The following is a 60,948-nucleotide window of genomic DNA, read 5'->3' on the forward strand; positions in this document are numbered from 1 at the left end:
TAGTACAGTAAAGGGCATTGCAATTAATGAGTGAGGCACAGTGGACACACAAGGTGAAATGTTTCAAGGACCTGTCAGAGAGCTGCAGTACTGTGAAACCTCAGTACTATCTGAATGAGCATTCTCAGATCAGACTGGGAAACCGTCTCACAGGTTGAGAACTAATAAATATAATTATCTGAAAGCCAGATGACCCCCCACTGAAGATGTTAGACGACTGCCTGAGCCACCCCATACCATCTTCACTGCTTTATACACAAATGTCTTTAAAAAGTGTGAGTTTTTGTCAAGCTTGAGTGTGAGTAAATATTCAATGTTATTTAATTAGTTATCTTGTTTAAATCATATCAGAAGGTTATTCCTTAAGGGTAAATATTACATAACCTTACATACAACACTCTTAGCAAAAGACTGTTTTGCTTTTGAATATGACACACTAAATGAACAATCAATAAAATTTACTGAAAGAGCATAACTTATAAATATGTAATATGTATACAATTCATACTGTAGGTACTTTATATATAATAATATGTATAACTCTTTATGTGTGTCAGTCAGATACTATTAGATCAGGTGCTACTTACTGTAGGTACCCAAAAACTTGCCCTATTTCACAAGTTCTGGGACATGACATTTGGAAAATATTCCCTAAAGGAAACAAATTCAATTTCACAAGTCACATCTGAAAGGTAGGACAGTGACGCACATTAAAGAGGTCTTTCAGCCCAAGCTGCAGGAGCTTTGTACAGTTTGGTTTTGAGAGGTTTGTTTGAATTTTCCCCATGTTCTGTTTTCCAAATGACTGTGCCCGCAGAGTCAACAGAATCATGTGGGAAGATCAACAGAACGTATAAGAGACTAACGCTATTTCATGTTTAAACAGTTTTGATTTACAAATATTAGTAAGTACACATTTACCTATGACCATAGGTTGCTGCTGATTGACTGGAGAGGTGTGTTTAATGTCATCGATAAAAACACAATTGACCAGGTGGGGTCAGTTTTCTGTGCTGAAAAAACATTGTACACGATCAGTTGTGTTGATTTAAACGTTTTCATTCAGAGAAAAAAAGCCTGCACACAGCATTAAGATCAAACAGAGCCAGGAAACACAATACAGAATCCTTTACCAGATAGAACAGTGATGTGCATCTCCTGCCCTTAGGGACTGCAGTCCAGGAGGGTGTGTAGGTCCTTTAAATCATTTTTCTTTTTCTAAAACATTTTAAACCTTTAAAAAATATTAACAACTGAAAACCTTTGAAAAACAAATCCAAGTAACCTGATTTATCAGTTGTATGGGCAGATTAGAGATGTCACACATCTCTTGATGAGCAGTTCAAGGAAAACCCTGTGATTCCTAGGGACAGGGGCAATGCAATGCTAATCAAGAGTATCTGACGTGTGGCACGAAAGCACACAGGTTTTGACATTTGAAATCCTGAGCTCATTTATCCTGGTGAGCCTCCGGTGTTTTCCGGATTCAGTGCTTCCCAGCAGTATGGCAAATGCCCACCCAGCATTGCTCTGGCAGCCCCCCTCAGATTCCGAGTGAGACCTGTCCTTGTCTGGTGCGCTGTGATGAAAGCAGGAAACAGGTCTGCTTTGTGAAAGGACTGAGCACACATTCGGGATGGAAAGTGTCAACAGGAACTGTGTGACGTGCGCGCCTGGAACATCCTGGACCCTGGCTGCGCCTGCAGTTGGGTCAGCAGTGCAGCTCCCCTGTGCGCTCTGGGCAAAACCATCATTTCCTAATCACTGGGCATCAGCCCAGTGTGGGCAGCAAGGGCAGCAAGAGCGCACCCACAACTCCTCTAGCACCCCTCTGCCCCTTAAAGCTAGACATCAGTTTATACTGTATTACAACACTGAGAGCTGGCCGTCTGATAATAATTAAGAGTGTCAAAGGTGTGACTGACAGCATAGCAATACAGTACCTCAGTTTAAAATGCGTTAACCAAAGCCCAGTTTGTTTCCCGTCACTAACCATACAGTATATCATTTGTAATGTGTCTAGTTTAGTATGTCTTATTAGTATGTACTGTATGTGCTCTCCAAAGAAATACTGCAGTAGGACTTAAAGTGAAACACGTAGCACTTTTTATTTATATAAGTAGCCGAGAATCTTTTTCCACATTGGTCTAAGGAGAACTAATATGTTAAGAGTACTGCAAAGACCAACATCAATCAAAATCTGATACTAGTCAGTGGCACACTGACTTTTCAGTGAAGGAAGGTTGTATTGAGTCAATACGAACGTCATTGAAATAATTCAGAAAATCGCATTACAAAATCCACATTCTTAAGTTTTATCCAATAGGAATCTCTTAGCAACCAGAGGTATCTTGTGTAAAATTAGACAAATTGCTTCAAAATGATAAACAGAAAGAAACCTTTCACACACAAGTGTTAAAGAGTGTGCCGTGTTGCAGATATCATTATGTGAGGATTAAGTGGAAGACTTAACTTAACTTGGCCAATCCTCAGACATCATTGAAATTGTGCAAACTTAAAAAAATGTTAACAAATGTCATATGCCATAATGCCAATGTCATAATGTCATATGAGAATTTTATAGGTACAGTATACTCGCACGTGATACTAATCCCACAATACTGCGAGACTAATAAGGCTAGAATATGACATTAAATTCTATAGTACATTTATTAATGTATTTATTATTTAATGTCTTCTGTTACAGTGTCACATGTTTTGTTATCAGTGACAAAATTAACAAAATGTCCCAATGCTTGTTTTGTGCGTTAACTGCACTGTTTTCTGTTCTTTCTATTCATCTAATGGGTTTTGTCTAAAACATCCTGTAATTTTTTAAATAATTATAAATGCGCTGTAAATCACATAACACTTCTCTCTCTCTGTGACCAGTGTAGCCTACAGACAGGAGGAGGTCATATGGCCCAGGCCCAGTCTTGCTTGTTTGATAGTTCATGCTGCTTAGTAGCCAAGTGAGTCGGAATCATCTAGCCTTTTATTAAAAGGGTCCAAGAGAATGGTCCTGTTGGCTGGGAAGCATATTCCATATTCAGGATATTTACACCTCTTTATGTAAAACATGATTCCTAATCACCACCCCAAATAAATACTGTATCTCTTTTAGTGACCCTGTTGTGTGTTGTAACTCCTAAACACTGTAGAGGGTTTTAGATTCTTGTAACAAATAGCCTTCCCATCAAGAACGATCAGGAATCATTCTTCACTGAGCTGTTTCTATTGATATAATATCCTTTTATGGCGTCTGGCTGAGCACAACAATCTACTTGATATGAGGTCTTGATAGTGCATTGTCAAGCTTCCCTCTCTTAGAATTCCCCACTCTTGTGTGTTCTAGCCAAGCATCCTGTATGCTTCTCCATTGCCTCCCCCTATTGAGGACAGATCAGATCAGAATGACTCATGCAGCATGAAGTGGTTTGTATTGTGTGTGCTTCTACTTCCAGTGTGGATCGTTTTGCATTCACTGAAGTGAATTTGTCTTCATGTTATTCCCTTGATACTGTTTCTGTTTCTATAATGTACACATTAATAAATAATAATAATAAAGTATAAGCTTTATAATTATAATAATTTTAAGCTTTCTGTATAAAGCACCTCTCTAAACCTGAACATACTGTAGTCTTAAGTACATAAAAACATAAATAATAAATAAATAAAAAGGAAATACAGTTCATGATGAATTGCAAGGCAATCAGAATGGCAATATTTTAGATTTGAAGTGTATTCCATAACTGCATGAACAACAGAAAAAGAACGATCACCAAAAGCCTAAGATCCAGTCCTTGTGACAGTGACCAAAGCTGAAGAGCCTACAGGAGGGAGTGCAGACATGAAGGAGATCAGAGATGTATGATGGAGCCAGATGATTTGAAGCCCTAAAAGTCTTCATAGCACACAACACAGAGTTTGTTCACATGGGGTTCCAAACACAGGAGAGCATCAGGTGTGACTCCCAGATTCCTCACTACGGCTGACTTGTAAATGAGGAAGCCATCGGCCATTATTGTGAAGCTCACCAGTTTTTCCAGCTGATATTTACTGCCCACCAGTAACATTTCTGTTTTGTCACTATTTAGCTTCAAGAACTTTAATGTCAAGCAGAGATTAATTTAGCACAGAGACGAGATAAGTGACAGGAGCAGGAGATCAGAAGAGGAAGAGGTTTCAATATAAATATAAGTATCATGTGCATAACATTGAAACTAAAGACTACTGTATGTTTGCATACAACATGAGCAAGAGGAAGTGTATAAATGACAAAAAACAATGGGCCCAAAACTGACCCTTGCAGTGATTAACTGGGGCCAAGGGAAACACAATGCTGCCTGCCAGTCAAATATGAGTGGAACCAGTTAAAAACAGTACCATTGATGGACAAGACGCGTGTATGTTACAGTAATATACTGTATAGACTATTAATAAGTGTATAATGTATGCTAATATAATATATATGTCACTCTTTTGCTCAGACATTCATGTTTATCCTCTTACACTAGACCATGCATACACTACAATACAATACACTAGTATTGTCTACAGTACATTCAGTAAGCACAGTAAGCTCAGTGATGGGACTGTTTGCAGCATTCCTCTCCTTGTCCTCCTGATCATGAGGACTTCCCTTCAAGGGGAACAATGTGTGAGACAGCTTTCACTGTCCTGTGTCTCCTAGATCTCCTCAATGGCCATGGAAGAAAGAGCTCCATGCCACCGCAAGGTGAGCCATGTTTCTCCTGTGGCACTGCTACACACACCAACCCCAGGGAGTTCTGTACAACGTGCACTAATATGATTGAAAAAGATACTTCAATACCATCCTTATATTTCTCCTTGTGTATTAAATATTACATTTATCCTGTTTATTTAACATTATTTTTAATATTTACTTAGGAGGCTTTAAAATGTTTTAAACATTTGCTGAACAAAAGGCAAAGAAAATACACACTGTAAGCACTACACCCACATTCAAATCATTAGGTGTGATCATTGTAGTTGACAGCTAAGCATATATAATTAGTGCCACACATACCAAATGTATGTTTGTTTTACAACCTTACTCATCCTGTTGTCACTTAATGTTGATCTACACCCTTCTTATTAAGAATTTAACTTTAATGTAATTGTATCTTTTTAAAGAAATAAGCATTTCTTATAAATTTCTAAATGAATCTATATCTCATGTAGCTTTTGGTGCATTAGCAAGGTAATATCCTGAAATATTTCAGTAAGCTGAATAGTACTGTATGCTTTACTGGTCTTCAGTAAACAAACGCCACCTGGTGGCCCTGTGCTGCAATGGAAACAAGTCGCCTTCTGCTCCAGTATTCAAAGGAGTGGGACCTTGAACCATGAAGGAAGGTAGAAAAGTTGGTGAGGCACAAAGTAGTCACACAGTATCATCCTGCAGCTCACTGGTGTGAGCCTGGTCAGTACCTGGAGGGGAGACTCCTGGGAAAGCTGAGGTTGCTGCTGGAGGTGTTAGTGGGGCCAGTAGGGGGGCACTCACCCTGCAGTCTATGTGGGTCCTAATGCCCCTGTATAATGGCGAGGACACTACAGTGTAAAAAGGCGCCGTCCTTCAGGTAAGACGTGAAACGAGGTCCTGAGTAGGTGTGTTACCCCAGTGTCCTGGCCAAATTTCCCCCAGGCATTTACCAGTCATGGCCTCCTAATAATCCCCATCTCTGAACTGACTTCATCACTCTGCTCTCCTCCCCACTGAGCGCTGGTGTATGGGGAGTGTACTAGTGCATTCTGGAAGCTGTCACATCTGTCACAAGTAACCATGCAAGGAAGAATAAAATATATAAAATAATCTACTTATAAGGTGCTTATTCTTCTACAACTCAAATAAGTTGTCACTGTTTGAAGCACTACAAAATTATGGAGTTTCAGAAAGTTTCAGAAATATTGTATATATACCTACTGTATATAGATACACACATACTATACATAGTAACTTCTGTATAACCTCTGTCGAGACTCACACTTTTGTTTGGCCCAGAGACATGTCTTCACCTCAATCACTCAATAAGACAGTTTAATATCCTGGATTGGTCACAGTGTTTTCATCCTTTGCTATGGTTTAATCTATGACTTTTCAATTTAACATACTTTCAAGAAGTTTTCTTTCTTTACTAAGCTGGATCTTGGAAGCAGCAGGATATACTTTAACACATGTATCTAAAGAAAGCTCACAAACGTACACCACTCTATACACTTCATTCATAAAATTCTACCAGATAAGGAAAAGAAAAGTCTGGGGCCTTTTCTGTTTTCCTTCAGTGGATTTTATTTATAATCAAACCTGCCAATAGACTGTGATTTTAAAGTTAAGTCTAAATTTTGAATCCATCCTGAATTCAATTACTGAAGTATAAGATAAGATCATTTTATTGACCATATACAATTTCTTGTATTAGGAATGTGTCTTCTCACATACAGTACCCCAGCTTGCTCTCCATGAGACACACAGACAGGGAGAGAGCCTGGGATCAGAGTGCAGGGTCAGCCATTGTACGGCACCCCTGGAGCAGTTGGGGTGAAGGGCCTTGCTCAGGGGCCCAACAGAGTAGGATTCCTCTGCCGGCTGCAGGATTTGAACCAGCAACCTTCCAGCCACAGGTGCAGATCCCAAGCCACAGAGCCACAACACCGCCCCCCAACTATGGAGTGAAGCTGTGTGGTGGCTCACTCTTGCAGCCTGCCAGAAAAGTCTGTAGACTCAGGAGGCGGCTCTTGTTAGCCAGGTCCCTCCTGGTGACTCATTTCCAATTCAAACTGGCTTTGCCTTGCAGCTCTGTCAGCAGCATCAGCTGGAGGCATTTATTTACTGGGATTGGAGTAGCACACAGGCCTCGCATGATACACCTAGGAGCTGTGATGAGTTTCCACATACAGGCACTGTTCTATTGTTCTGTGGGTCACGCTGCAGTTAATATTTGACCACGCAGTTTAGCATTTGCTAAAGTGAGAAGGATTCCAAGATAAACTGATACATAGTCCTACATGTTGTGAATTTCTTCCACACTGGGTTTATGTAAGACAGTATTTTACCATGTTTGATCATATTTTAGGTTTAACAAAGAAAAAGAAAAAATAATGACTGCATACCATAATATTTGGTAAAATAGCACCTGAAAGAAGATATACTATGTCACATATTTACAATATTAGAGATTATAATGAGAAAGAAAATTATTCTTATACCTGAAAATAACTGTTCCCTGTCTAGATGGGTTCAGTACATTAAACCTTAAGGTCGGAATTCGTTGAGAAACAAAATAACTGAAACGTAATAATGAACATTTATATAGTCTCCTCCCTTTTCATATTCATAAATGTATACATTTTCCTCATTTTGAATGTATATAGTTAAAAAGTTATAAAATTGTAAAATACTAGGGGAACAAACAGGAATAGACAATTTTTGCTTGTGATTTATAGTCGGAAGTGTACTGTAAAAGTAAGGCTGAATATTGGTGGTTTATATGTAAAATGGTTTTGTTTTGTTCTATAAAATAAAAAATAAAAAAAAGAAAATAACAGTTCCCAACTGTCTTACACATAAAAATATCATTCAAATAGACTTTGATATTCTTATGGAAAAAGGAAACACAAAAAGACAAAAGAAAGTGACCTCATCAATCCTGTTAACTAGAGGATTTGCTACATGCCTTTTCTGTTCATTTCAACACATTTGTATTCTCAAACACAATGTTTTGTCTTTATAAACAATATAATTTCTCTAGTAACTATGGCTGACATTTATTTTTCACACTTTAACCTCATTTATGATAAGGACAATAAAATAGTTTTGTTTCTTACTAAGCATCCATTTGTGATTTGTTTTTACTGAACCACCATATAAAAATGAAAACCATACAGTATAAACATACATGATAATTTTAGTAACCATTTAATTTTTTTCGACACCTACCTAAAGTCTGTTAATATTAATGCAATGTACATGTCTTTAGGAGTGTGCAGTATTATGTTGTGTAATGCCTCTGCACATTTATGGGTTGTAAGCTCATAGTGTAATTCATGCTAGTTATTATCCTGTAATTTTAAATCCATAAAATAACTCAAGACATTATCAAACTTAGTCACCAAAAATGAACTTAATCTGATTGATGCAAAAAATGCAGGGAACCATATTTATAATATAAGTTTTTATCATACTTAATTTGAATTTAGGTGAAAATGTGTTCAAGGAAAAAATTCAAGAGCAAAGCTTTCAGACAAACATTGAGACGGAATTACTCTGGTAGCCAGATATCATATCCCTACATTTGATAAGGTGCCAAGTTCAACCCTCTGCCCCACCTTCACCTCTGACTTCAAGGAATCATGGTAGCTCCTCGGCTATGGTGGTATAAAACCCAGAGCCAGAGCCCAGGTGAGACTACCCTGCTTCTGACAATCTGATTGACCCACTGGGAACCATGGGGACACGAAGGGGAATGTCCACATGGGTGCTGATGTGGATGATGATATCCATTGGATATGGCTCTATGCAGAAAGGTAGGCAGAAGACATCTTCACTATACGAGCTCAGTACAGGATAATAGTGTATGAACTGATCAAATGATTAATTGATTGACAAGCAGGGTTTCAAGAATGTGACTGTACATGATCTAAAATACATCTTTGTCAGAATTTCCTTTGGGAGCCAGTGAAACATCTTTGATTGACTGGGCAATATTCATGCCTTTGAAACATATTCAATCCACAGCAGAAATAAGGAGGGTTGAAAATCTTACTCTTAAGTACTTTCTTTAGTATTAGTATTTTCTGTGAATTTTCTGACAATTCATTTGTTAATACTGAAATATCTGTGGACTTAAAAACTCATTAAAATGTTCATATAAGAATCTGTTCACTAAACAATGGAGTATGTGTATATTTTTGGTATACATACCAGCTTTATGTGTGTCTCAACTGCAGCAAGCCTGACAAAGTCCAGGATCACAGACCCAAGGTGGTGCCCACGGGCTCTGTTGCGCCGTTGGTTTTTGTCACAGTTGTGTTGCATCTTTGTCAAGGCTGCTCATTTTAGAATAACATGACATCTGGATATGAATATGGCAAAATCACATGTGCAATAAACTTCATAAATTAATTAACTTAATTATACTTAGTAATCAGGAATACTGTATCATTACAAAAAGCATGTGGTAAGTGAAAAAGGACAAGGTCCTCAGTCAATGTCGATGTATGACATGAAGCTGCTTAAAGTTAAATGTATTAATTAAGTATGAAACAGATACAAATATTGTTGAATATTCAGTAATTTCAGTACCAGTTTCATTTTAATCCATTTCACATTCAAGAATTTCAACCAGGACCTGTATAATTTAAATACTTTCTGTAATTGCAGATGTTTTAATATACTGTATTACAGAAAATATTGATGACTATATTAAAATAAAAAATTGAAAAGTTTTATTATTTGCTTTGAGTTTGATATAGAATCTAATTTTCTGAATCATTTATAATTACTTTAATTATCATTTACATCATTACATTACACAGCATAGGAAAAATATCTGTCATAAATGAAAAAGGGTGATGAATTCTAAATCTACCTAATGACTTTTTAGCTATTTTAGTTTTAAAGCTATTTGTGCCCCTGATTCATTTAAAATGAGGATACTGTAAGAACATATTACAACAACAACAAAAAACTGGCCGTTACAGGAGGGTAGTACTAACAGATAAAGCATAGACTAATATTTAACTCTGATGCACCTGAAAAAACAAACTCTTCTGATTGCTCGAAGTCTATGTAATCACTCTTACATTGCTTTGTTAAAAATAAACTATATATTTTTTAATATAATACTTCACTTATAATGTGTTTAATTAATCACTGAAATGTACTAGTCTAAGGACATACAGTATTCCACCCTGAACACAGTTCAGGAAGCATCCATTCAAAACTCTCTGTCTCTACACAGGCAGTCAGCAACAAACTCAGCAACAGACTGAAGACTATGACTATGGTGGTCCCACAGGTAATTCACCAAACACTTGAACTTCAAGGACACTTTAATTTCAACACCTTGCAAAAGAAAATAATTGAAAGAAAAGAGAGACATAGCAGAATATGGTTCACATGTCATAGAATTTTCTCATTGAAACTGAAAATACTACATTTCTTTAAGAAGTATTTAAATGGTTTCCCCTGATGTTAAAACTCTAAGATGAGAAACGGTTTCTGCCTGTTTGATTGAGAGACATTCTACAGATATTATCATGACAAATACATGATAAATACATGCCACACAGATGATAAATAATAAACTTTTCCTATTTATTTGGCTAATTTGTATTTTTAATTTGTCAGATGGCCCGCCTATTCCTGGTAAAAAGGTTACAATTATCCCTTCAATGACCAAGATAACAACAATAGGAGGTAAGGTCTACACAGTGCATTTACTGGCATTGATAAATGGACACCCAGATGAACAGTTCAAAGTGCACTGTTTAATAGTGCAATCCTGGATGATGAATACTGCTTGACATCCCTAGTCTTTCTTGCCCAAGGCGTGAGCCCAGCGCACAATGGCCAGGTCTGCAGCACATGGGGTAACTACCACTTCAAGACCTTCGATGGGGACGTTTTCCAGTTGCCGTCCACCTGCAACTACATCCTGACCTCCCACTGCAAGAGCACGTATGAGGATTTCAACATCCAGCTGAGGCGCCAGGTGGTGGACAAGCTGCCTGCCATCAGCAAGATCACCTTGAAGCTGGACGGGACAGTGGTGGAATTCTCCAAGGACTCCATCATCGTCAATGGAGAGACGTGAGTTCTTTGTCACAGTGATGTAAAAATTGCAAACCCGTTCAGCTCAAAGTTTCAGACAATAAGCCTGAAGCTCTGAAAGCTTCTTAGGGGTTAATTATGAAAGAATCATAAATCTGGGAAATCTTTTCTGCTTCTAGTTTTATTTTTCCAAATGTTTACTGACATATACAGGTAAGTGTTTTACACGAAACAAAGCAGTCAGAAAGTTCAGGGAACTTTTTGACTGCTTTGTTTGTCGGGGAATTTAACGCTGATTGTATAAGGGCCACCCTGACCCTGTAGCTACCCACAATGTAACAAATTCTGATCAGACCATGACTTCCACCTCTTTCAGAGTCCCCCTGCCATTCAGCCAGTCTGGTGTTCTCATTGAGAAGAGCTCCTCCTATATCAAGGTCACTGCCAAGCTGGGTCTCGTTGCCATGTGGAATGAGGAAGATGCCTTCCTGGTATGAAGTACACACATATTACATGTTCTAATTTTCCAATTTTATTTAACAAAACAAATAACAGAAGTGTCATCTCTTTACTGTAGAATATATGGCTAATTATCATGCCATCAGATTGCACTAGGAACGCTAAAAATACCAATTTTTCCTTTCTGTAAAACTTTTGCAAGATTTTTGCAATTGCTTAGAACCGAAACCTTGAGGCCAACTCCCAGTTGTAAAGCAGCTAGTCAACATCAGCAAACACTCACAAAGGAAAGATTAATGAAAGATAAGATAAATCTCAATTTAATAGATCACCTAAGAAACTCCTATCACAGCCTCCTACCAACTCCGCAAATTTAAAGACACACCGCAATCCTAAATGGCATTTTATAATTAGGCTATTATTTATACATTGATATGATTTATTGGGCAAGTATATTATACAATACTGAATTAGTTTAGAACTTGGTTACTACAGTTCACAAAAAGTTAATTACATTGAAAAGCATCAGCTATTTTCAAGGAAAGTTTTCATTTCACTGTCTAGGTGGAAGTGGATGAAAAATACCGAAACCAGACCTGTGGGCTGTGTGGGGACTTCAATGGGGTCCAGCTCTATAATGAGTTCATTCAAAATGGTAAGCGGGTATTAGAAGGGCAGCTAGGGAGGTTACTGCCAGTCAGGCTCTGTCACAGCCCCTAGATCCAGCCACCCATCCCCTTCACATTCAAAGGTCTAGAACTGCCAGTGACAACGTACAGTAAGAGATGTTGCAAAGAACATTACAATCACTGCAGTAAAGTACAGAGCAGGACCTCAACTCAGTAATCTTGCTTTTTCAAGGCATGAAAGTATCTCCTTATGACTATGGAAACTTCTGGAAAATGGATGGCCCAACAGAAACCTGTGTTGAACCCACACCAGCATCTGATGACAAATGCTCAGACCTGGTAACTGTCTTCTTTGCCCTCTTTGATTTATAACAAGTTCTGTATTTCCTTAATCAGACTACATTTGATCACACTCTTGATATTGTTTTCATTATATTATGTAAAACTGTGAAGCACAAACCATATATCCTCTCTTCTAAGACAATTTCAGACTCTATTACCATTACCGAAAATATTATTCAAGCTTTAATAGCAAATAGTACTAAGGAAGCTTCTGCACTGATTAGCAATTAACAATACCAAAGGAACCATGTAAATTGACTCAGCTCAGATCCTTGTCATTGTGCTCTTCTGTGACTGAGGGTTACTCTTATGCTTCTAACAGTAAACTTTCCCTCTACAGACACCGATATGTGAGCAGCTTCTGTCCAGTCCTGCATTTAGCAGCTGCAAGGGCCTGATCTCGATTGACTCCTTTGTCCAGTCCTGCGTCAAGGACATGTGTTACTGTGCCAACAGCACCAGTGCCTTCTGCCTCTGCAACACTCTTTCAGAATACTCACGCCAGTGTGTGCACGCTGGAGGGAAGCCCAAGCAATGGAGGACTGCCGAGTTCTGCTGTACGTTTACCACCCTGCTGCCGAGCTCCCATTGATCTATACGGCTTTTAAACCTCTTGTGTCCGACGTGTACAGGAGACATAGTCATATAACGCTCCTCAGGAGAATAATAGGCAAAACAAGACGACAGGCATTTCAGACTCATGACTTCAGCTTTGTGTGCTCTGCAGCTAAGAAGTGCCCTTTCAACATGGAGCACCAGGAGTGTGGGATTCCCTGTGCTGACACCTGCTCTAACCCAGAGAGAGGACAGCTGTGTGAAGACCACTGTACAGACGGCTGCTTCTGCCCCCCAGGTAGCCACTGCATTCACTGGCTTTAAAGATTGTCCATATCAGTCAATCTGCAGTGTAGCCTGGCTACACAAAAACCTCACACCTGGTTTTTAGAAAGAGACATTTTTAACAGGAAAAGGAGTAATTCTTTGTTTGTAATTTAGTATCTAGTAATATGAAGTGTAATATCTGACTTGAACACTTTCCTTTCCAAAAAGACACTGTTTTTGATGACATCACTCAGAGTGGCTGCATCCCAGTTCAGAAGTGCTCCTGCAGCCACAACGGACAGACTTACACACCTGGGGAATCCTACTCCAGCAGCTGCAGTCGCTGGTAAACTGTGCCTTTGTGCCTGCTTTCATTCTGTATACCAAACCGTGTGAATTTACTGACCTTTCAGATTATACTCTCAAGACCTGCCAACAGATTTCTGTGCTTAAATAAAATGTTATTATGCAAACAAAATTGTTTATAAATGTGTTTCAGAAGGACTATACAACAATGATTAATAAATAAAAAAATACTGGAGTTCTAAAATTATCAGCAAATAAAGCTTTGGCATAAGAAACAAGATGTCAGGCAACTTGCTCAGCTGACCGTTAATGCTGTTCCGTGCAGCACCTGTGTCGGGGGACAGTGGAGCTGCCAGGACCTGGACTGTCCTAGAACCTGCTCTGTAGAGGGAGGCTCCCACATCACCACTTTCGACGGGAAGCCCTTCACCTTCCACGGAGACTGCTCCTACACTCTGGCCAAGGTCTGAGCTCACACACACCGCCAGTCTATCACCTCTACAGTTCAAAGCAATTGCAGCGATAAGTACATTGCCCATTTTAAGAATATCTGGAAAGGGATTTAAAGGCAACTTCAAGAAACCAAGCACACTAAATCTTCTGATGCTGTGAATGTGGACCTGTTTCTACTAGTGTGAAGTGTTCTCAAAGCATCTCAAACAATTAAACCGTCACGTTTCTTATTCTGTTCATTTTCCTTAGCAATGCAATGACAGTCAGTTCACAGTCTTGGGTGACATTGTCAAGTGTGGATTAACAGACACTGAGACCTGCTTGAAAGCTGTGACCCTGGCCATCTCAGCAGGACAAACTGTAAGTTACCTTTGAGCGTCCTTCATGCACCACACTGAAAAAGACAATCTATGCTGCTCTTTCCTGGGTGGGAGCAACCTGCCACTGTGGTCTAGGAATTGTCTCAGGTACTACTGTTAGCTTTTGGTGTCCCAGAACCCAGCTTGGGAATACAGTAAGTACCACCAGTGCATGTTTGGCACATTGTTGAGAGAGCAAGGTTAGGTAATAACGAAACTATTCAAATACGTATTGTAATTTCTCATCTCCAAGCAAGCCTGTAACCAGGTAACAAACCAAAATTACAAAGCAAATCATGCAGATTCTGCAGTGAAAAGTCTGCTGCACAACCTATACTTATTCGCTTGTACATCATATTACTATATTTATTACAAGAACTAGTGAGCAGGAAGGGCAGCCTCACGTCACAGATTGTGGGAACTCTTGGTCTCGCCAGGGGGCTGCAACAACATTTTGTGCTTAATTACAAATTTGTACATTTTCTCTTTTAATTGATTTTGTTACTGAGATCCAATTACTGGTCTGAGAAACTGGGACTGCAGTTCCCCTTTGATTTAGAGGGGTAATAAAATGTTCAATATCTCCTCTACGTGTATATTCCACAGGTGATCAGCATCAAGCCCTGTGGAAGTGTGTTTGTGAATGGCATCTTTTCTCAGCTGCCACTCTCTACAGGTCAGCTCATTTACACTCTTATTCTACCCAATATATTGAATGAAAATTCATTATCACAATAAATAGTTTCTATTAGCCTGGACAAGGCTGGCAACACTGTGAGGATTACGTTTTTCGACTTCTCCAGTGCCTTCAATACTATCCAGCCCTTACTGCTAGGGAGGAAGCTGGAGGAGATGCAAGTGGGTGCCTCCATGATCTCATGGATCACAGACAATCTGACAGGCAGACCACAGTCTGTGAGACTTCAGAACTGTGTGTCTGAACATGTAGTGAGTAACACAGGGGCTCCTCGGGGGACAGTTCTTTCTCCGTTCCACTTCACCGTCTAAACTTCGGACTTTAAATACAACTTTCTATGCGGTAGTATGCTGGGGCTCTGGGTATAGAGCAGGGGATGCTAACAGGCTGAACAAACTCATCAGAAGAGCAAGCTCTGTCATTGGGTCTGACCTGGACCCCCTGGAGGTAGTGGCTGAGAGGAGAGTGGTGTCCAAACTAGAGGCCATCGTGGACAAGATCTCCCATCCCCTCTATGACATGCTGTGAGAATGAAGAGCACGTTCAGCAATAGACTGATCCACCCGGGGTGTGACAGGGAGCGCTACAGGAGGTCATTCTTGCCTTCTGCCATAAGACTGTACAACTCATCCACTGTGTGTCTGAGCAGGGGCAACACTGACATTGACCTGTTTCTGGACTAAACAGTAAACTCTCTGCTACATCTGGCTCTTTCATTTACAACTGTTTTTCTGCAATATATGCCAGGGACGTGTGCAATATATTTATATTTATATTTATAATGTGCAGTACAACTTTTTCTGTACTGTTCTGGTTTGTGCTTTTTATATTTTGGACTGTGCACAATTCTTCTTAGTGCACTTCTCACTGACTGTACTGATTGTATTATAGTATATGTATTGTATTGTATTGTTATATTATTATATAATTTCATTACACTGTTGCTGTGTTGTTTGTGTTAAGCTGCTGCTGTACTGCAATTTACGGGATCAATGAAGTATCTATGTAATATGATATTTGCGATTGCAGCGGATGTCGTCATCTTCAGACCCTCCACATTCTACATCATTGTCCAAGCCTCCTTGGGGCTCCAGCTACAGGTACAGCTCACTCCGGTCATGCAGGTCTACATCACCGTCAGCTCCTCCAACAAGGGACAGACATGCGGTACGTTCTGAGCTTCATCATGTCTTCAGAGAGATCCCGGACAACACTTAATTTAATCACTGAATGCCCAGTGCTAGAAATCCGATTATGAGTAAAACTGGTTTATTAACCTCTTTACAGGTCTTTGTGGAAACTTTAACGATGTCCAAGCGGATGATTTTAAGACCAACAGTGGAATAGTGGAAGGAACAGCCGTAGCTTTTGCCAACACCTGGAAGACCACAGCGAGTTGTCCAGCTGTGACGACCAGCTATGAAAATCCCTGCAGTCTGAGTGTGGAGAACGGTAAGACTGGCCACCACTCCAGCAGGGTTTCAGTGTTACTGAGTCTGACCTGCAAATCCTGGCTGACATTCTGTAGGCTTGTGGAGCTGGGAAGCAACAGTCACAGGAAATGTTCTTGTTTATGAAGGGCAAAAGACGTTACTTGCACCTTGCCTTTTGTAAATGAGAAAAGGTGCCTGTACTTACCCCACCTTTCTCTCTCTTCACAGAGAAGTACGCCCAGCACTGGTGCTCCATGCTGTCAGATCCTCAAGGAGTGTTTGCTGCGTGCCATGCTGTGATTAGCCCAGATATCTACAAAACAGTACGTTTCTTTTAAACTTAAAAACTGAAACCTTTGTAAAATCTATCACACTCATATGAAGACACTATATCCTGAATCTGAGAGGCAAGAACAAACTGGGCAGTCTTGTGAAAATATCTCACAAGGTCATTGGTGTTGATCTTCCTATCCTCATCTCCATCTATCAGAGACATGTTTTGCATAACTCTGTCTCTGATCAAATTTCTTGATCAGAAATTTCCAGTTACACCCATCAGAACCCAGATAACGACTCCCCAACTGCAGAATCAACAGACTGAAGTTCTCATTCATACCTGTAGCCATTACTCAACACTCGAACTTCTATGTAAATATGTAGATTGTTGTTCCTGTCATTTTGTTTCTTGTGTCTGTCTGTACACCAACACTACTTTGTAGTAGTCGTACATATATAATGGGGTGTTGATGTTTACTTTAATGTTTGAATGTTTGATTTTCAAATTCCAACATAAAAACTTGCAATACAGACAAAAACAAAAATGAATTTCGAGCTTATGAATTGGCTTCTGTTTTTCTGAGAAGTAGTAGCATTTCAATTACTCTTGAATAACCGAGAGCACACCCTCTGCTCCTGTGCCCCCAGAACTGCATGTACGACAGCTGTAACTGTGAGAAGAGTGAGGACTGTATGTGTGCTGCCATCTCCTCGTACGTCCGTGCCTGTGCTGCTAAGGGGGTGCAGCTGGACGGCTGGAGAGCCAGTGTCTGCAGTAAGTGTCTGCAATAGCCAGGGACCTGGGAGCTTTCAGGGCAGGAAGTTCAGACACCTGGGGGGAGTGTTCCTGTGACTGAAACCCTGGTTCTCCCTTCCTTCAGCCAAATACTCCAGCACCTGCCCCAGGACTCTGGTCTTTGGCTACAGCATGACCAGCTGTAATCGCACCTGCCGCTCCCTCAGCCAGCCTGACCCCACCTGTAGCGTCCAGTTTGTGCCTGTGGACGGCTGTGGCTGTGCCAAGGGGACCTACATGGACGAGGAGGGCAAATGTGTGCCAGCTTCACAGTGCCCCTGCTACAACAAGGGCACAGTGGTGCCAGCTGGAGAGGTCATCAGGAAGGATGGTGCAATTTGGTAAGGAGCTTTTCTCTCTTGTCACTATACTATTATAGATGAAACACATTTCAGGCTTTCTGGCTTCATGCTGCCTTGTGCATATTCTTCACCAAGGACAGTGCTAAGTTGGTAGGAAGAATCTTACCACAGAAATATCAGGGTTCGGGGATGTCTAGTTGGTGTGAATATCTCTTCGTGGGAGACAGAAGGGCCAGCTGCAGGGATCAGGAGAGCACCAGAGTGTGCTGTGCTGTGGTCTTTTCATGCATTTCCAAATTCTTTTCATTCCTTTTCCAGCACTTGCAAACAAGGGGAACTGAACTGTATTGGACGTCCAGAGCCGAATCCTAGTGAGACTGCCTTTCTCTTACACTCTTTTCTGAAAAACATGCATGTTTTTTTTCTGTGTTTGCTTAACACATTTTTAAGTTATGGGAAATGTGATTTCAGATATGAGAGGCATATTAACTGAAATGTTTTTCAAAAATTATTTTTCAAAAAATAATTCAATAATTGTTCAATCTTGGCATGCCTAACAACAGTCCCCAAAACCACAGAGATGGATTGTGGAATAATCCAAATGAGTGGTTAAATGACTTTAACTGGTACCTTCAAAACAAACATATGATGGACACACTTGTCTATTCTTGTCAATAGGTTTCACAGTAAAAGACATGTTGGTCTAGGTCTGGATAGGTCCTGCAGAAATAAAACAGTAAAGATACATTCTGACAAGCTTAAGTACCTCTGTGAAGTGCTGTTGAATTAACTACTGACTAAAAAATCTTTGAAGGTTTTGATATACAAAGTAACAAAATACTTTATTTTTCTTACAAAAGGTGAAATGCAAAAATAGAAAATGTTTCCTTGCTTTTCATTTACAGCCTGCAAGGAACCAATGATCTTTTTCGACTGCACTAAAGCTGGGGCTGGAGCCAAGGGATCAGAATGTCAGAAGAGCTGTCAAACACTGGATATGGATTGTGTAAGTGAACCTGGACATCTTAATTCTAAACAACGAGAGCTGTAGCAATCTGCACAGTGTTTGGTGTCCTAAACCCAGACATCTTTACAGTTCGCATGGAAAACATGGGGGAGGCTTTCCAAAAGATTAAAGGACACATCTAACTTTTGTAATGCCAGACAATTCTTCTGGGATAAATTCATGCTAAACCTGGTTAAAATTATGGCACATTTCTCTTAACAGATCAGCACAGAGTGCACATCAGGCTGTATGTGCCCACAAGGTCTAGTTTCTGATGGGAAAGGGGGCTGTGTGAAAGAGGACCTTTGTCCTTGTATGCACAATGGAGCTTCGTATCAGCCTGGGGACAAGATCAGAGTGGACTGCAATACCTGGTAAATGAACTCATTACACTATACGTGTTTCAATATCTAAGTTCTGCACTACTATAACTGTAAGCTTATAATAGTGAAAAAGGTCTGAAAAATTATATTTGAAATTAAACCTAAACATTCACTGCTTTTTGCTGTTCATTTGTATCACTTCAGTACTTGCAAAAATAGAAGGTGGCAGTGTACCAGTAACCAATGTCAAGGCACCTGTGCCATCTATGGAGATGGACATTACATCACTTTTGATGGAAAGAGATTCAGCTTCAGTGGAGACTGTGAATACACCCTCATTCAGGTACATTTCAAAATAAAGTAAAAGAGACTTTTACAAGAGAACTCAAATCATAATTGTCAGTGGATAATTCACTTATTGGGGTTATACATTTGTCACAAGTATTTGTACCTATTCTTCCAGTGGGATATTTTCTTAATGCAGTCTCCTCAAAGGTACAACTCCAATGGCTCTCACAGTATGAAGGTGTTCATGATGTACACAAAATAAAAAAATAATTTATTTCAGGGTGATTCAGACAAAACTCTCTCTTCTTAAGATTAGAAAGGGATCATCAGTTCTTTTATCTATCAATTGTTCAGGACTACTGCAGCCAAAACAATGAAAACGGCACCTTCAGGGTGATCACTGAGAACATCCCCTGTGGCACCACTGGGACCACCTGCTCCAAGGCCATCAAGCTCTTCCTGGGGGTGAGCAATCAGCCCTCATTCTTGAAAGAAATCCAGCTCAACCAAAACACATTAGAATTACAGGCACTTATGTTGAATTTAAATGCTAATTCTTCTTTCAGAACAATGAGCTGAAGCTATCTGAAGGAAACTACCAGGTGATCCAAAGAGGCACGGGTGTAGAGGTTCCCTACCAGATCCGCTACATGGGGATTTACCTGGTGATTGAAGCCAACAATGGCCTGATCCTCATGTGGGACAAGAAGACGAGCATGTTTATCAAGCTCAACCCTAAGTTCCAGGTCAGTAAGCATGTCTGCACTAAGGTTAATATTACAGATAAATGTGTTTCTGTTAGTGCAGTAATGGAATATGTGTGACCCAAGATAAATGAATACCTAATCGAACTTTCAAAGCTACAGATCTGCTATAGATCTTGTGGGTCTTGGAGCCCCAGCTCTGGAGAGAATGTGGATTTCTGCATTGTGCTCTTATTCCTCAGGGCCTTGTCTGTGGACTCTGTGGAAACTATGATGGCAACGAAAACAACGACTTTACCACCAGAAGCCAAGCTGTTGTGGTGGATACACTGGAGTTTGGAAACAGCTGGAAAGTCTCCCCCAGCTGTCCTGATGCTGTTGTCACAAAGGACCCCTGCAGCTCCAACCCCTACAGGAAGTCCTGGGCTCAGAGACAGTGCAGCATCATCCAGAGCAGAGTGTTCACAGCCTGCCACTCTCAGGTACTGCGATCACACTGGAGATATGCACACACCACGGCAAGATCACGGCAGGAAAGACACCAAGCTTTTCAGTGTGATTGGAATTTGAATCTAAAACAACAGGAACTGTGCTTTCCTGAGGGGAAAAGTAATGAAGAGTAAGGGTGATTGAAGATATTTCTCTCTAAAGGTGGACCCCACTCCATACTACGACGCCTGTGTGACGGACTCCTGTGCCTGTGACACTGGAGGAGACTGCGAGTGCTTCTGTACAGCTGTGGCTGCCTACGCTGAGGCCTGTAATGAGGCTGGGGTTTGTGTGGCCTGGAGGAGTCCAGAGATCTGCCGTGAGTCACAGACTGAAGCACAATTCTGCTTTAACTCACTGTCTCCTAAAGAGAGAGATGGACACAATGACTGACCAACACACTGACACTCAGTCTCTGTGATGAAGACAGGAGAGAAATGACACCTACATAAAAGCTGAAAAGGGATCTGTATGTTAAATAAATGAGATTTTGTCATTCCTCTCTCCAGCTCTGTTCTGTGACTTCTACAACCCCCCTGGAGAGTGTGAATGGCACTACAAGCCCTGTGGCTCGCCCTGCATGAAGACCTGCAGGAACCCCTCAGGGAAATGCTCCAGTCAGATCCCAGCCCTGGAAGGTAGGAATTCTAGCTCATATTCTTTGAAACTTGAAGACGCATCATGAAGGAGGTAATCACATCATAAGCTCTCAACTTCAGCTTTCAAATACTGCAAATGTGTTTTCAACAATCAGTGTTCCATCACTGGCTAATTCTTTGTAGTTAAAGACATCTCAATTCTTAGTGACTGCTAGAAGCCTTAAAATTCCTAGTAATGTGCAAGAATAATATAACAAGCTTAAATGCTGTTTATGTATCACAATTTTATTGAGTGTTCATTTGTTTTTGTGTGTATTTTCTGTCAATTTCTTTTTATTTCATTCTGTATAAATAGAAAAACTGCCCACACCGAGATTTTGTCTCATATTCTAAAATTCTACAGTTCATACGTTTTATGATAGAATTCATTGCTCTGTATGCTCAGAGTTGTGCGTACTACATGAATAACATTTAAAGAAAGAAAATAATACAACAAATACTGTATGTTTTTTATCCAGGCTGCTATCCAAAATGCCCTCCTGAGCAGCCCTATTTTGATGAGGACTCGATGAAGTGTGTGCAGAGGGAGAGCTGTGGCTGCTTCGATGGTGACAGGATTCATTATAAAAGCGGAGAAGAGGTTCCCTCCGCTGAGAACTGCCAGACATGGTACATTTTCTGTTTCATACAATACCAGAACCAGCACTATAACACTTCTCGTATGAAGAGCTGACCAAATGTATGAAGGTTGAAAACACTAAACCTTACTTTCTGTCCTTTAGTTATTGTAAATCCACGGGAGTGCGGTGCAGCTACAACATTCACGGTACAGTATGCAAAACTGTTTCTATTATCTAAATAATACTGCAGTAGTTTCAGTTCACAACATATGGGTGTTAACAGCATGCAAACTGACCTGCCTGTGCCTACAGCTTGTTACTGCACATACCAAGGAAACAAGTACCCATACGGCACAACAATCTACAACACCACAGATGGGCTTGGAAGCTGCATTACTGCCGTGTGTGGAGAAAATGGCACAATCCACAGGGACATGTATCACTGTACTACTCCTGCTACAACAACAACCACCCCAGAGCCAACGACAACAATCTTCAACTTCACAACACCATTGCCAAAGACTACCAGTAGGTTTTATTGGAATGTAATTCTGCCTTTCTATCTATCTCCTTCTCTCCATGCACACACACTATGTATATCTAAGCAAAAATACTGAATGTGAATTTCTAGTTCTCCAAATCTATTCCTATTAATTCAAAAACTTAATATTTGAAAAAGGAAAAACATTTGTACATGCAGTGCGCTGCTTTGAAACAGTGAACATCTTGGGCAAATGGAAATGGACTAATGAAAACACAATTCCAGCTGTAGTATCCCCATCATCTGTTTCCCAGCCTGAAACTATTCAATATTGTCTTCTATTGTAGGTGAGACCTCTCTATCATCAAGCACTCCAGGGACCACCAGCTGTGTGGAAGAAGTGTGCCAGTGGTCAGTCTGGTATGACATCAGCTCCCCAACTAAAGACAATGAAGGAGATCATGAGACATATGATAACATCCGAGCTAAAGGACATTCAGTGTGCGCTCACCCAATTGAAATTCAGTGCAGGGCCCAGGATTACCCCAGCACTCCTCTAGGAGACCTAGAGCAAACAGTACATTGCAACAGATCTTTCGGACTTAAATGCAACAACAAGGAAAATCCCACTGTGTGCTTGAATTACGCCATCAGAGTGTTTTGCTGTCGTGTTGTGCCTTGTGGAACAACAAGTGTACCGCCGATAACGTCTTCCAGTACAACACCAAAGAAAACAACAACCCCAAAGACAACACCTGAAGAAACAACATCAGCCCCGTCAACAAAATCTTCTCCTTCAACATCCTCAGCACCAAGCTCCACGGAACGTACCAGCACTGCAACAGTAACAACGCGACCACCTCCGTCATCATCCACTGTTGTTTCCACAACATCCAGAGGAACACAGCCCCCTAGCACATCAACTTCACTTCCCACAACCATCTCCACCAGCTCACCAACCACCTGCCGGCGCCCATGTAAATGGTCCCAGTGGTACGACACCACTTTCCCCACACTTGGAACCCCAGGAGGGGACTCTGAAACGTATGACAACATAAGGAAACATGGTGGAAAAATATGCGAAAAACCAAGAAAAATTGAGTGCAGAGCAGAGAAGTACCCAGATAAGGCCATAGACGATGTGGGTCAGATTGTGCAATGTGATGTTGCGAAAGGACTTATATGTAAAAATGAAGACCAGTCAGGCATGGTCCCATTGTGCTATAACTACCAGGTGAGGGTTCTGTGCTGTGATGAGTATCAATGTGAGACAACGACAGAGCCAACCACTCCTATCACAACCCCTCCCAGCACAACCACTCCAATCACAACCCCTCCCACCACAACCACTCCTATCACAACCCCTCCTATCACAACCCCTCCCACCACAACCACTCCTATTACTACCACACCCAGCACAACCACTCCCACAACAACCACTCCAACAACAACCCCTCCCATCACAACCCCTCCCACCACAACCACTCCTATTACTACCACACCCAGCACAACTACTCCCACAACAACCACTCCAACAACAACCACTCCCATCACAACCCCTCCCACCACAACCACTCCCATCACAACCCCTCCCAGCACAACAACCCCCATCACAACCACACAGAGCACAGTAACTCCCACCTTAACGACTCCCATAACAACCACTCCAACAACAACCACTCCAATCACAACCACACCCAGTACAACCACTCCTATCACAACCCCTCCCACCACAACCACAACCATCACAACCCCTCCCACCACAACCACTCCTATCACAACCCCTCCCACCACAACCACTCCTATTACTACCACACCCAGCACAACTACTCCCACAACAACCACTCCAACAACAACCACTCCCATCACAACCCCTCCCACCACAACCACTCCCATCACAACCCCTCCCAGCACAACAACCCCCATCACAACCACACCGAGCACAGTAACTCCCACCACAACGACTCCTATAACAACCACTCCAACAACAACCACTCCAACAACAACCACTCCTATCACAACCACACCCAGTACAACCACTCCTATCACAACCCCTCCCACCACAACCACTCCAATCACAACTCCTCCCACCACAACCACTCCCATCACAACCCCTCCCAGCACAACAACCCCCATCACAACCCCTCCCAGCACAACCACTCCTATTACTACCACACCCAGCACAACTACTCCCACAACAACCACTCCAACAACAACCCCTCCCACAACAACCACTCCTATCACAACCACACCCAGTACAACCACTCCTATCACAACCCCTCCCACCACAACCACTCCTATTACTACCACACCCAGCACAACTACTCCCACAACAACCACTCCAACAACAACCCCTCCCACAACAACCACTCCTATCACAACCACACCCAGTACAACCACTCCTATCACAACCCCTCCCACCACAACCACTCCTATTACTACCACACCCAGCACAACTACTCCCACGACAACCACTCCAACAACAACCACTCCCACAACAACCACTCCCATCACAACCACTCCCACCACAACCACTCCCATCACAACCCCTCCCAGCACAACAACCCCCATCACAACCCCTCCCACCACAACCACTCCTATTACTACAACACCCAGCACAACTACTCCCACAACAACCACTCCAACAACAACCACTCCTATCACAACCCCTCCCACCACAACCACTCCCATCACAACCCCTCCCAGCACAACAACCCCCATCACAACCCCTCCCACCACAACCACTCCCATCACAACCCCTCCCAGCACAACCACTCCTATCACAACCCCTCCCACCACAACCACCCCCATCACAACCACTCCCACCACAACCCCTCCCACCACAACAACACCTATTACAACCACACCCAGCACAACCACTCCTATCACAACCACTCCCACAACAACCACTCCCATCACAACCCCTCCCAGTACTTCTTCACCAACAGCTTCAACAACAGTGTTCACTCCTACTTCACACTGCACTGTGTGTGAATGGTCAGAATGGATTGATGTCAGTTATCCTACTTTTGGTCCAGATAATGGAGATAATGAAACCTACACAAAGATTAGGGATTCTGGTATTCATATTTGCAACTCTCCAGAGGCAATTGAGTGCAGAGCAGTAGACTATCCAAATGTCCCCCTCTCAGACCTGGGGCAGCATGTGGAATGCAACCCATCAGTAGGACTGATTTGCAAAAACAAAGATCAGGGTATACCACCAATGTGCTTCAATTATGAAATCAAAGTTAAATGTTGCAAAAATATATGTACCACAACTACTGGCAAATCAACTTCATCTACAACAACTACAGCTGCTACCCATACATCATCTAAGAGCACTACACCTCAGACAACAACACAAGGACCCACTACAACTAAATTAACTAAATCTCCTGAAACCACTACAACTGTTCCCACCACCACTACTTCAACAACAACTGTGTCTACGGAGACAACTACAACAGAAAAACCAACAACTACAAAATCAACACATACAACCGGGACTACCACCACTGTTAAACCAACCACTTCTTCAGCAACAACTGTGACCACAGAAACTACCACATCATCTTCTACTCCTATCCCTGTGACTTCAACTGCACCCATTAAAACAACATTCTCTTTTATTACTGGCAGAACTCGAATGCACTCAACAGAGCATCAGGTTCAGACAACAAATACATTCACGACTACAACTACAACAGAAAAACCAACAACTACAAAATCAACAACACCAACCAAGACTACCACTACTCTTAAACCAACTACTACTTCAGCAAAAACTGTGACCACAGAAACCACCACATCTACAACAGAAACCTCAACAGCTCCCTCTACATCCACCCATGTAGTCTCAACAACATCACAAGTTGTCACAACCCCTACTCCTGTCACCACAACAGAGACCACCTCTATACCCTCTTCTACAAGAGTAACCACAGCTTCATCCCCTGAGACAACAACGTCCTCATCAACAGAGAGCACCACTACTTCAACAACAACTGTGTCTACGGAGACAACTACAACAGAAAAACCAACAACTAGAAAATCAACACAACCAACCAAAACTACCACTACTGTTAAACCAACCACTACTTCAGCAACAACTGTGACCACAGAAACCACCACATCTACAACAGAAACCTCAACAGCTCCCTCTACATCCACCCATGTAGTCTCAACAACATCACAAGTAGTCACAACCCCTACTCCTGTCACCACAACAGAGACCACCTCTGTGCCCTCTTCTACAAGAGTAACCACAACTTCATCCCCTGAGACAACAACGTCCTCATCAACAGAGAGCACCACTACTTCAACAACAACTTTATCTACTGAGACAACTACAACAGAAAAACCAACAACTACAAAATCAACACAACCAACCGAGACTACCACCACTGTTAAACCAACCACTACTTCAGCAACAACTGTGACCACAGAAACCACCACATCTACAACAGAAACCTCAACATCACCCTCTACATCCACCCTTGAACCCTCAACAACATCACAAGTAGTCACAACCCCCATTCCTGTCACCACAACAGAGACCACCTCTGTGCCCTCTTCTACAAGAGTAACCACAACTTCATCGCCTGAGACAACAACATCCTCATCAACAGAGAGCACCACTACTTCAACAACAACTGTGTCTACGGAGAAAACTACAACAGAAAAACCAACAACTACAAAATCAACACAACCAACCGAGACTACCACCACTGTTAAACCAACCACTACTTCAGCAACAACTGTGACCACAGAACCCACAACACCTACAACAGAAACCTCAACAGCTCCCTCTACATCCACCCATGTAGTCTCAACAACATCACAAGTAGTCACAACCCCCACTCCTGTCACCACAACAGAGACCACCTCTGTGCCCTCTTCTACAAGAGTAACCACAACTTCATCCCCTGAGACAACAACATCCTCATCAACAGAGAGCACCACTACTTCAACAACAACTGTGTCTACGGAGACAACCACAACAGAAAAACCAACAACTACAAAATTAACACAACCAACCGAGACTACCACCACTGTTAAACCAACCACTTCTTCAGCAACAACTGTGACCACAGAAACCACCACTTCTACAACAGTAAAACAGAGTTCATATTCACCAACAGCTTCAACAACAGTGTTCACTCCTACTTCACACTGCACTGTGTGTGAATGGTCAGAATGGATTGATGTCAGTTATCCTACTTTTGGTCCAGATAATGGAGATAATGAAACCTACACAAAGATTAGGGATTCTGGTATTCATATTTGCAACTCTCCAGAGGCAATTGAGTGCAGAGCAGTAGACTATCCAAATGCCCCCCTCTCAGACCTGGGGCAGCATGTGGAATGCAACCCATCAGTAGGACTGATTTGCAAAAACAAAGATCAGGGTATACCACCAATGTGCTTCAATTATAAGATCAAAGTTAAATGTTGCAAAAATATATGTACCACAACTACTGGCAAATCAACTTCATTTACAACAACTACAACTGCTACCCATACATCATCTAAGAGCACTACACCTCAGACAACAACACAAGGACCCACTACAACTAAATTAACTAAATCTTCTGAAACCACTACAGCTGTTCCCACCACCACTACTTCAGCAACAACTGTGACCACAGAAACCACCACATCTACAACAGAAAGCTCAACAGCTCCCTCTACATCCACCTATGTAGTCTCAACAACATCACAAGTAGTCACAACCCCTACTCCTGTCACCACAACAGAGACCACCTCTGTGCCCTCTTCTACAAGAGTAACCACAACTTCATCCCCTGAGACAACAACATCCTCATCAACAGAGAGCACCACTACTTCAACAACAACTGTGTCTACGGAGACAACTACAACAGAAAAACCAACAACTACAAAATCAACACAACCAACCGAGACTACCACCACTGCTAAACCAACTACTACTTCAACGACAACTGTGTCTACGGAGACAACTACAACAGCAAAACCGACAACTACAAAATCAACACAACCAACCGAGACTACCACCACTGCTAAACCAACTACTACTTCAACGACAACTGTGTCTACGGAGACAACTACAACAGCAAAACCGACAACTACAAAATCAACACAACCAACCGAGACTACCACCACTGCTAAACCAACTACTACTTCAGCAACAACTGTGTCTACGGAGACAACTACAACAGAAAAACCGACAACTACAAAATCAACACAACCAACCGAGACTACCACCACTGCTAAACCAACTACTACTTCAGCAACAACTGTGTCTACGGAGACAACTACAACAGAAAAACCAATGACTACAAAATCAACACAACCAACCAAGACTACCACCAATGCTAAACCAACTACTACTTCAACAACACATTCAAAAACAACTGAATGTGGCTGCCATTACAACGGGAAGCTGTTTCCACGTGGTATGTAAGATACTGTATATATATTTAGAACTATATGCTTTTTATGTGTCATTACATGTGAGGAAATTAACGAGTCAAATCAGAACATCTTTCTATACACAAATAATCATGACATTGTGAAAGACACCTCCCAGCCATGTTGAAGCAGATTTATCGGGAACCTTCACAAAACAGCTTGATAGACACTTTGATGAATAGGTTACCACCAACCAAACAGACATAAATTATAACAGACATATAATTATGAATCTCTGCTTAAATCATCTAAATATCTGTCCATGTCTCATTCTTTATCCAGAAGGAGTCCTCTCAGACATTCTAAAATACTTCTTTAAATCTATTAGTGTGGGACAGATTTAAGACCAGAAATGAGTCTGAACAAACCAAAAATGCTAATCTGAACATATTAAGGTCAATAACAATACAAAATGCAAAAATAGTTTTCCTACTAGTGCTTAACCCATTATTTCACCTTGTGTTTTAACGTTCAGGTTCACTGCTGTATAACACTACTGATGGCGATGACTGGTGCTTCACTGCTTTCTGCAACGAGACGTGTGAAATAGAGAAACACTCCAAGCACTGTCACACCACTGCTTCTCCTCCAACCACAAGCGCCCAGACCTCCACTGCAGTTGGCCCAACAACACCAGGGAAGACAACTACAGCCAAATCAACTCCCACAAAGACAGAGTCCTCCACTGCTGAGACATCAGCCACAGCTCCAACCACCAGCCTCCCAACCACAACTCATCCATTAAACTGTGACCAGCTTACACCTCCTAGAAAGGTACTTTATATCTCACTTTCTGGGTATTACTTGAATTAATAGGAAAATGTGTTTAGTTCTAAATGTTGCTCTTTAAAATAACATTATTGTGTAACTTACTGCAATTTCTTTAAATCAGTATTTTACTGAATTATTAAAATTATATTAAACACTAGTGTTTATTACCAGAACATCAAACAATTTGTGTCAATCTAAATAAGCATTTTAATTTCAAAATATCTGGTAATATTACTGTACAGTAGGTGTCACATTTTATTACATTGGCACTGTATGAATATCTTGTTTTGCTTTGTTTCATTTTGATAATTATTATACTGTTTCTAAGCTTGACAGAAATGTGCAGAGACTTTGTCACACTATTGTGCCTTTGCTCAGTTTCATTCATCTTTTGTGCTAGCATGGCGAATCCTGGCACTTTGGCAACTGTACCATGGCAACTTGCCAAGGAGGCTCCAACATCACACTACAGCCGGTGCCCTGTGAGCCTGTGACTAAACCACAGTGTGCCAATGGTCTGCCTCCGCTTGAGAAGTATGATGAATCTGGGTGCTGCGTCCGCTACGAGTGTCAATGTAAGATCTCCACAACAGCAAAGATTAAAAATGTATTTCAACATTATGACACAAAGACAAACTAGGAAGACAAAACACCTTCAAGATTTGAACTCGCAAAATGACAAAACACAAACATGAAAGATTCTTCTGTTTTGATCTCACCTGAAAATTTGCATGCACTCCCATACTTTTTCTTACTCTTAATTATAATACTATGTTAGTAGTTCAGGTGGGTAGCTGCGTCAGCATGCGTAGGCTGCAAAGGAACAAGTAATAGGTTTATTCGATGCTGAAAAAACGAAGAAAGAAAACACAACGTTTCGGCCGTGGAGCCTTCTTCAGGTGAAGAAGGCTCCACGGCCGAAACGTTGTGTTCTCTTTCTTCGTTTTTTCAGCATGGAATAAACCTATTACTTGTTCCATTATAATACTATTACTACATTGATTTTTCTGTAACAACATTTTCATTTATTCCACCGAACTGTTCAGTTTTACATGTGGAAATGTGTGTCCATTATCCACTAACACATATTTCTTAATTTTCCTCTCATGCTCAAGTGATTTATTCTCACACCCCTGTCACTACCTTGCTACAGAACACAATTTAGCTTAAACTGCAACAAATAAAGCAGAGCTTTACAACAGTCAAATTGTCTTTCAAAAAGAAACAAATCTATTTGATTTATATTAAAACACACATTTTTGTATGGGTTCCAATAAAAGCATCATATAAAACTTTAGTTTTAGAAATTGACTTACAGAAAACAGTTAAAGTAATGATCACAGCAGGTTATTTTCTGAGAAATGTTCAATTAAACATTTGAACATTTCTGAATACCAGGGCATTGTTAGGAAAACCTGCTTGGGATAGCACAGATTGAATTCAGTTATTAAATACTGTATTATGAAAAATACAACATGAAAATCACCAAAACTATTAAACATGCATATACATAATATTCCTTTGCAAGTCTAGGATCCTTATCGGCTTGTCTGCTACATGTAGAACACCTGGCAAGTGGTCTTATCAACAAGTCTCTTGTGTGCCTCCCCAGGTGTCTGCTATGGGTGGGGAGACCCTCATTATGTCACCTTTGATGGACAATACTATGGCTTCCAAGGAAACTGCACCTACGTGTTGGTCAAGCAGATCATCCCCAAATACGACAACTTCACCGTTATCATTGACAACTACAATTGCCACTCTGAGGATGGCCTGTCTTGCCCCAGGTCTCTGACTATCTATTACAAGTCGTATGAGGTGATTCTGGACCAGCGGACAATCAATGGAATCACTACAAACTTGGTAACTGTTTCCCTATTTGTTTAGTTGTTTAGAGGGCAGAAAGCTTTCTAAGAGGAACTTTAGGATGAGTTAAGACTTTCTTCTACCTTCATCAGAAGTCAAACTAAAGTGGAATAAACAACGAAAGGGATCATTCTAACTATTGTTATATAAATTTTTAACTTTAAATTTATTCAAATCCCCTGATGAAATCAAAGGGTTTTGAATAAATTTAGGGATTTTTGTGCATATGATGAACAAAAAAATATCATATAAAAGTCTGACTTGTGTGTGCTTAAAAAATAAAAAAAAAGTTAGATTTTTGTATAGTAGTGCCACACAGAAGAAATCCATGTGACACCGCTGTATCATAACCCTATTATTTCATCAATTCTTCTCTGGCTGGGACTTCATCTGAAAAGATGTGTCCCATACTTCCAGGCAGAACTGTGCTAGTTTCTTTAGTTCCTGTGGTTTTTAGTGGTGATCAGCTTTCTCAAATGTTAGATTGAATGGAGGCCTGGATATTGACCTCAATACAATATGTAAACATTAAATGTTTTATTTAATGCTTATTTAATACAGTTACATTTTTTTACTTGCATCTTATAACTATAAAAAAAATAGTTTTTTTAATATTGAATAACATTCACAAAAATGTACCAGTCTGATGTTTGGATCAGTACAGTATATTGTGTAAACTATACAATTGCACAAAATTTATAAAAACAAAATCAAAGCAAACATTAAACACAATTAGAATCTGTACAAATGAAAGAACCTGAGTGATTCAAATAAGTGCATTTTTATGTTATTGTGTTTGTTATTAATCCATTCTTCTAAAATTTCTCAGATATATGTCAACCAAAAACGAATCATTCCAGCCTATAAAAACAGCGTCTTTACAATTACAAGCAGTGGAATTGACATGGTTCTGGAAATCCCAGAGATCAACGCTCTAGTCTCATTCAAAGGCCTCATGTTCAGCATCTTCTTGCCCTACTCCCTCTTCCATCACAACACGGAAGGACAGTGTGGTAAGAGGAGACTGTTCATTGTCTTCACGCTTATTCTAATCAGAGCTGTTGAGCAACTGTGATCATTGAGAGACGAGGGAGAAAACAAACGAGGAGCATTCTCTTAAGCTACATGCAAACGCCTCCTTGCATAGCTGTTTTAACAAACTTGATCTGGTTATGTGTGTTTAATTAACTTAATTTATTTTCACATACACTGTATTCTAATTAAATTATCCTAATTAAATCTGCTTTCCTCTATTTTAAAGGTAACTGTGACAACACAAGGAAAAATGACTGCAGGCTGCCAAATGGACAGATAGATCCCTCATGCCCTGACATGGCCAAACACTGGCGTATTCATGACAAGAATAAACCCTACTGTGACACTACAACTACAGTGAAGCCTCCTGTGACAACACTGCCATCAAGAACAACAGAGTCACCCGTCTGCAATCCAGCCATCTGTGAGATTATCTACGGAAAGTAAGCAGAATCAAGTGTAACCTCAAGAATCCTTGTGTTGTATCTTCATAGGACAGTAGTCACATTCCTCAAAAAGAAAATAAAAAATTAGCACAAAAACAGGACAGCCACGCTTTACCTCTTAATGAACACTACCGCATAAACTCAAAATTCAATCTTATTAACACAGTAGAGAGCTGAGGGCAGACAACGTCTGCTGTTTGAAATGTAGAACGTTTTGCTGTTGTGTGACTCGACGCAGCTGATGCGACCCCTCTGCCGCAGGGTGTTTGAAGAGTGCCGCACAGTGATTCCTGCGCTGCCCTTCTACGAGGCCTGCAGGTTTGACGTCTGCCACATGCCCCACACCAAGATCGGCTGCTCCAGCTTGCAAGCGTACGCCGCCCTGTGCGCATCGGTCGGAGTCTGCGTCGACTGGAGGAGCGCGACAGGGGGAGAATGCGGTAGGGCCAAGTCAGAAAACAGCGGGGTAGCTGCCTTCTTTACTGCTCAAGGGCTACCAGTGTACAGGAGAAAACATGTGAGCTCAACTGAGTACGGGCAACAACTGACCGAATCTGTGCTGTACCAGATACCACACTCAGCTCCATAAGAAATTCATTTTTAATTTCCACTAAACACATGATTGTCTCTTCAAGTTACTGTAGAACACAGCAGGAACTCAAGGTCCCCTTTTCTGCTCCTATACAGACTATAACTGCTCAGCAACCAAGGTGTACAAGCCATGTGGACCAGCAGTGCAGCCAACCTGCAATGCAAGGTAAGTGAAATGAGTTGCCTTCAGCTGAGCACACACTAAGATTTACCTTTGTGATTCTCTTTATCATACTTTTGAATTATTATGCAATAAAACAATCCCATACACTCAATTTAAGTTTCAAAGCTATTTGTATGCCACAAAAATAAAGCACAGTCATCATTTTCTAGACAATTCTCAAGATCAGACTCCAGATCTAATAATATGTACAGTGTTACATTTTCTATCAGTCACACTAAACACAGGCTAAACACAAATGCTGTGTTCACACTTTTAAACAGGTACAATGAGAAATTCATCCAGCAGAGCAGCAGAGAGCAGACAAGTGACTTCACTGAGGGCTGCTTCTGCCCCCAGGGGACGATCCTGTTCAACTCCTTCTCAGACATCTGTGTCCCCTCCTGCGGTAAGGACTGCTGGCCCCCACACTGGGTTACAGAAGTTACAGAGTACCCACCTTCCAGGTCAATCCAGCGCTAGTACACTGTTTACAGTGAAATACATGACGTTTGGGAAGCTAGACATAATTAGCACTTTATTAGTTATTTTTCAGGCTTTATTTTCAGTTTTCTTTTATTGTTGTTTATAAAAGAGATCCGCACAGAGGATGAAGCTACAGCAGTATTCACTGAGGAATTAACTCTGTTTTAAAACTTTCTGTTTAGACTGCACTGGACCAGATGGGAAACCAAAACTGGTAATGACATTTTATATGTTATTGTTTTTTCTTTATTTGTGTCTTATTCGATTAATTACCAGTATGTCAATGGTCAAGATAAGAGATCTTTAAAGCAGGAGCTCTTTCCCTCCACATACTCTTCTGCATAGCTGAGCTAACGGCAGGTGCCCGAGGGCAGGATAAGCTGGTGCATTCACTCTGTGTGTCTGCCCTCAGCCTGGCGAGACGTGGGACAGTAACTGCAACGAGTGTGTGTGTGACGTCGATTCAATGAGCGTGCAGTGCAAACCCCGGCCATGCCCCAGGCAGCCCCCCGTCACCTGCAACAAGGAGGGCCAGGTGCTGGTAACTGAGACAGTCGACTGCTGCAACAAGTCCCGATGTGGTGAGTAGCTGCAGGGACAGGGACAGACTCAGGACTGGAGGGGTTAGTGCTGCTGGGAGACTGGCTCTTTCAACAGCATCATAGAGGTGCAGCATTCAGAGCAGCACAGTTAATGCTTTGAAAAGACTATTGCTATTAAACTATTACAGTACTTTTCCAGTTTATCATTTTGTACCTTGCTAATAAGCATATGCTTAGCATGCTTTAAGCATACTCTTTTCTTTGGTGCAGTTTTAACATGTTTCCTGTTGCCCCCTGTTCTTTATTGCTCTTCTTCCCAATAGAGTGTGATGTAAAACTCTGCCCAAAACCACAAAACAACTGTAAACTAGGATTCAGACCAGTGATAACAACCCCAGAAGGAAGCTGCTGTGCTGTTTATAAATGTGGTGAGTGTTACTGGTGTTTTCCACTGTGCTGTGCTGACACTGTCAGTAGCTGTCTTCCCAGGAATGATAAGAAGACGACCTGTTCTTCTGTATTTATAGTATTTATTATTCACAAAGGTTTTTAATACAACCAGATGCTCAGTAGAGAATCCAGTTTATTTTCACGTCTATTTTTAATTAAACTGATTCAAGATTTATTTATTTCTTTACAGAACCAATAGGTGTCTGTGTTTTCAATAATACTGAATACAAGGTAAGATCCTTAACTAACTTTAACTTATTCTGGGCTTGCAGCTGGCCAGATCCTTTGACATGTGAATACAGACACTTTACAAATCAAGACAAGGTCATGTTATACCATTTCAGTTACTTCTGAAATGAGTTTGAAAATTAAATGACAATTACATGTGTACACGTGTTCTTATGTTGCATATTTTGTGTGTATTTGTCTATGAACTACAATGACTTTAGTAACTGGATGTGCAAATTCACTTCAGTTGCCCTATCAGCTGTTAACAGGTTGGGGTCTCCTGTCCTCTGTGTGATTCTAAGGGTGGTTCTGTTTTGCTCTCATCACAGCCAGGTGTCAGTGTCCCTAAAGACACATGTGAGTTGTGCCAGTGCAGTTATGAGGTGGATCCCAATACAAGACTGAACATCATTGCCTGTGATCCAATGCGCTGTGACAAAAACTGTCAGCTGGTATGGAACTTCCCTCAAAATTCCTACTGATATCATATCTACAGAATCATAAGGAAAGACAATTGGCTATATTTCTGTGTGACTAAAATGTGTTAATTAAGGTGTCCCTATTAATAACATTTTTTATGAAGACTATTTCTAGCAATATTCTGAATTACAAAACCACCAATATAAAATCTATACTATCTAGTATTATTTCTTAATACTTTTCCAACTTTCTGACTAATGTGCTGCAGATGAGAATAGAAACTGGTTAACTGGTTGCCTGTGTTCTGTACATTCATTTTCTCTGCAGGGTTTTACATATCAAGCTGTCCCTGGACAGTGCTGTGGCCAGTGTGTACAGGATAGCTGTGTCATCATGCTGCCAGACCACACAGTGCATGTCATTGAGGTGAGAGCACAACACTCAGCATATGAAATAGCTTATTTTTGTGCTGTTGGAAAACCTTTCTTTCAGGAATCATATGGTATTTCAGAAATAGCTGAATGTTACTCTGACATGTAAAATGATAAGAGCTTTAATCTGGCTAGAAAGTGCACCAATTAAACTTTGATCTTGGGCCTTATACCAAGTTTGTGAGGTTAATGAGGGAACAGAAACAGCCAGCAAAATCAATTTTAGCAACACAAGAAAAAGTGGCTATAAATGACAAAATTCACATTATAGATTGCTACTGTTTTTGAAGTGTAAACCTTTGCTTCACTGTTCATACTTGTCTCCTCTGCTGGGCAAAGGTTTTAGAGCAGCTATTTGCAAATTGAGACCACTTTGTGATGTGTGTATTTCTGTTTTTGAAGAAACTTTAATTTCTGTACTTGTATCAGGGCTATTTTATAATATTGTATATAATATTACAAAACAAGACTGAGAAAACTATCCTGGATAAGAAGAAATATATGCAGCTTACACAATTTACCATTGTTGGTAATAATTTTTAAAATCCCTGTTAATTTGGTCATTTCTAGTAAATTGTGAAAAGTTCTTTTTATTCCCCATTTAACCCAATTCAGCATCTTCTGTATTATTTTGTTATTTTTGCCAATTGCTGAAAAAAAAGATTTACTAACTAAAATATAAATTCAGTGTAACTAAACTCAATCTTAATAAACTAAAAACATTAATTACACAATGTGCAATTTTATTAACTGGATCACTTTTAACACCCGATGCATGAGGGGATTCTATGATGAGGGCAGAGTTAAAATACATGTTCAGAAAGAGGGATGGCATATCAAATGTTTAGTTTTACTGCACTACGTTAATGACGTCTCCTTCGCGATCACAGCCTGGAAACACCTGGTCGCCCCCTGGTGACAAATGTGTGAAATATGAGTGTGTGAAGATCGAGGATCAGTTTGTACCAGTAGAGGCCAAGATCACCTGCCCTCTCTTCAACCGCAAGGACTGCATTCCTGTAAGTGTACGAGTCACTTCCTCATTCTCCTGTGTGAGAGTGTACAAGGCTGCAGGTTTCACAGCTCTGAGCCAGCTCTGAGTTTTGTGATTCCTACTGTGTTGGATTAGAATAAAAAAATAAACTGGGATTCCAAATTTAAAAGACAATTAACAATGACTGTGGGTTTTGTCCAATCCTGGACCTACGGTGTATAGACTTGGTTAAGAAAGCTATATTGTCACAATTTCCATTCTGTATGGCCTAACAACTGGTTTGTATGGTCATCCACCTTTTTCCTGAAAGAATCAGGAAGTGCCTTCAGGAAGTGTTCTTCCAAGTGCCTTCGTTTAAAAACAAGCCTCCTGTTCTCAGTTTTAAACAGACCTTTTCTCATAAATATCTTATCTAAATTTGTTACTGCAGGGCACAGAGACAATTGCCCCAGATGGCTGTTGCCATGTCTGTGAGTATCATTTACATATTTGTTACATTCTTGAAATCAACACTGTAAACCACTGTGAATAAATACTGTGCTTCATTAACAAAATCAATGGTAACTAGAAGCCATTTATTTTGTATAAATCAGAGCTCGGTCCTGGTGACCTTGTCTTTACTCATTAGTGGAGTAATCCTGAAGGAGTCCACAGTCTTGAAGCTGATCTTACTTCTCCTTGACAGGGTGTGGTAGATAATGCTCTTGGGTTCTGGGTTTGAATTTGGATTGGTACATCTTTCATGTGGAGTTTGGAGCACAATGGCATCAACCCCATATAGCAAAACAAACAGTCTACCTCACTTCTTCAAGCAGTGTCAGTAACGCTCTCTGTGTGTCACTTGTCCAGGTCCTTTAATACCAAGGAACTGCAACATTAAGACGAACACCACCTACATCACCAACAACGGCTGCCAATCCAGCAAACCTGTGGACATCACGTCGTGTGGGGGCTCCTGTGGAACCTACTCCATGTGAGTTTCAGAACTCTGCAGCCTCTCCCTGCAGCTTGGAGTTGTTTCATGTTCAGGTTTCACATAGCTCTCACACACCCTTATCATTATAATAGGGCAATGCTTGAAATTATGGCTCTACGTCCGGTATTCTACATTTTTCTGAGATCAGGAATGATTCAAAAAAGAGGTTTTGAATGAAACTACTTTACACACACAACCATCAACCACAACGAGTGACAAGCCCACTTCATTTGTGAAGTACAGTAATGCAGCTAAAAGTACATAACTGGGCTTAGTATCATGTACACAGTATCAGTGAACCCTTCCATGCAGCAGTGCGTGGGACAGTAACTGCGAGTCCCGCTGCCCTGCCCATGCCTGCACACCTCTCCAGGCTCAACCCTCTGTCCTGCCCTTGCCAGGTACTCTGTGGAGGCCAACGCCATGGACCACACCTGCTCCTGCTGCCAGGAGATGGACACCACTCAGAAGCAGGTGCAGATGGTTTGCCCCGACGGCACCACGTTCAGCCACTCCTACACCTACGTTGAGAAGTGCGGCTGCAAGGAGATCGAGTGTGAGGACAGGGACACCCAGCAGTCTACCAGCAAGGGTCAGGAGCCCTCCAAGTCCTCAAAGGGGCGGAAAGTGTACAGAAGGCGACGGTGAACTCGAGGAGAATGAAGACTGCACTACCCTGATTTTAACCCCGAATCCTGTGCTTTTGTTTCTTCTACATTTAAAATATATGATACACATCCAACTACCAAAGACTGTCAGCTGAAATGAATATATTTAATTAAAGAGGAGCTAGGTGACTGCTGCAGAATTATTTCCTCCCTTAATTTTCAGTGATTGCTTGCTGTATTTATTCTACACGTTCGCTGAGACGTGTGGCTGCAAGGAAACATAATGTGCGGACAAGAACACCCCCAGATCTATGAAATCTGTTGCTAAGGGTCAGAAGAAGACTGGCAGCCAAGAGCACACAAACAGGTCTTCAAGGGGAATGATAGCCCACAGCAAACAGCAGTGAGCAGGAAGTAAACTGACTGCTGCACTCTGCTGATCTAAATGATTTTTATTTTTGTTTCACTCCATTTAAATTACCTGTTAAACTACAACGCACCCCGTTACGATTAAAGCAATCTATTTTTTAATGAGTTTAAACTCAGTCAGGCATCTTTTTCCAATTATTGCTTACATTGTTAACTCTTTAGAGAAAAAGGAAACATACTGTTGTTTTTCTTCTATGTGAAGAGTTTTGTAATTATACAGTTACATCTAAAAAGGTAAAGCTACGCAGGAAAAAGTCCAAAAGCGCTATAGGTTTTGCATTATTTTATTACAATTAAATAGAAAAAATATATGCAAATTTAAGCTCTGGATTGTTTTGACTTGTCATATAAAATATAAATAGCTGTAAAGTGTTCCTGTTTATTTATCAGCATATCACCCAATTATATATCAAACAATTTATCTGAATCCATACCCATGGGCTGACTGTTCAACACACATGAAAAACTGCATCTTGCTTTCCTTTCCTATGCAAAATGCTGAATCTGATCAATAAAAAATTCCCACTTTGCATGACTCTTGTTTCTCTTTGTGTCATTTCAACACATTCAATAAATTGCATTTAAGCCTTGAGAAGCACTGTTTCAGAGATATCTAGGTAATGGGTGTTACTTCACTGCAGTCATGTACTCATTGAATACCACAGTATTCTAAAGGCACATAAAGCTACTGACCCTTCTGTATATCTGTAATCCAAACAAAGCCCTAATTTATACATTTCTAAAGGAGTGGTAAATTATACTGAGTGTAAAAAGCAATATATGAATCTATTAATCATATATGAATATACAGTATGAAATGAATGAATTGTTCGAATCCTAATGTCAAAATTTTGTATTGGTTAATCTTAGGACAGAGAATCTAGTACATGACAATCTTTCCTTTCTTTATTCCTGTAGCTTCATAAACCCAATTTCTAGTTTCATGATCTCCACTCTCAGGCTGTTGATCTCATTATTCAGACTGGAATTATCTCTGTTTTTACTCCTTTGTGCTGTCGAGTCTCTTTTTTTTATTCTCTCCAGACTCACTCTGAGAGCTGTAATTAAGATGCAAACAATACAGATTTTATTACTACTTTGTCATCAGCATGACAGTTTTGGACTGTCATGCAAACTAATCTAGTGGACTTTAGTTACATTGAGGGTGTTTAACTTTCCAGGTGAGATATTCCCTACCTCTCTCTGTTTATGAAGTGAAAGGTAACGGATCTTAATTTAAATCAGCATCTGCAGTGGTCAAACAAACGATACCGCATTCCAGTCAAAATGAGTAAACAGTTGTGGTCTTTTGGCTTTTAGGTCCAGTATCTTCCTGCTCCCCTCCCTGCAACCTTCTTTAATCTGACTCTGTGTTGTGTGTTGTCCACACTCTGTGGGTGACAGGGCTTCTCCTGCTGCACCCCAGAGCTCTGGAACTCTCTCCCCATGGATATCAGAGAGTCTCCCACCCTGAGCACATTCAAATCCAGACTCAAGACCTTTCTCTTCAGAAAGGCTCTTATTAATTTGTGTCTGTGTCTGTGCACTGCATCTTCTACTGCCTAGTGTTTATTTGTGCTAATTTTGTTAGCTCCTGTCTTTGTAAACTGCTTGCTTTTGTCTCAAATATTTAACGATAACGATGCTTTTAAAGGAATAATATAAAAATGATTATAATATAAAAGAAGAGGTAAATACTTAATGAACTTAATGAACTCCAAAAAGTAGTTGGCTTGTGCTTACAAACAATTACAGGGTGGCCTGGCCACTAGAAGACACATCTGTTTTTCACCATTATCAAGTACAGTCATACTAGTAGATAGAAGTCTTTAAATGGAGTTTATTTAACTAAAGATCGGGAGGGATGACCACAACCACACTCAATCATCCCCAGCCGTCAGTGATTAGCAATCACTCCATTCGTCCTTCCTCCACCGAACACTATAAATACCACATTTTCCCACCTTGAAACCGAATTTGGAACGCACATGCAGTGCTTGTTACAGACAGCACTTTACAGAAGGTGGTCTTTTTGATGTTGGAATAAAACCTGGCTTTTTAGAAAGTCAATGCTAATGCAATGGTTGGCCCTCAGCCAAGTGGGTTAAGCCAAATATTCACTCCACAATAGTTTGTTACGTTTCAATTTTGGGGCTTTGTTATTCCTCGTGAAATCAATCACATGATGAAATTACTGATATAAATAATATCTTGAGATATATATATATATGAGTATAATATTTCCTTATCAATTATCACTTTTTGGGCAATCTGGAAGATCCAATAATGAACAGAAACTGAACATAAATGAAACAGTCAAACACAGGTATGCCAGCACTTAATACAAAAACAGCACAGTTGTTATACTGGCACAACACTAGCTGCTTGGATGGAGAGATTCATTATTACATTTCTGGGTGTGTGGTAGATGCAACTGTGTGTAGAAAAGAAACAATGAAAATGAGTACTTTTGTAATTTAGCAACCTGAACAAATATTTTGTTTATTAAGTATTTTGCTTATATGATAAGGTTATCATAGAAGTATTTTGCATCCGGAGTATACATTGCACTATGAAAACTATAGTCAAGTGTTTGTTTCTACACTAAGATACCAAGAGTGACACCTACTGTTGAACTGAGATCATTAACGGTCCCACAGCACTGTTCATCTGAGTAGGAGACTGTTAAATGAGACGAGATGATAAGATCACTTTATTGGCCACATACAATTTCTTGTATTAGAAATGTGTCTTTTCACAGACCCCAGCTTGCTCTCTATGAGACACACAGACGGGGAGAGAAGCTTGGGGTCAGAGCGCAGGGTCAGCCATTTATACGTCACCCCTGAAGCAGTTGGGGTGAAGGGCCTTGCTCGGGGGCCCAACGGAGTAGGATTCCTCTGCCGGCCGCGGGATACAAACCGGCACAGAGCCACTGCACCGCCCCCGTGTGATGTCTTCTCCTATAACTGTGCTATTTATCCCAAAACATGGGATATGTTCTGTACATATAGGAGACCAAATCTAAATAAATTATACCTCTGCAAATATAAACTTACAAAACCAGTAGCATTGAGTGTTTGCATATAGTGTAGGGAACACAAGAGTATCCAAGGGAATGGTCAGTCTAATGTATAATCCACAGATAGTTCTATGTAGAAAAACAGTTTCTATTCTAACACCCTTTGCAATAAACCCTTAGATTGGATTCCCCGTTCTGGGTGTCTCTCTAAAACTGGAAGTAAGTACTGAGTCTCAAAATTAAGTTCAGCTCAGGAATTCTTCTTTGCCTCAAGATTTCCCTGTTGATCAGTTACTTATTATCAAATTCTTATCTTGTTTGTGTATAGGCCCTAATTAAAGTGGAAACTGAATACAAATGAGAAAACTATCTTGCTCCTAATGGTGGTTAAAAGCTTCTGAACTAAGGTTAATCATTTGCATGTCACAGAGTTTGGTAACTAAGAGAACCACTCAGCTCATGACCTTTGCTATTTATCACTACTCAAAATACAGACTCCCGTGCACAGACACTGCCTTTGCTTTTCATAACCTACTACTGTATCTTCAGCAGAGCCCTGTCATATTCTCCTCCCAAAAAGCTCCAGTTTTCTCACAGTGTTGTGCTTTCATTGGGCTGCATGATGCATGGTTGTGTGCATCATGTTCTGCATATTGTGCAAGGCAGGACTGTAAGATATAGATGACTGGCATCTGACCCATGTGGCTATCAGATACAGCTGGCTCGCGTCTGACCCATGTGGCTATCAGATACAGCTGGCTCGCGTCTAACCCATGTGGCTATCAGATACAGCTGGCGTCTGACCCATGTGGCTATAAGATACAGCTGGCTCGCGTCTGACCCATGTGGCTATAAGATACAGCTGGCTCGCGTCTGACCCATGTGGTTGGAAGTTGGTAGTGCCTGATCCATGTTTTACTTCTTTATTTGCCTCAGTTTTACTGTTTTTGTGTCAGGGCTCTGTAGGTCTCATAACAACAGACAGTATGAGAGACTATAGACAATCTGAAATCATTAAACCCAACAGATGTTGAACCTTGCTTATGACATATTGATCATAGAAGCCATTGAGATGTTTCTTCAGATATTCTAATAGATAGTTCTAATAGTTCTCACATTGTTAATCCTCTCCCAATACACTGGATTCCAGCAGGGGAAGGACACAGAATCTTTTTTTCATCTCAGGAAATTCAGGAAGGTAACATATTTTAGCACACACGTGGCACTGGAAATCAATTGGTACACAAGATTACAAAGAGAATATTTTTCTTAGGCAAAGAAAGATAGAACATGGGCAGTCTTTATTGGAAACTTCATTGACTAAGAAAAGTAAGCACTAGATGATATATTAACAGTAAAACCAATGGTTTTCCAAGGTTTGACCAAGGTTTACAGTAACATAGGAGTTATCAATTTTTTCTCAGTAATTAAATAAGTCTAATTTAACTCACATTTATTTAAGCAATTTACAATTGAGAAACAAAAGTATCACTGCATATAAGAAAGAGGAGAAGGGACAGGTACAACTATTTTTGTATGTAAGACCTTGAAAACTGGAGTCTTAATGCTAATATGCTTAAAATATCCTTCTAGCTTCCTGTTCAGAGTTTCTTTTTCATAAATTATTAACAATATCAACTGCTAAAAGGAATGAAGTAGAAGCGTAAAGAATCATGAATACTTTTCAAAAGAAAAAACATAAGAAAACAATGAGAATTGAATGAATGTATACAACATGAGAAGATCAGGATTCAGGATCTCGTATGTTTAAAAGAACACAGAATTCACATTTTAACTGGAATAACTGGAAGTCTCCCTTCAGACATTTTGCAGGGTGTGGAAGATGCCCAAAAGGTCTCAAGACTCCTCCCACTATTCTATGCAAACTGATTTCAATAGGAAGGAATTATATTTAAAATTGCATCCTATTTGTCAAATAAAAAGAGTCAGGTTCAATTCTCGGCTCCACCTTCCTGTTTGACTTTTATGACAATTTAGACCCTCCTCAACTTTGGTGGTATAAAACCCAGAGCCAGAGCCCAGGTGAGACTACCCTGCTTCTGACAATCTGATTGACCCACTGGGAACCATGGGGACACGAAGGGGAATGTCCACATGGGTGCTGATGTGGATGATGATATCCATTGGATATGGCTCTATGCAGAAAGGTAGGCAGAAGACATCTTCACTATACGAGCTCAGTACAGGATAATAGTGTATGAACTGATCAAATGATTAATTGATTGACAAGCAGGGTTTCAAGAATGTGACTGTACATGATCTAAAATACATCTTTGTCAGAATTTCCTTTGGGAGCCAGTGAAACATCTTTGATTGACTGGGCAATATTCATGCCTTTGAAACATATTCAATCCACAGCAGAAATAAGGAGGGTTGAAAATCTTTCTCTTAAGTACTTTCTTTAGTATTAGTATTTTCTGTGAATTTTCTGACAATTCATTTGTTAATACTGAAATATCTGTGGACTTAAAAACTCATTAAAATGTTCATATAAGAATCTGTTCACTAAACAATGGAGTATGTGTATATTTTTGGTATACATACCAGCTTTATGTGTGTCTCAACTGCAGCAAGCCTGACAAAGTCCAGGATCACAGACCCAAGGTGGTGCCCACGGGCTCTGTTGCGCCGTTGGTTTTTGTCACAGTTGTGTTGCATCTTTGTCAAGGCTGCTCATTTTAGAATAACATGACATCTGGATATGAATGTGGCAAAACCACATGTGCAATAAACTTCATAAATTAATTAACTTAATTATACTTAGTAATCAGGAATACTGTATCATTACAAAAAGCATGTGGTAAGTGAAAAAGGACAAGGTCCTCAGTCAATGTCGATGTATGACATGAAGCTGCTTAAAGTTAAATGTATTAATTAAGTATGAAACAGATACAAATATTGTTGAATATTCAGTAATTTCAGTACCAGTGTCATTTTAATCCATTTTACATTTAAGAATTTCAACCAGGACCTGTATAATTTAAATATTTACTGTAATTGCAGATGTTTTAATGTAGTGTATTACAGAAAATATTGATGACTATATTAAAATTAAAAATTGAATAGTTTTATTATTTGCTTTGAGTTTGATATAGAATTTAATTTTCTGAATCATGTATAATTACTTTAATTATCATTTACATCATTACATTACACAGCATAGGAAAAATATCTGTCATAAATGAAAAAAGGGTGATGAATTCTAAATCTACCTAATGACTTTTTAGCTATTTTAGTTTTAAAGCTATTTGTGCCCCTGATTCATTTAAAATGAGGATACTGTAAGAACATATTACAACAACAAAAAAAAACTGGCCGTTACAGGAGGGTAGTACTAACAGATAAAGCATAGACTAATACTTAACTCTGATGCACCTGAAAAAATAAACTCTTCTGATTGCTCGAAGTCTATGTAATCACTCTTACATTGCTTTGTTAAAAATAAACTATATATTTTTTAATATAATACTTCACTTATAATGTGTTTAATTAATCACTGAAATGTACTAGTCTAAGGACATACAGTATTCCACCCTGAACACAGTTCAGGAAGCATCCATTCAAAACTCTCTACACAGGCAGTCAGCAACAAACTCAGCAACAGACTGAAGACTATGACTATGGTGGTCCCACAGGTAATTCACCAAACACCTGAACTTCAAGGACACTTTAATTTCAACACCTTGCAAAAGAAAATAATTGAAAGAAAAGAGAGACATAGAAGAATACGGTTAATATGTCATAGAATTTTCTCATTGAAACTGAAAATACTACATTTCTTTAAGAAGTATTTAAATGGTTTCCCCTGATGTTAAAACTCTAAGATGAGAAACGGTTTCTGCCTGTTTGATTGAGAGACATTCTACAGATATTATCATGACAAATACATGATAAATACATGCCACACAGATGATAAATAATAAACTTTTCCTATTAATTTGGCTAATTTGTATTTTTAATTTGTCAGATGGCCCGCCTATTCCTGGTAAAAAGGTTACAATTATCCCTTCAATGACCAAGATAACAACAATAGGAGGTAAGGTCTACACAGTGCATTTACTGGCATTGATAAATGGACACCCAGATGAACAGTTCAAAGTGCACTGTTTAATAGTGCAATCCTGGATGATGAATACTGCTTGACATCCCTAGTCTTTCTTGCCCAAGGCGTGAGCCCAGCGCACAATGGCCAGGTCTGCAGCACATGGGGTAACTACCACTTCAAGACCTTCGATGGGGACGTTTTCCAGTTGCCGTCCACCTGCAACTACATCCTGACCTCCCACTGCAAGAGCACGTATGAGGATTTCAACATCCAGCTGAGGCGCCAGGTGGTGGACAAGCTGCCTGCCATCAGCAAGATCACCTTGAAGCTGGACGGGACAGTGGTGGAATTCTCCAAGGACTCCATCATCGTCAATGGAGAGACGTGAGTTCTTTGTCACAGTGATGTTAAAATTGCAAACCCGTTCAGCTCAAAGTTTCAGACAATAAGCCTTAAGCTCTGAAAGCTTCTTAGGGGTTAATTATGAAAGAATCATAAATCTTGGAAATCTTTTCTGCTACTAGTTTTATTTTTCCAAATGTTTACTGACATATACAGGTAAGTGTTTTACATGAAACAAAGCAGTCAGAAAGTTCAGGGAACTTTTTGACTGCTTTGTTTGTCGGGGAATTTAACGCTGATTGTATAAGGGCCACCCTGACCCTGTAGCTACCCACAATGTAACAAACTCTGATCAGACCATGACTTCCACCTCTTTCAGAGTCCCCCTGCCATTCAGCCAGTCTGGTGTTCTCATTGAGAAGAGCTCCTCCTATATCAAGGTCACTGCCAAGCTGGGTCTCGTTGCCATGTGGAATGAGGAAGATGCTTTCTTGGTATGATTTTTCAAGCTTGCTTTTTTTCTTTTTGCAAACAAGAATTGTTTTTAGACAAGAAGTTTAATAATTTAGTGAATCTAACATTTCATCCAGCCATTCTGTAAAATAACTAAGAGCTTAGGTGTCACAGTACACACAGTGCTACAGTACCTGGCAGGAAAGGCTGTTTCAGATACCCATAAATCTAAAGAAGGTTTACCCATTCTCCAGCCTGGATAAATTCCTTTCTAGTTTCAAATTGTGTCAGATCATGTCCTTGTCTCCAGGTCTGTCTCTGTCTCTACCCCTTGGGAGCTTATAGACTTAAATCAAATCTCTCCCAATCTCATTTGTTCCAGACTGAATGCATTTAGTTCACTTAAACTATTACAATCTCTTGAAATGACAAATCATTCTGATTTCTCTTCGTTGAACTCTTTCTAAGGTATGGTACCAAAACGAGACACAGTGTTTATATCAAGGGCTAACTAGTGCATTGTAACGTTTAAACATAATTTCCCTCAATTTAAACTTTGCATAGCTTACTTTATATTTCTATTGTAAAAGTCTAAGTAAAAAACAATTAGATATTTGGGGTCAAAACTTAGGTGAACAATTTGAGAGAATCTGTTATAGTTTACTTTAACCAAGGAAACTCTTTTGTCTCTTTAAAATCATTGAAAAAAGGTACAAGCAGGGGAACACCTTTCTTAAGTCAATAATTCAACAACCATCCTGGGAAAAACAAGCCAAGAGCCTCCTCCAATGATCAACAATGTTCATTTTTATGTATATAGAGACAACAGTACGACACAAACCTGCAGGGCCTGAGGAACAGATATGCCTCAGAACTACAGTTAGCCAAGTATCTTTAGTTTATGGTCCAGAACACTCACCCCATCTCCATAATGTCATTGGAAGCAGGATTTTCATTGTAACTACAATACTGCTATGATTATTTTGTACAATTCTTTTTTAAATTCCTACAAAGTTAATTAACTGTATACCATTTACTATTTTCAAATACTGAGGAGTTTTCATTTCACTGTCTAGGTGGAAGTGGATGAAAAATACCGAAACCAGACCTGTGGGCTGTGTGGGGACTTCAATGGGGTCCAGCTCTATAATGAGTTCATTCAAAATGGTAAGCGGGTATTAGAAGGGCAGCTAGGGAGGTTACTGCCAGTCAGGCTCTGTCACAGCCCCTAGATCTAGCCACCCATCCCCTTCACATTCAAAGGTCTAGAACTGCCAGTGACAACGTACAGTAAGAGATGTTGCAAAGAACATTACAATCACTGCAGTAAAGTACAGAGCAGGACCTCAACTCAGTAATCTTGCTTTTTCAAGGCATGAAAGTATCTCTATACGACTATGGAAACTTCTGGAAAATGGATGGCCCAACAGAAACCTGTGTTGAACCCACACCAGCATCTGATGACAAATGCTCAGACCTGGTAACTGTCTTTTTTGCCCTCTTTGATTTATAACAAGTTCTGTATTTCCTTAATCAGACTACATTTGATCACACTCTTGATATTGTTTTCATTATATTATGTAAAACTGTGAAGCACAAACCATATATCCTCTCTTCTAAGACAATTTCAGACTCTATTACCATTACCGAAAATATTATTCAAGCTTTAATAGCAAGTAGTACTAAGGAAGCTCCAGCACTGATTAGCAATTAACAATACCAATGGAACCATGTAAATTGACTCAGCTCAGATCCTTGTTATTGTGCTCTTCTGTGACTGAGGGTTACTCTTATGCTTCTAACAGTAAACTTTCCCTCTACAGACACCGATATGTGAGCAGCTTCTGTCCAGTCCTGCGTTTAGCAGCTGCAAGGGCCTGATCTCGATTGACTCCTTTGTCCAGTCCTGCGTCAAGGACATGTGTTACTGTGGCAACAGCACCAGTGCCTTCTGCCTCTGCAACACTCTTTCAGAATACTCACGCCAGTGTGTGCACGCTGGAGGGAAGCCCAAGCAATGGAGGACTGCCGAGTTCTGCTGTACGTTTACCACCCTGCTGCCGAGCTCCCATTGATCTATACGGCTTTTAAACCTCTTGTGTCCGACGTGTACAGGAGACATAGTCATATAACGCTCCTCAGGAGAATAATAGGCAAAACAAGACGACAGGCATTTCAGACTCATGACTTCAGCTTTGTGTGCTCTGCAGCTAAGAAGTGCCCTTTCAACATGGAGCACCAGGAGTGTGGGATTCCCTGTGCTGACACCTGCTCTAACCCAGAGAGAGGACAGCTGTGTGAAGACCACTGTACAGACGGCTGCTTCTGCCCCCCAGGTAGCCACTGCATTCACTGGCTTTAAAGATTGTCCATATCAGTCAATCTGCAGTGTAGCCTGGCTTGTAAAGTACTGAACTTGGTTAATTGTACCTCACACCTGGTTTTTTGAAAGAGACATTTTTAACAGGAAAAGGAGTAATTCTTTGTTTGTAATTTAGTATCTAGTAATATGAAGTGTAATATCTGACTTAAAAACTTTCCTCTCCAAAAAGACACTGTTTTTGATGACATCACTCAGAGTGGCTGCATCCCAGTTCAGAAGTGCTCCTGCAGCCACAACGGACAGACTTACACACCTGGGGAATCCTACTCCAGCAGCTGCAGTCGCTGGTAAACTGTGCCTTTGTGCCTGCTTTCATTCTGTATACCAAACCGTGTGAATTTACTGACCTTTCAGATTATACTCTCAAGACCTGCCAACAGATTTCTGTGCTTAAATAAAATGTTATTATGCAAACAAAATTGTTTATAAATGTGTTTCAGAAGGACTATACAACAAATTAATGAAAAATAAAAAAATAAAAATACTGGAGAACCAAAATTATCAGCAAGTAAAGCTTTGGCATAAGAAACAAAGATGTCTGTAAATGACTGTAAATGCTGTTCCGTGCAGCACCTGTGTCGGGGGACAGTGGAGCTGCCAGGACCTGGACTGTCCTAGAACCTGCTCTGTAGAGGGAGGCTCCCACATCACCACTTTCGACGGGAAGCCCTTCACCTTCCACGGAGACTGCTCCTACACTCTGGCCAAGGTCTGAGCTCACACACACCGCCAGTCTATCACCTCTACAGTTCAAAGCAATTGCAGCGATAAGTACATTGCCCATTTTAAGAATATCTGGAAAGGGATTTAAAGGAAACTTCAAGAAACCAAGCACACTAAATCTTCTGATGCTGTGAATGTGGACCTGTTTCTACTAGTGTGAAGTGTTCTCAAAGCATCTCAAACAATTAAACCGTCACGTTTCTTATTCTGTTCATTTTCCTTAGCAATGCAATGACAGTCAGTTCACAGTCTTGGGTGACATTGTCAAGTGTGGATTAACAGACACTGAGACCTGCTTGAAAGCTGTGACCCTGGCCATCTCAGCAGGACAAACTGTAAGTTACCTTTGAGCGTCCTTCATGCACCACACTGAAAAAGACAATCTATGCTGCTCTTTCCTGGGTGGGAGCAACCTGCCACTGTGGTCTAGGAATTGTCTCAGGTACTACTGTTAGCTTTTGGTGTCCCAGAACCCAGCTTGGGAATACAGTAAGTACCACCAGTGCATGTTTGGCACATTGTTGAGAGAGCAAGGTTAGGTAATAACGAAACTATTCAAATACGTATTGTAATTTCTCATCTCCAAGCAAGCCTGTAACCAGGTAACAAACCAAAATTACTAAGAAAATCATGCAGATTCTGCAGTGAAAAGTCTGCTGCACAACCTATACTTATTCGCTTGTACATCATATTACTATATTTATTACAAGAACTAGTGAGCAGGAAGGGCAGCCTCACGTCACAGATTGTGGGAACTCTTGGTCTCGCCAGGGGGCTGCAACAACATTTTGTGCTTAATTACAACTTTGTACATTTTCTCTTTTAATTTATTTTGTTACTGAGATCCAATTACTGGTCTGAGAAACTGGGACTGCAGTTCCCCTTTGATTTAGAGGGGTAATAAAATGTTCAATATCTCCTCTACGTGTATATTCCACAGGTGATCAGCATCAAGCCCTGTGGAAGTGTGTTTGTGAATGGCATCCTTTCTCAGCTCCCACTCTCTACAGGTCAGCTCATTTACACTCTTATTCTACCCAATATATTGAATGAAAATTCATTATCACAATAAATAGTTTCTATTAGCCTGGACAAGGCTGGCAACACTGTGAGTATTACGTTTTTCGACTTCTCCAGTGCCTTCAATACTATCCAGCCCTTACTGCTAGGGAGGAAGCTGGAGGAGATGCAAGTGGGTGCCTCCATGATCTCATGGATCACAGACAATCTGACAGGCAGACCACAGTCTGTGAGACTTCAGAACTGTGTGTCTGAACAGGTAGTGAGTAACACAGGGGCTCCTCGGGGGACAGTTCTTTCTCCGTTCCTCTTCACCCTCTAAACTTCGGACTTTAAATACAACTCAAAGTCGTGCCACCTGCAGAAGTTCTCAGACGACTCTGCAATTGTGGGATGTATCAAGGGTGGGCAGGAGGAAGAGTACAGAGGACTGGTCAGCAGCTTTGTCGAGTGGTGTGGGGAGAACCACCTGCAATTGAATGTGGCAAAGACGAAGGAGCTGGTGATAGATTTCAGGAGGAAAAGGGTCCAACCTACTCCTGTCTACATCCATGGGAGAGGCATGGAGATAGAGGACTCATACAAGTACCTGGGAGTGCACATTGACGATAGACTGGAATGGTCTAAGAACACCGAGGCCATCTACAAGAAGGGTTAGAGCCAAACTTACTTCTTGAGGAGGCTCAGGTCCTTCAATGTGTGTAGTAAGATGCTACATATATTCTATAAGTCGGTTGTGGTGAGCGCTAGTATGCTGGGGCTCTGGGTATAGAGCAGAGGATGCTAACAGGCTGAACAAACTCATCAGAAGAGCAAGCTCTGTCATTGGGTCTGACCTGAACCCCCTGGAGGTAGTGGCTGAGAGGAGAGTGGTGTCCAAACTAGAGGCCATCATGGACAACATCTCCCATCCCCTCTATGACATGCTGTGAGAATGAAGAGCACGTTCAGCAATAGACTGATCCACCCGGGGTGTGACAGGGAGCGCTACAGGAGGTCATTCTTGCCTTCTGCCATCAGACTGTAAAACTCATCCACTGTGTGTCTGAGCAGGGGCAACACTGACATTGACCTGTTTCTGGACTAAACAGTAAACTCTGCTACATCTGGCTCTTTCATTTACAACTGTTTTTCTGCAATATATGCCAGGGACGTGTGCAATATATTTATATTTATATTTATAATGTGCAGTACAACTTTTTCTGTACTGTTCTGGTTTGTGCTTTTTATATTTTGGACTGTGCACAATTCTTCTTAGTGCACTTCTCACTGACTGTACTGATTGTATTATAGTATATGTATTGTATTGTATTGTTATATTATTATATAATTTCATTACACTGTTGCTGTGCTGTTTGTGTTAAGCTGCTGCTTTACTGCAATTTACGGGATCAATGAAGTATCTATCTATGTAATATGATATTTGCGATTGCAGCGGATGTCGTCATCTTCAGACCCTCCACATTCTACATCATTGTCCAAGCCTCCTTGGGGCTCCAGCTACAGGTACAGCTCACTCCGGTCATGCAGGTCTACATCACCGTCAGCTCCTCCAACAAGGGACAGACATGCGGTACGTTCTGAGCTTCATCATGTCTTCAGAGAGATCCCGGACAACACTTAATTTAATCACTGAATGCCCAGTGCTAGAAATCCGATTATGAGTAAAACTGGTTTATTAACCTCTTTACAGGTCTTTGTGGAAACTTTAACGATGTCCAAGCGGATGATTTTAAGACCAACAGTGGAATAGTGGAAGGAACAGCCGTAGCTTTTGCCAACACCTGGAAGACCACAGCGAGTTGTCCAGCTGTGACGACCAGCTATGAAAATCCCTGCAGTCTGAGTGTGGAGAACGGTAAGACTGGCCACCACTCCAGCAGGGTTTCAGTGTTACTGAGTCTGACCTGCAAATCCTGGCTGACATTCTGTAGGCTTGTGGAGCTGGGAAGCAACAGTCACAGGAAATGTTCTTGTTTATGAAGGGCAAAAGACGTTACTTGCACCTTGCCTTTTGTAAATGAGAAAAGGTGCCTGTACTTACCCCACCTTTCTCTCTCTTCACAGAGAAGTACGCCCAGCACTGGTGCTCCATGCTGTCAGATCCTCAAGGAGTGTTTGCTGCGTGCCATGCTGTGATTAGCCCAGATATCTACAAAACAGTACGTTTCTTTTAAACTTAAAAACTGAAACCTTTGTAAAATCTATCACACTCATATGAAGACACTATATCCTGAATCTGAGAGGCAAGAACAAACTGGGCAGTCTTGTGAAAATATCTCACAAGGTCATTGGTGTTGATCTTCCTATCCTCATCTCCATCTATCAGAGACATGTTTTGCATAACTCTGTCTCTGATCAAATTTCTTGATCAGAAATTTCCAGTTACACCCATCAGAACCCAGATAACGACTCCCCAACTGCAGAATCAACAGACTGAAGTTCTCATTCATACCTGTAGCCATTACTCAACACTCGAACTTCTATGTAAATATGTAGATTGTTGTTCCTGTCATTTTGTTTCTTGTGTCTGTCTGTACACCAACACTACTTTGTAGTAGTCGTACATATATAATGGGGTGTTGATGTTTACTTTAATGTTTGAATGTTTGATTTTCAAATTCCAACATAAAAACTTGCAATACAGACAAAAACAAAAATGAATTTCGAGCTTATGAATTGGCTTCTGTTTTTCTGAGAAGTAGTAGCATTTCAATTACTCTTGAATAACCGAGAGCACACCCTCTGCTCCTGTGCCCCCAGAACTGCATGTACGACAGCTGTAACTGTGAGAAGAGTGAGGACTGTATGTGTGCTGGCATCTCCTCGTACGTCCGTGCCTGTGCTGCTAAGGGGGTGCAGCTGGACGGCTGGAGAGCCAGTGTCTGCAGTAAGTGTCTGCAATAGCCAGGGACCTGGGAGCTTTCAGGGCAGGAAGTTCAGACACCTGGGGGGAGTGTTCCTGTGACTGAAACCCTGGTTCTCCCTTCCTTCAGCCAAATACTCCAGCACCTGCCCCAGGACTCTGGTCTTTGGCTACAGCATGACCAGCTGTAATCGCACCTGCCGCTCCCTCAGCCAGCCTGACCCCACCTGTAGCGTCCAGTTTGTGCCTGTGGACGGCTGTGGCTGTGCCAAGGGGACCTACATGGACGAGGAGGGCAAATGTGTGCCAGCTTCACAGTGCCCCTGCTACAACAAGGGCACAGTGGTGCCAGCTGGAGAGGTCATCAGGAAGGATGGTGCAATTTGGTAAGGAGCTTTTCTCTCTTGTCACTATACTATTATAGATGAAACACATTTCAGGATTTCTGGCTTCATGCTGCCTTGTGCATATTCTTCACCAAGGACAGTGCTAAGTTGGTAGGAAGAATCTTACCACAGAAATATCAGGGTTCGGGGATGTCTAGTTGGTGTGAATATCTCTTCGTGGGAGACAGAAGGGCCAGCTGCAGGGATCAGGAGAGCACCAGAGTGTGCTGTGCTGTGGTCTTTTCATGCATTTCCAAATTCTTTTCTTTCCTTTTCCAGCACTTGCAAACAAGGGGAACTGAACTGTATTGGACGTCCAGAGCCGAATCCTAGTGAGACTGCCTTTCTCTTACACTCTTTTCTGAAAAACATGCATGTTTTTTTTCTGTTTTTGCTTAACACATTTTTAAGTTATGTGAAAATGTGATTTCAGATATGAGAGGCATATTAACTGAAATGTTTTTCAAAAAGTATTTTTCAAAAAATAATTCAATAATTGTTCAATCTTGGCATGCCTAACAACAGTCCCCAAAACCACAGAGATGGATTGTGGAATAATCCAAGTGAGTGGTTAAATGACTTTAACTGGTACCTTCAAAACAAACATATGATGGACACACTTGTCTATTCTTGTCAATAGGTTTCACAGTAAAAGACATGTTGGTCTAGGTCTGGATAGGTCCTGCAGAAATAAAACAGTAAAGATACATTCTCACAAGCTTAAGTACATCTGTGAAGTGCTGTTGAATTAACTACTGACTAAAAAATCTTTGAAGGTTTTGATATACAAAGTAACAAAATACTTTATTTTTCTTACAAAAGGTGAAATGCAAAAATAGAAAATGTTTCCTTGCTTTTCATTTACAGCCTGCAAGGAACCAATGATCTTTTTCGACTGCACTAAAGCTGGGGCTGGAGCCAAGGGATCAGAATGTCAGAAGAGCTGTCAAACACTGGATATGGATTGTGTAAGTGAACCTGGACATCTTAATTCTAAACAACGAGAGCTGTAGCAATCTGCACAGTGTTTGGTGTCCTAAACCCAGACATCTTTACAGTTCGCATGGAAAACATGGGGGAGGCTTTCCAAAAGATTAAAGGACACATCTAACTTTTGTAATGCCAGACAATTCTTCTGGGATAAATTCATGCTAAACCTGGTTAAAATTATGGCACATTTCTCTTAACAGATCAGCACAGAGTGCACATCAGGCTGTATGTGCCCACAAGGTCTAGTTTCTGATGGGAAAGGGGGCTGTGTGAAAGAGGACCTTTGTCCTTGTATGCACAATGGAGCTTCGTATCAGCCTGGGGACAAGATCAGAGTGGACTGCAATACCTGGTAAATGAACTCATTACACTATACGTGTTTCAATATCTAAGTTATGCACTACTATAACTGTAAGCTTATAATAGTGAAAAAGGTCTGAAAAATTATATTTGAAATTAAACCTAAACATTCACTGCTTTTTGCTGTTCATTTGTATCACTTCAGTACTTGCAAAAATAGAAGGTGGCAGTGTACCAGTAACCAATGTCAAGGCACCTGTGCCATCTATGGAGATGGACATTACATCACTTTTGATGGGAAGAGATTCAGCTTCAGTGGAGACTGTGAATACACCCTCATTCAGGTACATTTCAAAATAAAGTAAAAGAGACTTTTACAAGAGAACTCAAATCATAATTGTCAGTGGATAATTCACTTATTGGGGTTATACATTTGTCACACGTATTTGTACCTATTCTTCCTGTGGGATATTTTCTTAATGCAGTCTCCTCAAAGGTACAACTCCAATGGCTCTCACAGTATGAAGGTGTTCATGATGTACACAAAATAAAAAAATAATTTATTTCAGGGTGATTCAGACAAACTCTCTCTTCTTAAGATTAGAAAGTGATCATCAGTTCTTTTATCTATCAATTGTTCAGGACTACTGCAGCCAAAACAATGAAAACGGCACCTTCAGGGTGATCACTGAGAACATCCCCTGTGGCACCACTGGGACCACCTGCTCCAAGGCCATCAAGCTCTTCCTGGGGGTGAGCAATCAGCCCTCTTTCTTGAAAGAAATCCAGCTCAACCAAAACACATTAGAATTACAGGCACTTATGTTGAATTTAAATGCATTTAAATGCTAATTCTTCTTTTCAGAACAATGAGCTGAAGCTATCTGAAGGAAACTACCAGGTGATCCAAAGAGGTACAGGCGTAGAGGTTCCCTACCAGATCCGCTACATGGGGATTTACCTGGTGATTGAAGCCAACAATGGCCTGATCCTCATGTGGGACAAGAAGACGAGCATGTTTATCAAGCTCAACCCTAAGTTCCAGGTCAGTGAACATGTCTGCACTAAGGTTAATATTACAGATAAATGTGTTTCTGTTAGTGCAGTAATGGAATATGTGTGACCCAGGATAAATAAATACTAATCGAACTTTCAAAGCTACAGATCTGCTATAGGTCTTGTGGGTCTTGGAGCCCCAGCTCTGGAGAGAATGTGGATTTCTGCATTGTGCTCTTATTCCTCAGGGCCTTGTCTGTGGACTCTGTGGAAACTATGATGGCAACGAAAACAACGACTTTACCACCAGAAGCCAAGCTGTTGTGGTGGATACACTGGAGTTTGGAAACAGCTGGAAAGTCTCCCCCAGCTGTCCTGATGCTGTTGTCACAAAGGACCCATGCAGCTCCAACCCCTACAGGAAGTCCTGGGCTCAGAGACAGTGCAGCATCATCCAGAGCAGAGTGTTCACAGCCTGCCACTCTCAGGTACTGTGATCACACTGGAGATATGCACACACCACGGCAAGATCAGGGCAGGAAAGACACCAAGCTTATCAGTGTGATTGGAATTTGAATCTAAAACAACAGGAACTGTGCTTTCCTGAGGGGAAAAGTAATGAAGAGTAAGGGTGATTGAAGATATTTCTCTCTAAAGGTGGACCCCACTCCATACTACGACGCCTGTGTGACGGACTCCTGTGCCTGTGACACTGGAGGAGACTGCGAGTGCTTCTGTACAGCTGTGGCTGCCTACGCTGAGGCCTGTAATGAGGCTGGGGTTTGTGTGGCCTGGAGGAGTCCAGAGATCTGCCGTGAGTCACAGACTGAAGCACAATTCTGCTTTAACTCACTGTCTCCTAAAGAGAGAGATGGACACAATGACTGACCAACACACTGACACTCAGTCTCTGTGATGAAGACAGGAGAGAAATGACACCTACATAAAAGCTGAAAAGGGATCTGTATGTTAAATAAATGAGATTTTGTCATTCCTCTCTCCAGCTCTGTTCTGTGACTTCTACAACCCCCCTGGAGAGTGTGAGTGGCATTACAAGCCCTGTGGCTCGCCCTGCATGAAGACCTGCAGGAACCCCTCAGGGAAATGCTCCAGTCAGATCCCAGCCCTGGAAGGTAGGAATTCTAGCTCATATTCTTTGAAACTTGAAGACGCATCATGAAGGAGGTAATCACATCATAAGCTCTCAACTTCAGCTTTCAAATACTGCAAATGTGTTTTCAACAATCAGTGTTCCATCACCGGCTAATTCTTTGTAGTTAAAGACATCTCAATTTTTAGTGACTGCTAGAAGCCTTAAAATTCATAGCAATGTGCAAGAATAATATAAAGAGCTTAAACGCTGTTTATGTATCACAATTTTATTGAGTGTTCATTAGTTTTTGTGCGTATTTTCTGTCAATTTCTTTTTATTTCATTCTGTATAAATAGAAAAACTGGCCACACCGAGATTTTGTCTCATATTCTAAAATTCTACAGTTCATACGTTTTATGATAGAATTCATCGCTCTGTATGCTCAGAGTTGTGCGTACTACATGAATTACATTTAAAGAAAGAAAATAATACAACAAATACTGTATGTTTTTTATCCAGGCTGCTATCCAAAATGCCCTCCTGAGCAGCCCTATTTTGATGAGGACTCGATGAAGTGTGTGCAGAGGGAGAGCTGTGGCTGCTTCGATGGTGACGGGATTCATTATAAAAGCGGAGAAGAGGTTCCCTCCGCTGAGAACTGCCAGACATGGTACATTTTCTGTTTCATACAATACCAGAACCAGCACTATAACACTTCTCGTATGAAGAGCTGACCAAATGTATGAAGGTCGAAAACACTAAACCTTACTTTCTGTCCTTTAGTTATTGTAAATCCACGGGAGTGCAGTGCAGCTACAACGTTCACGGTACAGTATGCAAAACTGTTTCTATTATCTAACTAATACTGCAGTAGTTTCAGTTCACAACAAATGGGTGTTAACAGCATGCAAACTGACCTGCCTGTGCCTACAGCTTGTTACTGCACATACCAAGGAAACAAGTACCCATACGGCACAACAATCTACAACACCACAGATGGGCTTGGAAGCTGCATTACTGCCGTGTGTGGAGAAAATGGCACAATCCACAGGGACATGTATCACTGTACTACTCCTGCTACAACAATAACCACCCCAGAGCCAACGACAACAATCTTCAACTTCACAACACCATCGCCAAAGACTACCAGTAGGTTTTATTGGAATGTAATTCTGCCTTTCTATCTATCTCCTTCTCTCCATGCACACACACTATGTATATTTAAGCAAAAATACTGAATGTGAATTTCTAGTTCTCCAAATCTATTCCTATTAATTCAAAAACTTAATATTTGAAAAAGGAAAAACATTTGTACATGCAGTGCGCTGCTTTGAAACAGTGAACATCTTGGGCAATTGGAAATGGACTAATGAAAACACAATTCCAGCTGTAGTATCCCCATCATCTGTTTCCCAGCCTGAAACTATTCAATATTGTCTTCTATTGTAGGTGAGACCTCTCTATCATCAAGCACTCCAGGGACCACCAGCTGTGTGGAAGAAGTGTGCCAGTGGTCAGTCTGGTATGACATCAGCTCCCCAACTAAAGACAATGAAGGAGATCATGAGACATATGATAACATCCGAGCTAAAGGACATTCAGTGTGCGCTCACCCAATTGAAATTCAGTGCAGGGCCCAGGATTACCCCAGCACTCCTCTAGGAGACCTAGAGCAAACAGTACATTGCAACAGATCTTTCGGACTTAAATGCAACAACAAGGAAAATCCCACTGTGTGCTTGAATTACGCCATCAGAGTGTTTTGCTGTCGTGTTGTGCCTTGTGGAACAACAAGTGTACCGCCGATAACGTCTTCCAGTACAACACCAAAGAAAACAACAACCCCAAAGACAACACCTGAAGAAACAACATCAGCCCCGTCAACAAAATCTTCTCCTTCAACATCCTCAGCACCAAGCTCCACGGAACGTACCAGCACTGCAACAGTAACAACGCGACCACCTCCGTCATCATCCACTGTTGTTTCCACAACATCCAGAGGAACACAGCCCCCTAGCACATCAACTTCACTTCCCACAACCATCTCCACCAGCTCACCAACCACCTGCCGGCGCCCATGTAAATGGTCCCAGTGGTACGACACCACTTTCCCCACACTTGGAACCCCAGGAGGGGACTCTGAAACGTATGACAACATAAGGAAACATGGTGGAAAAATATGCGAAAAACCAAGAAAAATTGAGTGCAGAGCAGAGAAGTACCCAGATAAGGCCATAGACGATGTGGGTCAGATTGTGCAATGTGATGTTGCGAAAGGACTTATATGTAAAAATGAAGACCAGTCAGGCATGGTCCCATTGTGCTATAACTACCAGGTGAGGGTTCTGTGCTGTGATGAGTATCAATGTGAGACAACGACAGAGCCAACCACTCCTATCACAACCCCTCCCAGCACAACCACTCCAACAACAACCACTCCCATCACAACCACACCCAGTACAACCACTCCTATCACAACACCTCCCAGCACAACCACTCCTATCACAACCCCTCCCACCACAACCCCTCCCAGCACAACAACCCCCATCACAACCACACAGAGCACAGTAACTCCCACCACAACGACTCCCATAACAACCACTCTAATCACAACCACACCCAGTAAAACCACTCCTATCACAACCCCTCCCATCACAACCACAACCATCACAACCCCTCCCACTACAACCACTCCTATCACAACCCCTCCCAGCACAACCACTCCCATCACAACCCCTCCCACCACAACCACTCCCATCACAACCCCTCCCACCACAACCACTCCTATCACAACCCCTCCCACCACAACCACTCCTATCACAACCCCTCCCAGCACAACAACCCCCATCACAACCACACCGAGCACAGTAACACCCACCACAACTACTCCCACAACAACCACTCCAACAACAACCACTCCTATCACAACCACACCCCGTACAACCACTCCTATCACAACCCCTCCCACCACAACCACTCCTATCACAACCCCTCCCAGCACAACCACTCCTATCACTACCACACCCAGCACAACCACTCCTATCACAACCCCTCCCACCACAACCACTCCTATCACAACCCCTCCCAGCACAACAACCCCCATCACAACCACACAGAGCACAGTAACTCCCACCACAACGACTCCCATAACAACCACTCCAACAACAACCACTCCAATCACAACCACACCCAGTACAACCACTCCTATCACAACCCCTCCCACCACAACCACAACCATCACAA

At 41.1% G+C, this 60,948-nt stretch overlaps 2 protein-coding genes across 2 annotated transcripts; both read left to right on the forward strand.

The window, feature by feature from the left end:
• The first annotated feature begins 8,451 nt into the window (after nt 1–8,451).
• On the forward strand, nt 8,452–39,600 carry muc5.1 (mucin 5.1, oligomeric mucus/gel-forming). Its single transcript, XM_069181855.1, has 49 exons — nt 8,452–8,547; nt 9,984–10,040; nt 10,373–10,441; nt 10,573–10,834; nt 11,172–11,286; nt 11,819–11,909; nt 12,116–12,222; nt 12,566–12,782; nt 12,953–13,078; nt 13,276–13,393; nt 13,679–13,817; nt 14,056–14,166; nt 14,772–14,841; nt 15,892–16,029; nt 16,150–16,314; nt 16,524–16,618; nt 17,220–17,346; nt 17,453–17,708; nt 17,988–18,040; nt 18,575–18,675; nt 18,898–19,049; nt 19,203–19,341; nt 19,641–19,751; nt 19,853–20,032; nt 20,233–20,472; nt 20,642–20,798; nt 20,989–21,117; nt 21,597–21,747; nt 21,861–21,904; nt 22,011–22,226; nt 22,527–28,616; nt 29,108–29,406; nt 29,804–29,978; nt 31,016–31,266; nt 32,099–32,282; nt 32,531–32,747; nt 33,012–33,190; nt 33,438–33,507; nt 33,786–33,910; nt 34,170–34,201; nt 34,400–34,568; nt 34,853–34,957; nt 35,170–35,210; nt 35,537–35,659; nt 35,955–36,053; nt 36,949–37,077; nt 37,483–37,522; nt 37,902–38,025; nt 38,430–39,600. The coding sequence occupies exons 1-49, from the start codon at nt 8,469–8,471 to the stop codon at nt 38,674–38,676; spliced, it is 12,714 nt and encodes a 4,237-aa protein (XP_069037956.1). The 5' UTR covers nt 8,452–8,468; the 3' UTR covers nt 38,677–39,600.
• Nucleotides 39,601–44,160: 4,560 nt separating this feature from the next.
• LOC138224461 (mucin-5AC-like) lies at nt 44,161–59,722 on the forward strand. Its single transcript, XM_069181856.1, has 20 exons — nt 44,161–44,255; nt 45,687–45,743; nt 46,076–46,144; nt 46,276–46,537; nt 46,875–46,989; nt 48,025–48,156; nt 49,921–50,040; nt 51,487–51,727; nt 52,510–52,647; nt 52,768–52,932; nt 53,142–53,236; nt 53,838–53,964; nt 54,071–54,300; nt 56,259–56,369; nt 56,482–56,661; nt 56,861–57,100; nt 57,270–57,426; nt 57,617–57,745; nt 59,155–59,218; nt 59,617–59,722. The coding sequence occupies exons 1-20, from the start codon at nt 44,177–44,179 to the stop codon at nt 59,720–59,722; spliced, it is 2,817 nt and encodes a 938-aa protein (XP_069037957.1). The 5' UTR covers nt 44,161–44,176.
• Nucleotides 59,723–60,948: the final 1,226 nt, after the last annotated feature.

The sequence above is a fragment of the Lepisosteus oculatus genome, chromosome 21, assembly GCF_040954835.1.
Source record: "Lepisosteus oculatus isolate fLepOcu1 chromosome 21, fLepOcu1.hap2, whole genome shotgun sequence".
In the NCBI taxonomy this organism is placed as follows: domain Eukaryota; kingdom Metazoa; phylum Chordata; class Actinopteri; order Semionotiformes; family Lepisosteidae; genus Lepisosteus; species Lepisosteus oculatus.

What these genes read in the sequence shown, in the direction of transcription:
- muc5.1 (XM_069181855.1), top strand. Translation starts at nt 8,469, where the DNA reads ATGGGGACACGAAGGGGAATGTCCACATGGGTGCTGATGTGGATGATG. An exon ending in ATGAGGAAGATGCCTTCCTG is followed by an intron (nt 11,287 to 11,818) that starts GTATGAAGTACA and finishes TTCACTGTCTAG; the next exon opens with GTGGAAGTGGATGAAAAATA. An exon ending in CGCGACAGGGGGAGAATGCG is followed by an intron (nt 33,191 to 33,437) that starts GTAGGGCCAAGT and finishes GCTCCTATACAG; the next exon opens with ACTATAACTGCTCAGCAACC.
- LOC138224461 (XM_069181856.1), top strand. Translation starts at nt 44,177, where the DNA reads ATGGGGACACGAAGGGGAATGTCCACATGGGTGCTGATGTGGATGATG. An exon ending in TGACTATGGTGGTCCCACAG is followed by an intron (nt 45,744 to 46,075) that starts GTAATTCACCAA and finishes TTAATTTGTCAG; the next exon opens with ATGGCCCGCCTATTCCTGGT. An exon ending in ATCATCGTCAATGGAGAGAC is followed by an intron (nt 46,538 to 46,874) that starts GTGAGTTCTTTG and finishes CACCTCTTTCAG; the next exon opens with AGTCCCCCTGCCATTCAGCC.